The sequence below is a fragment of the Notamacropus eugenii genome, chromosome 5 (assembly GCF_028372415.1).
Source record: "Notamacropus eugenii isolate mMacEug1 chromosome 5, mMacEug1.pri_v2, whole genome shotgun sequence".
Classification (NCBI taxonomy): domain Eukaryota; kingdom Metazoa; phylum Chordata; class Mammalia; order Diprotodontia; family Macropodidae; genus Notamacropus; species Notamacropus eugenii.
Window position 1 is genome coordinate 139336698 of NC_092876.1, and position 72089 is coordinate 139408786.

Here is a 72089-nt window from a genome sequence, read left to right on the forward strand (position 1 = left end):
CTCCTTGGATCAAGACCCATTCTCTGGCCACTATTTCCTTATGTGTGTTGAATTTTCTCCTGATAGATTTTAAGCTTCTTGAGTGCAGGAATCATTTCCCTTTTTCCTTTGTATTTCCGGCATAGTACCCTTAGCAAAGTAAGTGCTTCATAAGTGCTTGTTAAGCCTCTTTTAACCTTGATGTCATGAATATTTATAACAATAACATTTATGCAGGATTTTAAGATTTACAAAGGCCTTTCCCAAGACAATCCTATGACATTCTAATTATTATTGTTATCACAACTCTAAATAATTATTATTATTATTCTAACTCTAAAGATGAAGAAACTGAGGCACTAAGAGATAAAGTAATTTGCTTAGCGAGTAAGCATCAAAACGAGGTCTCCTAGTGCCACATCAGTCTGCTTTCCAGCAAATAGTGTGTCACCATATGCTTTTTCACCAAGAATGTTCCACCAAAAGAGAAGACAAAGTGATTGCAATTTATTATATCTTATCCACTATCCCTCCCGAAGGAAGGCAAACTGAGCATTGTAGAAAAGGTTAGAAGCCAGGAGATAGATTAATGGACTTGGTAAAGATTTTTGCAAGATCATTGTCCTATCCCCTTCTTAGATGAAAGAAATAATGTAGGGTAAAGTCTAGCCCCGCTATGTGCCATTCAGTGCAGTGGGATACTCTAATACGTTTCAAAGTCTAGGTTTTCTTCACCAATTTGTGACCAAGAAGGTAGAAGGAAGAAAGGTTGATATCTTGGTGGAGGGAGGAAAAAACAACAGCTGGAATAGCTCTGCTTATGTATTTTCTGAGGAATGGGAAGGGTAGATGGAAAGATAGCTAGGTCATTTAGTAGCTTATGAATGGCAAGGGAAATATCCTTATACTGCATCTTGGCAAGTTTACACAGAGTAATGGAGTTGAAGACAGCAAGAATTGTATATATAACAATAACTACATATATGTATACATATGTGTGTGATTATACATATAACACAAACTGTATGTATAGGTACATATGTTAAATATCTATATGTTCACAAACACCTCTATAATAACTATATACTATAACTATGTACAAACTACATATATAATAGCCATATATACACATATAAAACTATACACACACATTTGCCTCTATAACATAAATCTGTTTCCGTTATGTGACTACAGTGCAAATCCTTTAACTTTTCTGAGCTTGAGTACTCTCATGTAAAACATGGGGAAAATCATGCCTGTAGTATCTACTGCGTATGGTTGTTGGACAACTTAAATGAGTCGATGTATATAAACACACTTTAATTATTAAATAATAATAAATTTAAATAATTAAAAGTAAATAATGAAGTATTGCATACTTTAATAATAATTATTCATAATTAATAATGGTTAATTAATAATAGCTAGCATTTACATAGTGCTATAAGATTTACAAACAGCTTTACGAATATTATCTCAATCAGTCCTCACAATAATCCTGTGAGGTAGACACTATTATTATCCTCTTTTTAAAGTTGAGGACACTAAGACAGGCCTAGACTCAGTGACCTGCCCAAGGTCACACTAACAAGTGTTTGAGACCAGATTTGAACATAGATTTTGCTGACTTGTAGGCCTAACGTTCTATCCATCGTACCATCTGCCTGTCTTTAGAGCGCTATACATATATTGTTATTATTATGCTACTTTGTGGTTCAAAGAAAATCTTTCTTCACAACAGTTCTCTGAGAATGTAAAAGTCTGGGAGCCACTGGCCCTGGCTCCTACTCACAAATGACACCCCTGTTTGGGGGTCTGGTGAGATATGGGTTAACCACGGCTAATAAACAAGAACTGGGAGGCTGCATCTAAGGGTTTATAGTGAGACAGAGCTCAGGCTTCTGACAGCCCAGCTGGCCTGGGCCTCCCCAGGTTACCTCGATAAATTCTCACACAAAAGGAGAAATTTACTTCCGGTCGACTCAGTTTGGATAGTGCAAACTTTATAGCATAGCTAAGTGTGAACCCAGCCTTTGAACTGTCTTGTTTATATTTTCCTGGAACAATGTAGGTCTGGACTGGTGGTCATGAAATAAAATCAGTCTCCTGAACAGCCCCGTGACCTCCCCACCAGCAAAAGACCTATTTTTAGACTTTGCCCTTTGGCATTAGGCTTCATCTGCTAGCAGTCATAAAGGGTTTCGGGATGTGTAACTAGCTAGTAGTTATACTGTGTAGGATGTCTGAATCCTACCCCAGCCCCTTGTTCTCCTTGCCCACTCTTAACTTGATTTCCTGCCTTCTTGTTAATATCAACCATTCTCCCTACCTTTTCTTTTTCCTTCACTTATGATTTTTCTGCATCTCATGTCAGCACTACATAGAAAACTGACTTAAGTGTCTAACTGGACCTCAGATAGAAGATCCTAGTGCCCATGATGAAAGTTTGGAATGGTAGCTCCAATAGTCCATTTAGTTTTTCTATATGTCTTTGGGTCCGATTGAGGGCAAGATGGAACTCAATATACCCAGAAAAATATGACAATCCAGTAAAGATAAAGGGCTAGTGTGATACCATCAAAACGTTGTCACTTAATCCTCCTAAGGACTCAATATTTCACACAATGTGAAAAACACTGGATTTAGAGCCAGAAGGACTTGGGTTCCAGTTCCGATTTTGAGAGCACAAAATTCTGAGTCAGGAAAGCCCAAATTTGAATACCTCAGACACTTTCTAGCTGCGTGATCCTGGGCTAGTCATGTCACCTCTGTCAGCCTCAGTTCCCTCATCTGTAATATGAAGGGGTTGGATTAGATGAGCTTCCTTCCCGAAATCACTCTGGGCTCTGATTGGCAAGCCTTCTCTTACCCAGATCCAGGATTCCATCTCACTTCCCAGCCATCTGGCCCCCAAGCTGCCATAAGTATACCCTTCCTTTCCATCTTCCCTTTATGTACTGTCTACCCTTCCAACTCCTTCCACCCAACCCCATTAGAATGTAAGGTCTTGCTTATATTTTAATCCGTAGAGTTTAGTATAGTGCCTGGAACATAGTAAGTGCTTAATAAATTATTAACCTACCTACTTACCTATCTATGTATCTATCTGCCTATATCTCTCAGCTATCTATCTATCTGTCCGTCTATCTATCTATCTGTCTGTCTGTCTATTTATCTGTTTGACTATGTGTCTCTATATCTGTCTATCTTTTTGTATCTATCTATTTATCTACAGCTATCTATGTTCCAGCATTAGATACTATACAGCAAAATATAAGCAATGATGGTCATTATCAATCCAGTCTTATAGACAAGGAAACTGAGAGATCAGCAAGTCAAGTGATTTAGATGGCTACACGTGGAGTTCACTGCAGACGCCTGACTACTCTTCATGTGGCCTCTGGGACAGACACCCCTGCCCTGGCTCTGGGGAACACATACTAGCACTGATCACCTCTGTTTGTGGCTTGAGTTTTGGAATTAGCGCTGGTGCTGCTGCTGGTAGAGGGACGAGTTGGGAGAATCTGTTTCTCATATTTTACTTTATCTCCTCTTTCCTCTGCCTTGCCCTGATGAGTTTATGTGGACATCTCTCATTTGGGTGAATATTTAGCAGAGTCCCTTTGTGGAAGAGAAGAGGAAATGGGGAACCACTCACTCACCCAGGCCTTGTCTCCTGAAGGAGGGTTTGAAGGGAGGGACTGAGCAGTTGGTGGGTGTGAAGCAGATGGGCAGCGTATGAGTTCAAACTCTAGGTCATTTAGCTCCTCACCTTCACTGGCCCTATTGCTCTACAACTGCCCTCAATCCTCCCCTGGCTGGGCCAAGACAAAGAACTCTCTCTGAGTATTTCCTGAGTCAAGGCACTCTTTGCAGAAACAACTGCTCTGTGTCTTGCATCGACCCTGGGAGCTTCTACTCACCACACTGCAATGACCACGGGAGTCTTTGTGGGTATCAAAGTATATTAACACAAGAGACAACTGGGAAGAAGAGGAGTGGCAAAAGAGGAAAAACCAGTGCTGACCAGAGTGCCACCAGCCAGGCAGGAGAGAGGAGGTGAAGGGAAAACTGGTTAATTCACCAAAACTAGAAAAGAATGGCAATGCGGAGCTGGTCATTCTGGGAAAATGGCCAAGAGAATTGAAGTCAGCCTATGGCTTCCCTTCTCAATCAACTCCAGCGGCTTCCTATTGCCTTTAGGATAAAATATAATCTGTTTAGCTTTTAAAACCCTTCACAACCTTTCACCAGTCTATCTTTCCAAGCTCACTAGACATTTGTCCCCTTCCTGTTGTCTGCCATCCAGCCAACGTGGCTTTCCTTCTCTGTTCTTAAACGTGACACTCTGTGTTCCATCTCTTTACCTTTCCACTGGCCATTCCTCACTCCTCATTACCTCTTTCTTGTAGAGTCTTTTTCTTCAAGATATAACTTAAACATCATCCTCCTCTCCTGACCTCCCCAAATGCTAGTACCCTCTGTCCCAAACCACCTTGGACTTACTTAACTACTTGGCATATTTTTGTGTCTAGTTTCTTTAGATTTCTGCTATATATATTTTTTACATGTATTTGTAATCACCCCCATTAGAATGTAAGTTCGTTGAGATCTTACAAGGATTTTTTTCATTCTTGTATTTAGATCTCTAGCACCCAGCATTTATATCCCAAGCTTAGCACAGAATAGGTGCTTAATGTATGTTGAAGGACTGATCATGTCATATGTGTTGTCACATCTCCTTCAGCCTCAACACAATTGTGGTTACTTACATACTAGGCCTTTTATTGTTGAATAAATTACTTGCCTGGCCAGGGCTAAAGCCCAGCCTGGGAAGACCTATCAAGTAACCAGCTAAAAATATTTCTAATAATATTTCTAAAAATATTTAGGTCATTTTAAACCAACTATGTAGAGTGGGGCCTTGGGATAGAAAAGCATGAAGTCTGGGAGAATTCTTATGTATGTTGACATTAGGATCATAGGATCATTGTTCTAAGAGACAGCCGTCTAGACCAACCTTATCATTTTATAGTTGAGGAAACTGAGGTTTTGGGAGTTAAGGCTTACCTAAATTGGAACAGGTAAGCAAGCATCAGAGATAGGGATTTGAGCCTGGAAGAGGCTTTTTAGATCAACTAGTTGAACCTCCTTATTTTACAAAAGAAGAAACTAAAAGCCCATAGAAATTAAATGCCTTGTCTGAGATCATACAGAAAGGTTGTGGCAAATCATGGCCCAGAATTCAAATCCTCTGAGTTCCAGCCCAGGACACTTACCTTTACAACATCATATCAGTTGAAAAATCAAGCTGGATACAAATGGCTGTACAGAATTAGCCTCTTTTTGTAATTCATAATTATGTCCATAATTCGGAGGATGTCTAAGGGCCCTTCCTGCTCAGTATTCAGCTTGTCTTGATGTGGTTCTTCTGGGTATAAATGAAGGGCTGAGCTATCTGTCTACTTTCACCTGAACCTTAGGCCAGGAGCTGTGGCCTGAGTTATAGACTCATTCCTTCAAGAAAAGAGACTCTCCACTGCTTTGTTCCTTTCCAGAGAAAACAAGAGTGAGTCAGGGCAAACAGTTCTTGGAAACAAAATATTAGCATCTCCTGTGGAAGGGAGAAAATGATACCTCTCTCTATGTTGGGGTTCAGTATTTACTGAGGATACCATCTGCATGAAAACATAGCTAGCCATCTATCACTGTGGTTAGTGGCGGGCTAAAGGGTGCAGCCTCTTCTGGGAAGGACGCTGGCAAATATGTTTTTTTGTCAAGTTTATAACTAAGAGATAAAGTAAAGCTGCTTTTCTAAGTCTTAGAGGCCTTGACCCCATCTGGTAGCCACCCCTCCCCACTATCTCTTGCACGCCCCCAGCTATTGACCATGTTAGCCCAGAACAAAGACTCCCAACATCCATCCAATGGGATTGAAGGAGGGTCCTCTAAGCCTCCACTAGCCCTGCCATTTCTTCCAACCCCTACTGCCCTCTAGTGGCCTCAAGGTGGAACTGACCTCTCTGAGGATCTCCCCTGGGGCCTACAGCAAGAAGCCTTTCACTAAAATGGTGTGTGACTGAACATGAGTGTATCTGAACTTGTGTGCAGATCAGTGTGTGTGTGAGTGGCCTGCTTGCTTGTGAGTGTGTATTAGAAGTGTGTGCTTGTGAGTGTATGGATTGGATGTGGTGAAGTGTATGCAGTGTGTACATTTGAAGTGTGGACACTGTGAATACTGATTGTGTGTGTTGTGTGTAACTTATGTTTTCAGGGTAGGTTGAGGGACAGTCCTACTCATTCTCCTTCCAGAATTTCAGCGAAGTGAGTTCAATCAGTCGGCCAGCGTTTATTAAGCTCTTACTGTTTGCCCGGTATCTTGTCTCTTGGGTTGCACCGTCAGGGGGCGTCTTTCTGATGTCTCATCTCAGTCTTTTCTGAAACATAGAAAAGCAATTTCCATTCCCATGAGAAAATCCTAGGTTATCCGTCAGCCCTGGTGGGGAGAAGAGAAGGGAGTAAAAATCCGTACAGCTTATATAGCCAAGCACTATGCAAGGATCCCTTGATTCTTAGAACGGTATTTTCTCATTTTATTCTCTACCCTGAGAAGTAACTGCTCTTATTATCCTCATTTTACAGTTGAGGAAACAGGCAGACAGAGATAAAGTGACTTGCCCAGAGTCACACAGCTAGTAAGTGTCTGAGATCAGATTTGAACTCAGGTCTTTCTGATTCCCACACCCTGTCCACAGTACCAGCGAGCTGCCCTAGTAACGGTTGTAGGAATTGTAGTCACAACTTTCAGGGGAAGTGTTGGGATTATGGGAGTAGCACTTGCTATGGCCAGGAAGGTTTTCCATTCTTCAGCACAGGTTAGGCCAGTTCTTGATTAAAGAGTTGGATGGGATAAGAGTCAGAGCCAGTACAGTTAAGTTAATTTCCAGCAGTTACATATGATTAAATCCATCCACTTCTCCCCATCTCCTGTCTATGTGTAATGTTCCTGAAAATGATCTCACTGGAGTGTGTTTTGGTTCCCTTTTTCTTCCTTAGAACTGTCTCTTTCTATAAGTTCACTGCTAATTGGTGTGCCTACCCCCAGACAACCTTTCCATCAGCCTGGGCAGTGAGCAGCCTGTGACGGCCATCTCACGTTGGTCCTGTCTAGCAGTCCTCTTCCTAAACAGGAGGTGGATACAGGCACAGGGTAGGAACTAAAAAGGGCTAATAGTCAGTAACTACACAAGCTTCCCACTGGGCAAGGCACAACCTTGCTGAAACCTCCAAAATAACGTACTCTGTTCTGGTTTGGAGTAGTGAGTAAGGGCAGCAGGAAATGTACTCTCAAACCTCATACATGTGGATTTTAGGGGCCTTGGGGGAACATCTAGTCCAACCCTCTTACTTACTGAGGAAACTGAGGCCCAGAGAGGTGACACTATTTCCCCTAAATCACATTAGTGTAATGGGCATCTGTATACACAGACCCCACAAAGCTTGCTTGACTGATAAAAATACTTCATGTGGAGGGATACCATCCAGGGCATTGCATTTTTGCCCTGCTGTTGCTACGCTAGTACATAGCAGAACTGGGGTTTAAGCCTAGAACTTCAGTCTCTAAATCTACGACTCAGACCACATTTCCCCCTCCATCCTTCTCCACCATATAGTTATGTGAATTCATTGGCACACAATCAGACATCTACCCCCACATCTCCTTCTGTGTAAAAGTCCTCCTCATCACTATCTTTACAGAGATATCTCTTTACTTTGAAACTCCAAGCCCTACTCCTGTCGTCCACAAAGGATACCCTCAAACATTCCACCAGAGTGGGCCACCAGAGGTCTCTGCTACAGAGGCAGAGGAAAAAGAAACCAGGTTCAGCAATGACAAACCAGAGACAGAGGGTGACTGAGGGTCCATGAGAAAGGAAGCCTAACTCCTCTTGGTGCTCTGACACTGAAGCTGTTTTTCAGCTTCCTGCCCTGTATCTTTGGCAACAGCCTCTTTGGAATAGGATGGCCAATTTAGCGGGGCCCCCATCTGGGCAAACGATCTTTCACTAGGGCTACTGTATGGAGACACCTGGGTACACCAGGGCAGCTCTTGCCCGATGTCCCATCCTGTTGTTTTTCCTTTTTACCCAAAGTGCTGGGCTGGTGATTTGAAAATCACAGGGTCTGATATGCATTGTTTTGCACTGAATTCAGATGACATTTCTTTAATGTCAAAAGATAGTCCCTACCGGTTTCCTCCTAGTACCCTTTCAGGGTGTTGAAGATGGGGCTATCCATCAAGAACTAGTCTTCTTCCTTACCTCCCCACCCCACTCCGACAGGGGGTTTGTAGTGGTGGGAAGTGGTGGAGAGGTGGTTTGGGACACAGGAAGATACCACAGGCTGTGCTCTGTGCCCACAATCTCCACTTCGTGAGAGGGAAGGAAATTCTTAGTCTAGTCAGCCTCAACCAGCACCCCTCCCCCTTTTTAACCATAACAATTAGGATCTAAGAGCTCAAGACAAATGATTCCTCATGGGTTTTGAGGACAAGGGGAACCAGGGAAGGACCACTTTTGGAGATAACGAGTGGGATAAAATGAAATGTAAGATAATAAGCCAATTTTAGGGGCCTTCAAGAGTCCAGAGTCACTACTGGCTAAACAGCCCCCATGTCTCTGAGAAGGATTTATTATGGCCAAGAAAATATAATGTACTAAATGTAAGGAAAACTGGCCTTTAGTCCCAGCTGTATCACCAGTGCATTGTGTAACCTTATACAAGTTATATCACTTCTTTGGTCCTCAGTTTCCTCATTTACAAAATAAAGGAATTAGACAAAGTGATCCGTAAGGCCCCTTATAGATCTCACAGATTAAGTTTAAGAAAGATTCTGCGTTCCCCTCCATGCACCTGGTACTTAATAGTCAACAAATATTTATTAAGCCCTTACTATGTGCCAAGCACTGTGCAAGGCATTAGAATAAAAAGGCAAAAGCAAAAATAGCTTTTTCCCCCAAGGCGCTTATAATCAACTAGAAACCTTCACCAAGGATCACTTCATTTTGCATTCTAACAAAGAAAAAAAGGGGTCTCATTTAAAAATTTTCTTGTGGCCCCCAAATTTAAGTAGACCTCATGTAATATTACAGCCGGACTGAAAAAGACAGTGAATGAGCTAAACTAGCTCCCATCCACCCAGACGCCTTACTGCTGCTCAATCATCTCCCTCATCAATCCCTCCTTACTTCCAAATTCTCCCCTGTTCCCTGCCCACGATTGGGTATAGGGGTATAGAGGAGAGTTTACTGGGGAAATAGTGGGATAGACACTAAAAATAATCAATGCCGTTTGTCTCCAGGTTTCCGTGAATATAGAAATAACTTCCTAATTCTTGGTGAAAATACGTGAGAAAGTAAAGAGCAGAAGAGAAAACAGGGAAAGAGAAGGTGGAGGCCTTGATGGGTTGACCAAGAGGATATTCAGAGTGGAAAGATGGAAGTCAAGCCCTCAGACAAAGAAACATGTGAAGCCTAGCTAGGACAATCCCCACTGTCTATGATGCAGGCCTCAGGCCCTCCCAGGTGGGTATCATTGACTTCATGCCAAGGCAACGGAAAGAGAAGGCAAGAGCCCCAAAACAGAGAGGAGAAGATGAGTAAGAGGCCCAGCTGATGCAAATATTGACATAACCATTACCAGGGCGAATAAAACTCCCATTTGTGTTATGCAAGTGCTATATTCTTTGAATACTTCTGTCTTGAGGAATTCTTTATTTCACCATAGAAGAAAAATGTTTTCATATTCTCTCCCGCCGCTCAGACCCAGAACCCAGCGAGGCCCTGTGCCCTTGAGAGCCATAATATTATTTGTTAACATTTTTATGATGCCAAATGGTCTGTGTGAGAATGGGCGCCATTCTTTAGCTGGGAAACCATATGGCACGGCGAGTAATAAATAAGGTATTGTGATAGTTAATGAACCTAATTGCCAGCAAAGGCTTTAATACAAAGACTGTGCTGCTGAGAATTTAGCACTACATTAGAGATGCAGCAGAGCTCCCCTGACTTCTGAGGCTTAATTTAAGTTCTATATTGCAAACTCCAGAAAATAATTCCAAACCCTCCTGCTGGAAAAGCAACCTGCTGGTAGACTGTGATTATACCGAATTACTAAAATCGCAATCAATTTTATACACACAGTTAACCCTTAGTAGGAAGGGCTCCCGGAGAGGTGAGGGGATCAGATCTGGTTAAAACTCAAAACTCAACCTGTGGCTCGTGGTAGGACAAAGCATTTGGACCTGGAAAGAGGTGTACAAAAACAGACCAACCAAATAGGTTGGTGCCAAGGAGAGATGGGCCCTGGATCACAGATTTAGAGCTGGAAGTACATTTAGAAGTGAGTTAGTCCAACCCCCTTAGCTGACAGATGAGGAAACTGAGGTTAAGTAATTGAGAAGTTAAATGACTGAGGAAACTGGGTGTCATAGTGGATGGAGAGCTAGGTCTAGAGTCAGGAAGACCTAAATGCAAATCTGACTTGAGATGCTTACTTAGCTATATGACCATGGGAAAGTCACTTAATCACTGTTTGCCTCAGTTTCCTCACCTGTAAAGGGATAATAATAGCACCTACCTTCCAGGATTAGTGTGAGGATCAGGTGAGATAACATTTATGAGTGTTTAGAACAATACTTGGGATATAGTAGGTGCCCTATAGATGCTTATTTCCTTCCTTATTCAAGGTCACATAGGTAATGAATGGCAGAGCTGGGATCTGAACCAAAGATTCCCTCCTAAATCTAGTGCTCTCTCCCTTATTATGTAAAGAGCAGAATCCTGCCTGGAGCCTGGTTGGGCTCTCTCTTGGTTCAAACAAGACTCTAAGCTAGAGGAACAGCCTGAAGACAGAATGTTGGGCCTTGGCTCAGACCATCTCACCACTCCAAGAAGAAGCAAAAGCTGAACAGTTGTCACTTTTATTCCATAAGTCAAGGTTATTAACTAGAGAAGATCAAATTGTGGCAGCCAAATAACCTTGCACTGTGTAAAATGTAAATGCTGAACAGCTGGTGTTAAACTTTCAGTGGTGTTGGATTGAAAAGGGTCCCTGTGTGGGAGGGATGCCTTGTGGGGAGGAGGGGAAGGTGGGAAGGGCGCTGGGATTGTTAGCGTTTGAAAAACTCCTATGGGATGGGATGAGTCCTTACTGGCCTTCTAGAGGGCCTCAGGGCCCAGGAGAATCAATCAATATTTATTAAGCACCTACTATGTGCCAGGCACTGTGATACAAAAAGAGGCAAAAGACAGTCCTTGCCTTCAAACAACTTACAATCTTATCGGGGAGAAAGCATGCAAACAAATAAATATCAGGTAAGCTATATACAGGATAAATAGGAAATAATTAACAGAGGGAAGGCACTAGAATTAAAAGGGATTGGGGAAGATTTTCAAGAAAAGATGGGATTTTTTTCGGGACTTAAAAGGAGGAGATGGAGGTCAGTAGACAAAAGTTGAGGAAGGAGAACATCCTAAGCATGGGGAGAAGTCCTTGAGGCAGATAGATGGTGCCTCAGTTCTTTAGGCTACACTAGGAAAACGTGTGTGTGTGTGTGTGTGTGTGTGTGTAAATGGACTGAAGGCTCTGCTCCGTTCCAAAGACACCCCCTCTTCTTCACACGATGATGATCCCCAGAAAGAATAGATTCACAATCTCCCATAAACTAGGTAGCCCTCAGAGCTCCTCTTTTCCAGGGATCAATCGATAGAGAGTTATTCATTTTTACTGTGACCCTCTCCAAAACCATTAAGTTTTCTGAATCTCAGTTTCCTTATCTGTAAAATAGAAATAACAGTACTTGTACTACCAAGCTCACAATGCTGTTGGTTTAGAAGTTGTAAAATGACATGTGTGAATATATATATATACACATACATACACACATAGACATTTGAGCCATCCTTATTACTTAATCACCTATCATGTGTTCAACCCTGAGCTAGGCACTGTGGAGATTGCTGGACAAGTGTAAGATATAGTCTGTGTCCTGGAGAAGCTTACCTCTTCTGATACACATGAAGCACTAAGAGAATTTGCTAGGCAAATTGATTGTACTCAATTGAATTGCACAAGAGTTTATTCAACAACTATAGGCCAGACGTGGTTCCAGAAACTGGGGACACAAGGTCGAAAAGAAATAGTCTTTGTTCCCAAGGAGAATGCATTCTAATGAAAAAATTATAAAGGAAGTTTTCAATCTACTATTTTAAGAGCTTTTCTCAGCTCCTGGGGACTCTTCACCCTGGAACAACTGTCTACCAGGTTGTTTATCCCCTTTCTCCCACTGTTGAGTTCTTTTGGGGGAGGCTGCATTTTGGGGATGGCCAGGCTGGTATGGAGTCATTCCCCTTCTGGGTAATGTTCTGTCTCTGTGGAATTCACCATCATCCTCTCCACCCACTCCACCCACCCCCAGTCCTGTTATTCAGCCTATTTTCCCTTTGGAAGGTGAGCTCCTTGAGATTGGTGAATGCCTTTCTTTTTTCTTTTGTCTCCTCACTGTTTGGCACAGGGCCTGGCATGTAGCAAGTGCTTAGTATGTTTGAACTTAGTAAGTATGAACTTACTTGTTCAGTCATTTCAGTTGTGTCTGGCTCTTTGTGACCCCATTTGGAGTTTTCTTGGCAAAGATACTGGAGTGCTTTGCCATTTCCTTCTCCAACTGATTTTACAGATGAGAAAACTAAGGCAAACAGGGTTAAGTGACTTGCCCAGAGTCACCCAACTAGTAAGTGCTTGAGGCCAGATTTGACTTTGGGAAGAAAGATGAGTCTTCCTGATTCCAAAACCCAGTGCTCTATGTACTTTTTGTCTATTAACTGCCTGCATTTAAAAGCATTTGTTTTCCAACAAGTAATATGATTATTCTCCATCTTTCACATATGTGAACTAAAGGAAGACTCCAAGGACATGGACTTGACACTGTTTTCTGTGTTAGCTTAGTTAGAATTATAATATTAAGGGTAATAAGATCTTGAAGTGGAAGGAATATTAGAGCTTATCTTAGAAGAAACACCTCAATTTACAGATGAGAAAACTGAGGTGCTTGGAAAGGTGAAGTATAAGAAAGCAGCCCCAGGAGTTGAACCCATATCCCCTAGCTTAAATCCTGTGTTCTGACCATGAGACTACACTTGAGAGTAGTAGCATTACATTTATTTTAACATGTCTTGCTCTAGAATTCATATTTTTCACTAATTCATACTGGTCTTCACGGCAGCTGATTTCAGTGCATGATGTTTAGCTGTGCTTAGTTGAGTATCCAAATTAGACTTTGGAAAGATTTCAGTTTAGAACAGGAAGCATCTGACTAACCCCATCTTCCTCTGATCTCTCTTTTGTGAGTCCTGTCAGCTCACATGTACTGAGCACTACGGTAAAATTACAATATACTTCCTCCTCTAGGACTTCCTCCACCACAGCCTAGCCAAGTACCTTATTGCGTACCCTGAAGAACTGTCCTAAAGGAACTTCCATCCTAGGGTTCTACTTTCCTGGCTGGTGACTGCATTTCCTGAAGCACTATTTTAGGACAGCCTCAGTCACCATACTTCACATCACTTCACTCTCTGAGTCTCCACCTGCTCTACAATCTCTCCAACCAACCACCTTACTGCTTCTATTATGTTTCCTCAGGCTCTCCAGTTCTGAAACCAACATTCATAGTCAAATCAACAGTCATGGTTCTTGGATGGGCTGTGTCAACCTACTTCCCTATGGTTCTATTCATCGTTATTGTAACTTTGTGACCCAAGTGCCACCCAGGGGATATCATTCCCCTATGTATTTTGTCTCTGCCATTAGAATTTAAGCTCCAAGAGTGCAATCTTTGCCTTAGTATTTGTATCCACAGTGTTTATGATAGTGCTTGGAATGTATTTTTAAATAATTTTTTTCATTCATTTATAGTCATTTGTACTCTAATAATTCACTGTAGCAATATTATTTGGGGCATAATACACTAGTAGTATAGTATATAGACTATAAGCATAATATACTAATAAAATATAATGCTAATTAAGCAGCTAAGTGGTGCAGTTGATAGAGGACTGGGCCTGGCGTAAGGAAGACCTGAGTTAAATCCAACCTCAGCTAAATTCAACCCTGAGCAGTCACTTAACCTGTCTGCCTCAGTGGCCTCATCTGTAAAAAGGGAATAATCATACCCACTTCCAAGGACTATTGTAAGAGTCAAACAAGGTCCTACTTGTAAAGTGCTTTGCAAACTTTAAAGAGCTATATAAATGCTAGCTATTGTGGTTAGATAGAAGGTTTGTTTTGTAAGTGTTCTTAAATCTCTTTTCCAGCTAAGCATTTTGATCGTGGAGACTTCTTCTTCTTCCTTTTTTTAAAAAAATCTCTTCTCCAATTCCCCCACCCCCAAACCACCTGTACCTTCTTAGAACAAAGCTCTTTACCTAAAAAAGGCTGCTACTAAATGCTGAGTTTATGAAATATCCATTCCCAATTTGGTCTTAAGCATTTGGGGGACAGGGAGAGAACAGAACCAGAGGGTCCCATCATATCAATTTTATAGATGGGGAAACTGATTCCTAGAGAAAAGAAGCATACCAGAATCAGAAAGGTAATCTAGTTCTTCTGGTACCCTGAACAGAATTGTCTCAATCTCTGCTCATCCATGCTATCTCTCCTTACAAGATATGGCAAGAGATGGGTAAGATGGGTTCTAATAGGTGTCAGTGATCAGGGACTGCCTTCCAGAATTCCTGACTCCAGATCCCCTCAAACCTTTTTAATTCCTCCCTCCTTAAATTTTTACAGGATCTGAAAGGTCATGTTTTAGAGAAAAAAAAGACACTTTGAAGGAGAAATTTCAGCTTCCTCCTTGTAAAAGTGGAAAGGGGGACTTTTGACAGACCCTAGGAAGAACTCTCTGATTCTCACAGTGAAGATGGCCAAAATTAGACAGGATGCTTGTGCCAAAATGGTATTCTCATCAGCTCCATTTTTATCTTCTTGAATCCATTTCCAAGACATGGACCATCCCTACAATAGACAAAGAATCAAAGATGAAGAAGATAGAAAAGAAATAGAGAGGAGCATGTTGGGAGTGAGTCGAATTCCTAGCTAAAAGCTAGGAATTACCCTGGAGAAGTGGTACAATGAGATGTCATTAGATAAATGTATACATGGATTTAAAAAGGGGAGGGAGGGCTGGTTCCAAAGCAAGAACAAAAGAAAACTGATGGGCAGCCTATATGTTCCAATATTGACCTTATAATGACAGGGGAACCTGTTATTGACCCTGGTACCTTGGGTAAGACCCCCTGTGGAAGGTTTAGACAGAGAGGACAGGCCCCAAAATGCATGGCTATAGGTACTACCTACATGAGTGAGATCACAGATCCACTGGAACTGGGGGGCACCTTCCCTATCCTCAACTCCTTCTTCAGGCAGCCAATTTTCTTCAGCTGACTCCCTCTTTCTTACAAAATAAAAACTTGTTCTCTGGAAAGGGTCTGATAGCAGTCTTTTTATGCCTTACCCTGAAATTTAAATCAACTATTTCCCTTAAGGGAATTGTGTTTTAAGCTTTTTATCCTGCTATATAATGAAAGGCTTTGTACCCCCTTTTCTTCCAACTCTGCAAGCCCCCCCTCTAATTTTTTAGTTTTATACAACCAATAGACTAGAGGGGTTTTCTGAAAAATAGGCAGCCTCTCTAGCACCCCAAAATCACTTCCTATGAGCAAGAACATGCTGATAAATGTTTAACAACTGGCTCTATGGGAAAATAAGTGCAGTACACATTTTTTAAAATAGTTTTATTTATTTATTTTTAGATTTTGACATTCACTTCCACAAAATTTTTCCCCCATCTCTCCCCTCCCCCCACCCCATAACACCTTGCATTCTGATTACCCCTTCCCTCAATGTGCCCTCCCTTCTATTACACCCCACCTTTCCCTTATCCCCATCTTCTCTTTTTTCTTGTAGGGCAAGATAAATTTCTATACTCCATTACCTGTATTTCTTATTTCCAAGTTATATGCAATAACAATTCTCAGCATTCGTTTCTAATGCTTTGAATTCCAACATCTCTCCCTCCCTCTCTCCCCACCCATCCCCACTGAGAAGGCAAGCAATTCAATACAGGCTATATATGTGTTGTTTTGCAAAAGACTTTCATAATAGTCATGTTGTGTAAGACTAACTATATTGCCATCCATCCTACCCTGTCCCCCCCTTTTTTCCTATTTTCTCATTTGACCTTGTCCTTTCCCAAAAGTGTTTACTTCTAGTTACTCCCTTCTCCCATTTGCCCTCCCTTCTATCATCCCCCTCACCCCACTTGTCCCCTTCTCTTCTACTTTCCTGTAGTGTAAGATAGGTTTTCATACCAAATTTAGTGAGCATGTCATTCCCTCCTTAAACCATATGTAAAGAGAGTAAGCTTTACTTTTCCCATCTCACCTCCTCCCTTTTCTCCTCCATTGAAAAAGATTTTTCTTAACTCTTTTATGAGTAATAGCCTGACCCATTCCATTTCTCCCTTTCTCCTCCCAATATTTTCATCTCTCACCTCTTAATTTTATTTATTTTTTATGGATATCATCCCATCTGATTCAACTCAACCTGTACTCTCTGTCTATATGTGTGTATATGTATGTATGTGTAATTCCCCCACCTACCCAAATACTGAAAAAAGTCTCAAGAGTTACAAATATCATCTTTTCCATGTAGGAATGTAAACAGTTCAGCTTTAGAAAGTCCATTATGATTTCTCTTTCCTGTTTACCTTTTCATGCTTCTCTTGATTCTTGTGTTTGAAAGTCAAATTTTCTATTCAGTTCTGGTCTTTTCATCATGAATGCTTGAAAGTCCTCTATATCACTGAATGACCATTTTTCCCATTGAAGTATTATACTCAGTTTTTCTGGGTAGGTGATTCTTAGTTTTAATCCCAGTTCCTTTGACTTCTGGAATATCCTGTTCCAAGCCTTTTGATCCCTTAATGTAGAAGCTGCCAGATCCTATGTTATCCTTATTGTATTTCCACAATACTCAAATTGTTTCTTTCTGGCTGCTTGCAATATTTTCTCCTTGACCTGGGAACTCTGAAATTTGGCCACAATATTCCTAGGAGTTTCTCTTTTCGGGTCTCTTTCAGGAGGTGTCTGGTCGATTCCTTCAATATTTATTTTGCCCTCTGGTTCTAGAATATCAGCACAGTTTTCCTTGATAATTTCATGAAAGATGATATCTAGACTCTTTTTTTTGATCTTGGCTTTCAGGTAGTCCCATAACTTTTAAATTGTTTGTCCTGGATCTATTTTCCAGGTCAGTTGTTTTTCCAATGAGATGTTTCACATTATCTTCTATTTTTTCAATCTTAAAAAAGATTTTTTTCAATCTTTTGGTTTTGTTTTGTAACTTCTTGGTTTATTGTATAGCCATTAGCTTCCCTGAACTCCACTCTCATTTTTAAAGAACTATTTTGTTCAGTGAACTTTTGAACCTCCTTTTCCATTTGGCTAATTCTGCTTTTTAAAGCCTTCTTCTCCTCACTGGCTTTTTGGACCTCTTTTTCCAATTGAGTTATTCTATTTTTAAAGGTATTATTTTCCTCAGCATTTTTTTGGTTCTCCTTTAGCAAACTGCTGCCTTGCTTTTTAAACTCTTCTATGGCCTGAGCCCATTTCATATTCCTTTTGGAGGTACTGGAGGTAGAAGCCTTGACTTCCTCTGGCAGTATGCCTTGTTCTTCCTCATCTGAAAGGATGGAAGGAGACTCCTGTTCACCAAGAAAGTAACCTTCTATGGTCTTATTTTTTTCCCTTTTTTTGGGCATTTTCCCAGTTACTTGACTTCTGAATCCTTTGTCAAGAGGAGAGTCCCAGTGCTTCTCCTCCCCCCAGGATCATGCTCAGGGTTGAGATTCAGATCAGCTGCTCAGTTCCCCTAGAGGCTTTAAATTGAGCTGCTTGGACAATGGACCCAGGCTGCTTCCCATGCTGCCACCACCTCTGCCATCACCTGGGGCCAGTGCTGGGGGGACCCTGCTCCCCTCTCACCCAGCTGGGAAAGCCCTCCCATACTGACCTTTGAAACTTTCTTTAGTGCTTGTGGGTTGAGGGATCTGAGACCCTCCCTGCTGGGGATTCTGCCCTGGAGGTCTGTTCAGGTTCTGTTCCTTCTGGTGCTGCATGGCCAGGGCTGGGCTCCTCTCCACTCAGCATCTGGTGGGATAGACCTTTCTTGTCAGCCTTCCAGGTTACCTTTGGCTGGAAATCTCTTTCATTCTGACATCTGTGGCTTCTGCTGCTCCAGAATTTGTTGAGAGTCATTTTTCACAGGTATTTTGTGGACTGTGGGGGAAGTGCTAGAATGTATGCATCTTTCTACTCCACCGTCTTGTGCAGTACACATTTTTAAGTTTAATCTGCATCATAGAAGTTTTCTCCATTATTTTCTTCAGACTAGAAAATAGTCTTATCAACAAAAACAACAAAACAAGAAATCAAACCCTGATTTGTGACATTTATTGATCTGGTCAAGCTGAAAATTTAACAATTGACTCTGGGAGCCTATGTGAGCTTGTTCCAAGTGTGCCCCTGCCTGTAAGCCACCATCTTGTGTGCCTATATGTAATGTTTGCCCTTTTCAACACATCAGAACTTTGCTTCCATGGAGAATTCAGAAGTGAGGGATACTTTTCAATAGATTGGGATAGATTCGTGCAGGATGGATGCATTAACATTGGATATGCTGTATACACACACACACACACACACACACACACACACACACACACACACACACACACACACACACACGTAGGAGCTAAGAACCAGAATAGGACTTTGAAAGTACAAGCTTATCTGCTGAGTGGTAAAGCGTAGGATTTTAGTTCCTCGAAGGCTAGGAACCCATCTTATCTTAAATAAATGTTGAAATTGCTAGGAGCCAGGACCCTGAAGCCCCTCAGGAAATGGCTGTTGGCTGTGAGGAGGGGAAGAGTCAGCTCCAGAAGGTAGTAGGGCAACTCTGATATAAGCCATGTCACTTTGGGCAAACTCCCTTAACCTCTCTGAGGCTGCTTCCTAATTCATGAAATGGGGATATGAATATTTCCTAGAGGCATCTGGTGACACAGTCATCAGTGCCAGACCTGGAGTTAGGAAGACTTGCTTTCAAATCTGGCCTCAGACACTTACTCACTGTATGATCCTAGGCAAGTTACTTAACCCCTGTCTGCCTCAGTTTCCTCAACTATAAAACAGAGATATTACTATTTCCCTTTCTATCTGGGTTATGCTGATATCTTGGCTAGCTCCCTAGTTGGATGGTTGGGAGCATCAAATGAGATGATATTTGTAAAGCACTTAGCACAGTGTGTGACACATAGTAATGAACGCTTGTTTCCTTACCTTCTTCATTTTTTAAACCTCACCACACTGTGTGAATGTGAGCTACTGTGATCTATAAGTAACACTCTTTGCAATCCCCGATGTACAGAGTTGATGTAGCTTGGCAACAGTAGGATGGGGTTGTGACCATCCTCTTCGCACTGGATCTGTTAGCAAGGTTGCCCATCATGGTGTACCTTTGTACTTTGGGTCATAGAATTACATATTTTTTATTGACTTTATATTTATAGGCAAAGAAACTGAGAATGTGAGACCAGAACTTTAAGCCATCAGTCTAATTCCGTTGCAGGTGATGTACAGGAAGGAACATTGGACTTGAAACAGAAATAACAGCTGTAAAAATAACATTCATGTGATACTATAAGGTTTGCAAAGCACAATAATTTTATCTAGTTCCTTCATTCTACAGATATGGAAACTGAGGCCCAGAAAAAATTAAGTGACTTGCCCACGGTGGCACAATTATAAAATTTAATTATAATAATAATAGCTAATGTACTATACTAATAATAGCTAACTATGTGCCAGGCAGTGTGCTAAGCACTTTATAATTATTATCTTATTGGATCATCATGTTTATTCCTATTTTACAGTTAAGGAAACTAGGACAAGCAGAGGCTTAAATGACTTGCCCAGGGTCACCTACTCTCTGGGGTCAGATATAAATATAGGTCTTTTTTTTCTTTTCTTCTTTTTTAGTTTTCAGCCTTCACTTTTATAATATTTTGAGTTAAAAATTTTTCTCCCTTCCTTCCTCCCCTCCCTCTTCCTTCCCCCTTCCCAAGAAAGCAAGCAATCTAATATAGGTATACATGTACAATCATATTAAACATATTTCCACATTAGTCATGTTGTGAAAGAAGAATCAGAACAAAAGGGAAAAAACCATGATAAAGAAAAAACAAACAAGCAAAAAGAAAATAGTCTGCTTTGATCTTCATTCAGGCTCCATAGTTCTTTCTCTGGATGTGGATAGAATTTTCCATCATGAAACTTTTGGAATTGTCTTAGATCATTGTATTGCTGAGAAGAGCTAAATCTATCACAGTTGATCGTTGTACAATGTTGCTTTTGCTGTGTACAATGTGCTCCTGGTTCTGCTCACTTCACTCAGCCTCAGTTCATGTAAGTCTTTACAGGTTCTTCTGAAATCCACCAGCCCATCATTTCTTATAGCACAGTAATATTCCATTACATTCATATATCACAACTTGAATACAAGTCTTCTTGACTCCAGGCCAGGTGCTCTATCTACTATGCCACCTACCTATTTGAAATAAATTGCATCAATGTAAGACACCCAATCAGAACCTTCAAGGTGCTTCTATCCTGCAGCAGACTCATGGGGAGTCCGTAGACATGCATCTGTCTTGAATGGGTTAGCTGTAGACCTGCCTTGAGACAGCTCTTGGGATCACATTACCATCAGAACCATAGGCTCTCATATTAGAAAAAGGTCTTAGAGATCACCAGGTTCAACCCTCTCATTTTACAGGTGAGGAAGGTGAGTCTCAGGCAGGTGCTTTGCTTTGGTGTATAAAACTAGTTGTATTGCTGTGAATGTCACCTTTGGAGGGCTGCTTACTCAGTCCTTTCTGTTCTTTCCTTTCTACAATAATAAAAATAATAATACCTAGCGTTTATTAAATACCTACTACGTGCTGGGCACTATGGTAAATATTTTATAAATGTTATCTCATTTGATCCTTACAACATCCCTGAAAGGTAGGTACTATTTATTATTAGTCCCATTTTTCAGTTGAGGAAAACAAAGGTTAAGTGACTTATCTAAGGTCATACAACTAGTATGTATCTAAGAGTCACATTTGAACTCAGGTCTTCTTGAATCCAGGTCATCCTGCACTCTATCTACTATACCATCTACCTTGTAGGATAGATGCAGAGCTAAATCTTTCCCAGGATTTTTATATCTCTTCCTTTTGGGGGAGGAGGGGGAAGGAGAGTTGTCCTGATTATTGCCTCTTACCCTCTATCCCTCTGGAGACTTAATCAACCACACCTCCTTATGGCAATTAGCTTGACTTTTAGCTTAGGAGCAATCTTGTGGTCCCTTTGGTACAGATAGTCGCTTCCTACTCTGCTATTTTATGGAGTTTATTATATCAGAGTAGAGTTAATAGCACAATTACAATAGCTCTGAGCCCCCAATTAGGAAAAAAAACTTACCAGTGGGGTAGAGGTTTGGCTATCTGTTTTAATTTAAATTTATGTTTTTCTCTATCTAGTCCATGGTCTCTTTATATTTGAGGCATGTGCTTTGATAGGAAACATTTAGGTAAAAAATTGAACAGAATGTTACAATATCCATTACTGGAAAGGTACAGGAATAAGTTAAGGAAAGAGCAGACTATTTTGTTTGTTTGCCTTAGTCTTTGAGCTCATAACCTCAGGCAGAATCTTTTGCTTGGAGATACTGGTAGGAGGTTTATGTCCATATGCTGCCAATTATTCTTCCTCCTCAGGTTAAGTCCTGGACAGGGCTGGGAAGACCATCTTCCCAAAGCTACTGATACTTAGCTCTTGAAATCTCCACTTTGTCCTTTCTTTTCATGTCTCAAAGACACATGTGTGTTCCCTCTTTAAGAATTCCCATGGTCTTCTTCGTAAACGAAGGACGAACACAACAAGAATTCCCAGGCATGATTTAAGTCTCACTTGTGGCTTAGAGATTGCGATAGTACCAAATTGCCCTTAGGACTAAGAGGACACTGCTTGCCCCCCTGAATCACAAATCCCAGGACACCAGTCAGTTTTCAAATCCTTGTTATTAACACAAATAGAAAATCAGGGACAGATTTAAAAGGAAAAAAATCCGCCTAGGCCTCAGGTTTCTTGATTCCCCAAGCAAGTGTTCTTTGAATATCACATCATCCTGCTTCCCTCTACATTTCCAGGATTCTAAGAGGGGGAAAAAGGGAAAAGAATCCATGGCACCACCCAGCTGCCTCCAAGAGACCATAAAACTCGTAGAATACAAACTTCTGTATCCCTGCCCAAGTTAGGTGGGAGAAAGGAGAAATAAAGTGGAAAGAGCAGTGTATTTGCAAGACCAAAGTTCAAGTATTGTCTCTGTTGTTTTCTGGTTCTGTGACCTTAGGCAAGTCACTTCTCTCAATTTCCTAAATCTATAAAATGAAGGTATTGGAGGAATCTTCCAATTCTATCATTATGTGATTTCATTTTTTGTTGTTAAATCAGGAAGACTGAGAGTGGCAAATTGTAGATGTAAATTTAGAGGGACGGGAGAAAAGCACAGAGTTAATTAGTCTTATTGAGCACCTCCTGGATGGAGCATCTTCTTTGTCCCTGAGTCCAGGAAAGGTAGGACAAGGAGAAAGTAAAATATAAAAGAAATATGGCAGGCCCCATTCTTTTACATTGACTGGATGGCTAGATGAGATGACCTCTAAAGATTCTTGAGAAAATGATCATTTATTTAAAAATCAATTTTGAAAGAGTATCAACTCTATATTAATATAGTATAAACTTACTAGAGTAAGTATATAGGGCACATAGAGTAAAGAAGAAATCAGAAATGGGAAGAGTAGTATATAGTAGGAAAGAGAACCCCGGCTAAAAGTTATAAGATCAATTCAATAAACGTTAAGTGCCTACTGTGTGCCACACAATAGATCTAGGTTCCAGTCTTAACTCTGCTATTAACCATGTAACTGTAGACTAGTCATTTCTCTTTTCTGAGCCTCAGATTTTTCATTTGTAAATTGAAGGATTGAATTAGGCTATGTCTAAGCTGCAGCTTGTCCCCCACCTTCCAAGAGTCCAAGGAAGCACCTCACTATGTTTTATACATTTTTAATGCATGTATTATGTAACATTAGCTACTTGTCATTTGGAACCAAACCCCTGTAGTGATAGATCCAGGTACAATTTTAGAGGCTGTCTCACAGAATCTCTCTGATTTATGTCACCATCCCCAGAAACCTGAGGACCACCAATGTCTGATTCATTTGCTTATCCCAAAGTTGGCCTTCAGCTAGGGGACACAGTATGGTACATTGGAAAGAAAATTATCTTTGAAGTTGAAGGATCTGGATTTGAACTCTGGCTTTGCAACAAACTACATGTGTGAACTTGTGAAAGTTACTTAACCCCTCTGTATTTCATTTTTCAGAGAGGTTAGTCTAGATGACCTCTGAGGTTCCTTCGAGCTCTGCATTTATAATCCTATGACTTCTCCCAAAAGCATTCAGGCTAATAAAACATTGACTATAGGACAGGTTTTCTTTAACTAAACAAAATGCAAGAAAGACTCATAGTGAAGCCCATACATACTACTTCCCCCCCAACCCTCCACTCACTCCCTACCCCTTCTCACAAAAACAGATATATGGTCCTTCTGACATCGCATTAGCTGATGTGGCTGAAGTTGTTAGGGAATGGATCAGTCACCCTATTCTGGTAAGTCCCACCTTCCTTATCAAAAAAGAATTAAGGGATGCCAGAGAGCTGCCCTTTTCCAGACTGCAAGCTCATAGTAGCAAGGAAAGGCAAGGTGCGGGTGCCACAGCAAGGTGCCATTCTACATCATGGTTCTGTGCTTTGCTGTTCCTTAAAATACATGGTTCCCTGCTTCTCTAACTTTCTCTCTCTCTTTCCTCCTTTCTCCTCTTTCATTTCTCCTCCTCCTCGTTATCCTCCTCCTCCTCCTCCTCCTTCTCCTTCTCCCTCTCTCTCTCCCTCTCTCCCCTCCTCCCTTCCTTCCTCCCTCCATGGAAAATGAAATAGGTAACCTGGGTTCTCCTTCTGGTCTCCTACTAAATACCTGTGTGAGGTTAATTAGGGAAGGCTTCCTGGAGAAGGGTACAAGTTAAGTTAATATATATTTATCAAATACCTTACTGTGTGCCTAAACCTGTACTATAAGAGTATATATATACACATAACATACATACATATATGTGTGTATGTATATGAACCATATGGTCCCTGTCCTTGAAGATAAGATATTAATGATTAGGAAGAGAAAATTTACATAAAATACCTAGAGGACAAAACAAGTCATTAAAATAGTAAGTGCTAAGGTTTTTCAGAGTCTCTGTTCTCTGGCTATTATTTTCTCCAAGGAGAAAATTGAAGGAGTTTACACCATTGGGGAGAGAGATGGAATCAGGGAATTGAGTATGGAGTTAGGAATGAAAGGCATTTTAGGAAAACTGCTTTTCCAAGGCCAAAGAGTAGACTCTCAGATTAGCTTGAACCTGGAACTAAGCAGCCCACGCTGCCTCTCCAGGCAGAAGGTGGTAGGTGCCCAGTGGGGACTCAAAGCAGTGTCAGATTAGACAAGCGTCATGATCAAGAGTCACAGAGTGTAGATTTAATACTGTACATAAATACACTTTACAATCATTGGGAAGGCTTTCTGCTCAGAGGAGACCATTGGAATATTTTATAGTGATGCAGATCAAGTGAAAAGACAGAGAATAAATAAAGGGGAAGATAATTATTTGATGGAGTTCTTTTAGGATATGCCACAGCAGGGAATACTTACGAAGAATACATATTACTGGAGAGATACAGCCATTCAAGCTTCAAACTAACCTATAAATTGTCAGAAGCGAAAATTGGAGGAAAGGAATTGAAGAGATTTGGGCGCCCATCATCCCATTAGTGCTGGGTTCCACGCTCCACCTTGCTTGGAGCTCTGTGAGCCCAGCACAGCGCAGCCCCACAGAAGGGAGACGCTGCCTAATAAATGTCTTCGGAAAATTACGACTGTACCACTACAGTAAAAAGATGGCGCCGTTTATCTCACCGCCATCTGCACAGGCTCATTTGTTGCTCCCGAGGCAGCCTGCCCGCACCCAGTAAGTTTGCATCTCCCCACACTTAGAGTGTTTGCTTTGCAAGGATGTTCCTGATGCCTGTTTCACTGTGGCTCCCCCTTCCTGCTCCTGAGCATAGGAAGGAAGAGGAGGAAAGAGTGTGACTTTATCCGTCACATTCTGGGAGCTACCCACTGACCTAGAAGACCTGGATCTCAGGAATGGGGATCTCTTGGGCAAAGGCGGACTCTTTCTGGATCAGGTAAAAAAGGAGCTGGGGCAGAGGATGAAAAAGGAGGAGACAAAGACAGGGACCAAGAAGGGAAAATAGAGACACATGCAAAGAGTGACTTAGAGACAGGAGGAAAAAATAAGCCATGTTGAAGCAAAAACAGACATCTAGAGACATACAGAAAGTGAGAATGAGACAATGAGAAGGCAACAAATGGAAAATATTTTCTTGAAGTTGAAGTCTCTTGGAAAAGACCTACCAATCAGATAAGTGGGCATCTTGGGCTGGAGGCATCTACTCACACTTTTCCTTATATCGTAGACCCAAAGTCTCAAAAATGGAAGCCTAGATCCATATAACTAAGCAGCACATCAACTTGTAGTCCTTTTTGTCTTTTCTGAAGTCTCAAAATCACATTGCCCTACTCTACTTGAGAGGAATTCTCTAGGGAGCCAATACCAATTGATTCTTCTGAACTTAGGTCTCTTGTATAACCTGTGGATAAGGTGCATAGATTCAGTCAGTCTCTCGTATTTACCCTGCTCCATCTGGTTTCTCCTTTCCTCTGATCACCCCCTTCTTTATCTCTTGCTGGATCATCATCCATATCCTGCTGCCTAGTTGTGGATGTACCCCAAGTCACTGTCCTGTTCTCTCTTCATAATTTCTTTTATAGCCTCATCAGCTCACTTTAATGATCATCTCCCTACTGATGACTCTCGGAGGCAAATTACTTAATCCTTCTAGGCCTCAGTTTCCTTATCTATAAAATCAAGGGTTTGGATTAAATACCCTCCAAGGTCTCTTCTAGAGCTCAATCTATGTTCCTATCTATCTAGCCTTCTCTGAGTTCTAGTCTTTCATCACTAACTCCTTGTTGGACATTTCAAAATGGTTGTCCCGTAGGCATCTCAAACTCAATTCATCCTTCGAAAAGAATGATATTTGTTGCTCTAGAAATGAAGCAATTTCTCATATGGGAAACATTAGCCAAGACAGGAAGCTTTTCACAGTTAAAGTTTACTCAGAGGAACTGGAGAAAGATGGTTGAGGTTATCCTTAAATGCTAGGGCTTAAATGCACATCTTCTTGATCAACAGGTTGAGGCCAATTTTAGGTGTACCTCTTCATAAGAGGTATAAACTAAAACTTGTTTGGACACCCTATTTCTTGAACCCTTGCCTAACCCTTTCCTCTATGGCTTGTTTCTTGGCCTTGCTCCTTTGTGATCTCATATGAGTTGTTCTGATAATGAACTCTGTTGTCTCAGATAATATTACTTCTTTTTCCTTGTCCCTCAGTGACTGGGACATCAGGATATCCTGTCCATACCAGGCTGACCTTCCAGCACTGAAGTCATAGTAAGGGCCCTACCACTGTGTATTGCTAGGGAAATAGTATGTGCTAGATGTATGGTGCACAAAGATGGAAAATGCCCTCAAAGAACTCGCAATCATATAGAAAGAGAGGCATGTACACAAGTAATAGAATATGCTAGTGTAGTATATCTCTGGGCTCACTCATTCAATTTTCACTCTTACATGCAGATTGGGTGACCATAGGGACAGCTAACTATGTCTGTGCTCAGAGTTTTATGAGTAACAGAGATTGGCTGAGATTTTTCAGTTCTTCTAGTCAAGAGCCCCCACCAGTGTACTTCCAATGGATTTGGAAGTCAGATAATTAGCTTTTAGGAAGCATATAGCAACAATTCCCCAAATATTCCCATATTTTCCCTTTATATGTATAAGGTTCCTGGAAAGAGTGAACTTAAATTTATAGTAAAAATGACGAGACACACATAGAGTAAACCTATGTGGCAAAGGTAATTAAAACTCCTTTTCTACCTTTCCTTTGTATGTGTTTTGTCCTAAGTATGGATCCTCCCAATGGAGAGGTTGCTGCCACCCACTGTAGCTACTGACACTCAATGAGACCTCCAGGTCTTCTGGTCTTTCTAAGTTCAGAAGCTGGTAACTTGGTCAGTTCCATCTCTGGATGCCTTTTCTTGGGAGACCTTCTGTTTGCTTAATTATGTCCCTCCCTGCTTCCAAATGGAAGCATTGTCTCCTACCAATCCAGTCACTCAGGTACACATGATCAATGGGGAAGGGAAAGGAGAGAGGGGGAAACATTCTTTCTTCTTCCCAAGAGTATTTCCCTCTCAAGGCCTTGGAACCCTCAGCTTGTAAATTTGAATGTCTCCACTACTCAACTGACTGACTGACTTTGAACTAGCTTTATACACACATACACATACATATATACATATGTATGTATATATAAACACATACATATATCCCAAGATTGTCTTCTTCACACAATTTCAAAATATTTGCTCTCTTTATCCAATAACCCAAAGCCCCATGATCCTTTAAAATTGATTAAGAACTTATTCACACCTGGCTTACTTTAGATTGATTGATTCCAATGAGATGCCTGAGCCTTCTATGATTATTTGGGGTAGGAATGGAAAACTACCCCTATATCAGAATACAATTAAGTGCATAAAATAAATCAGAGTATCCAAAGGGATTACACAGGGATGGATTGCTCCTATCTGAGTGGAACAAGGAAGGCTTCATGAAGTTTAGATTTGGGCTAGTCTAATGGGTCTTCTCATGAGGTAGCAAGGTGGCTGGCCACAGAAGAAAGCTAGACTCAGACTGGCAATCATGTACAATTATCCCTTCCACATCGTGACTTGCCCCATTGGGATTTTGATATATCTCAAGTCGGCATAAGCAATTAAATGGAAATTGGGGGGGAGTTTTGGGGAAACCACAGATGACAGGCAAAGGCCAGTAGATGACAGAAAACTACTTAACCTAAATTTTACAACAAGGTACTGTAAACACCCCATAAAAGAAAAAGAAAAAATTCAGATGTCTTCTTTATTACAGAGGGAGGGCCAAAAATTTTACATGTATTTTCCAGATCTTGGGAGTACCATGTCCCTTAACCCCCATGATGTAGGAGGGATAACTGTACTTTGTTTTACATATTAGGACTCAGGAGCCTAGAGATATGGAATGATTTGACAAAGGTCATCCTGTGGGATAATGATAAAGCTGGACTTGGAGTTTAGACCCATTACTTGTTTCTCAGTCCCATACTAACTCTGTTAGCCACCCATTGTGATTTAAATTTTTCAGGAATGACCTAGAAACTCCTGTCAAATTAAGACCATGGAAAATCAGGTGTAGAATTGTAGTGTAAAGGGCCTCAGAGTATATCTTGTCCCACTACCTCCTTTGACTGAGGCCCAAGAAGATTATGTAACTTGTTTAAGGTCATCTAAGTATTAAGTCTCAGAGATGGGATTGGTCCGCTCTCCTAAGATAGTCACACAAGTTATTTAAATGGAAGCAGCGAAGGGAAAGATCACTAGCCTGAGAATGGAGAGACTTGGGTGCTAGCCCTGACTAGCTCTGTGACCTTGGGCAAGGCCCATCATCTCTCTGGACCTCATTTCCTTATCATCTTTAGAATGAGGGGAATTGGTTTAGATATCAGTAAGGTGCCTTCCAACTCCAACATGCTATGATGAGGCAGAAATAGAAGCAGAGCCAGTCTGGCGAGCTGAGCTGGTCTCCATGGCTATTCTAGGCATATTTTAGAATAAAATTCTGTGGGGGAGGTATTGTGGGATAGGGGAAAAACACTGGATTTGGAGTTGGAGGACCTGGGGTTGAAGTCTGAGTCTGCTACTTGTTTACTGTATGATCTTGGTCAATTTTTCTTTTTTCTCTGAGCCTCAGTTTCCTCATTTGTAAATGAGAGATTCAGACTAGAGCAACTCTAACGATACTTCCAGTTCTATCTAAACAATATGAACACAACAATTTTGTACCTGTAAATTAGTTTTAATTTATAGCTTTAATTTATACCTTTCCAATAGATGCTAATAAAATCCTTTTGAAAAAGCCCAACAAAAAAGGGCTAACCTTTGTTTTAGGCACATGAGAGGGACAGAAAGGATTCCCTACATATGTACCTCATTACCATTTTGTATCTAGACTTGGGCAGTGGCTGTAGTCAAGAAGATCTGCTTTCATCAAAGAAAGTTTTGGGGTGCTATCTAATAAAGGTCAAATACAGTAGAAACTGAAGGAAACCCCAAATAGGGCAGGGGCTAGAGCAGCACTTCCAGACCTAATCACGTTTACTCACATCTATTACTGGGGGTCACATTCTGCTTTGTCACCATAGTCTGGGAGCCAGCAAGCCTTGGGACCTGGAGGAATGTTTGTCACACAACAACTTCATTAACTTCTCTCCTCCTGGGCTCGTCAAACAAGAAGAGAAGGCATCCCCTTGGTGAAGAGTGATGATGGGAAATGCTTGGCCCTGCCTGGAGCTCACAATGGCCCCTTCTCAGACCTGCTCAGAGACCTTATAAAAATTGCCCATGGCCAATTGAGAGATGGGGCTCCCTCAATAACAAGGTCTCATTTAACTGCTTGTTGAATAAGAGCCCTTTCTACAGTTCTCTTTGTTTCATTATAGCCTCACACCTGCCACTTGTCCCTTCCTGACTGCTTATTTTTTACCTTGGAGAAGCTGGGCAGTCCCTGGTGTCTCCCATAGTAGCCCATGGGAGGGACGAGAGAGGTGACAGAAAAAAGAAAACGTCAGCAGATCCTAGGGCAGATCAGCCCTCTATCCCCAAGTACTGAGAAACCAGGGAGTGCAGGTTGACCATGAAAGCCAGACCTGATGTGACTGCCTGTTTCTAGAAGGCCTAGCTCCTTACCCTTCTCCTTTATGTTTGAATTGATCCAGGGCCCACAGTCCTCAGCTCTCTAGGGCATTTAGGTGTCATACTTTCTGAAGGCAGCAGACTAACAAAATAACTATTTAAAGTCCCTCTGAGCCCCAGGAGCATCACCTTAGAGCTGCTCTCAGTGGGACTAACCCTTGACTTGGAGTCAGGAGACAAAGTCCTGGCTTTGCCACTTACACCGATCTTAACCCTCTGAGTCTCAACTTTCTCAGCCTCAAAATAGGAGGAATAACACTGGCATTCTTGACCTCACATGGTTATGAGGGTCAGGTGTAACAGTATTCTGTAAAGCACAAAGTAAATGGGAGTTATTATTGTAATTATTTGGTTCAAAACTATAATTTCATTCATCTAGGGAGCTCCCTGACAAGGAAACTCATTCTGCCCATGTTGATCTGCAACTCCTTGAGTACTTTTTAATCTTGAGGAGCCACCGGAATCAGGGAGAAGTTAAGTGTCTCGCACAGGGTAATGCTACTGATATGTAGGAGTCAGGGGCAAGAATTGAAACCAGGACTCTTGATTCCAAGTCTGAGGTTTATTCTTTTTTTAAAAATTGGCTTTATTTTCAATTCAGGAAACAAAACAAGCATTTCTATAACAGTACAATAAAAAAAGATGAAACTACAAATCTATCATGTACAGTTTGCTATCCCTTCAAATATACAACAAAGTTATCCCCCTTTTTTCATTCCCACCCTAGAGAGATGGCTATCATTAGACACAAATAGATGTGTGTGTATATATGTATACAGATATATGTATGTATATATGTAAAATTATTATACATACTTCTATTTATCAGTTCTTTTTCTGACTATAGATAGTATCTCTTTTCATTTGTCCTTTATGTTTAATTTATGTATTTATAATAGTCAAAATGACTTATTTGCTTAAAATCATTCTTAAAACAATATTGCTGTTACTGTATATAATATTCTCTTGGTTCTCTTTCCTCTTCATCAAAGTTTATTCTTCTAGAGCCAAACTGAGAATAGCCCTGTGGGTATCAGCCTGGTACTCAGAGTCACCTTGAGTAATTCTGATGAAGTTCAGATAGAATTGTCCTGGGATAAGTCACTATCTTGTGATAATTCATTTATTTTTGATATTCTACAAATCAGCACATAAGTAAATAAATTACTGTTTTCTCTAATTGAATAAAACTGTTAGGATGGAAGCTTATCCTCTGTAGACTCTCTGAGAGCATCATCTGAGAGCTCCTGAAATAGGCAGAAAGTTGGGGATGATAATAAGCATCTCATACTGTTCCCTCATAATTTTAATCTGTGCTAGGTATTATTATTATTATTGTTAATATTATTATTATTATGTCACCCCTAACTTAGAAAAACATGTTTAATGGAGAAAATAAGGCTATTACAAATTACTTATCAGAGGACTGTGGGATTTCATTGACAAATTTTACTAATTAGCTGTGAGACCTTGGGCAGACCAATTGACCTTTATGGGACTCAGTTACCTCATCTCTAAAATGAGAGCTTGGACTAGATGCATTTTTAAAGTCGTATTCAGTTTTAATAGTCTCTGATCTTGCCCTTTGGAGGCCCTCTCAAATACTTCGTAGGTAGTTCACAAGTTGCTCTGGTCTTTTCCCAATCAGATGGGCAAACGTTTGGTGGTAGGGTCCACTTAGACTTCACAGAGCACTTTGTTTTCTAGCTCTCTAATGCACTTGTCATGTATTATGCATTATGTTACCTGCATTTGTGTCTCATCTTCCTTCCTACTAGACTGTAAGTCAATGGCTGCTTCTTGTCGAAACTTTGAATCTCTCCCAGTGTTGTGTGCAGTGACCTGCAAATGGATAAATTTATAAAAATGGATTAATTAAATGGATTAATAAAGTTAATTAATTAATAAAATATTGAGGGAATGAAAGAACAGAGGTCCAAAAGGGACCAAGGATGCTGAAACAATTACACTCTAGTCTTTCCAAGTTTCTACACCGAGTCCAACTCCCATGACTGCCTTCAGACTCTCTATGAATAGGATAGTATGAGTGATGCTAAACAACTTATAACTTTTCCATAAAAAAAAGGACAAGAAGGAATTGGACTAAATTACAGCCATATATATTAACCAGAGAAATGTGAAAATCTTCCAAGGCAAGGGTTGTTTAAAAAATTCTTTTTGGTTGACTTAATTTTTATTTTTTCTCAATTACATGTAAACAACAATTTTTCAACCTTTGTTTTTTAAAATTTTGAGTCTCAAATGCTCTCCTCCCATCCTTTCCTCTCTGCTCACCGACTTGAGGAGGCAAGCAAGTTGATAAAGATTATACATGTGTAGTCATGCAAAACATTCCATATTAGCTACATTACCCCCCTCCCCCCAAAAAAAAACACACACAGGCCAAAAATAACCCAAGAACAATAAAGAAAGTAAAAAAAAAGTACGCTTCAATTTGCATTCATATACCATCACTTCTTTCTCTGGAGATGTATGGCATTTTTATCATAATTCCTTCAGAGTTGTTTTGGATCACAGCATTGCTGAAAATAGCTAAATCATTCATAGTTGATCATTGTTATTGTGTACAATGTTCTGATTCTGTTCACATGACTTTGTATCAGTTCATATAAGTCTTTCCTGATTTTTCTAAAAGCATCCTGCTCATCATTTCTTACAGCACAATAATATTTCATCACAATCTTATACTATGACTTTTTCAGTCATTCAACAGTTGATGGACATCTCAATTTCCAATTCTTTGCCACCACAAAAAGAGCTACCATAAATGTTTTTGTAATATAACCCTAGAAGTGATATTGCTGGGTCAAAGGGTATATACATTTTTGTAACCCTTTGGGCGTAGTTCCAAGTTGTTCTCCAGAATTGCTGGATCCATTCATAACTCCATAGGCTGTACATTCATATTCCTATTTTTCTACATCCCCTCTAACATTTTTCATTTTTCCTTTTCTATCATATTAGCCAATCTGATAGGTATGAAGTGGTATCTTAGAGTTGTTCTTATTTCTCTGATCAATGGTGATGGCAAGCATTTTTTATATAACTAAAAATTGCTTTGAATATTTGTGAAAGCTGCCTATTCAAATCTTTTGACCATTTATCAATTTTCTCTGTTTCTCTTTGGTCATAAATTCTCCCCTTTTTCATAATTCTGACAGGTAAAATATTCCATGCTTCCCTAATTTGCTTATGATATCACCCTACATGTCTAAATCATGCACCCATTTTTACATTATCTGGGTATAAAGAAAGGGTTCTTACCCTTTTTTGTGAAATGGACCTATTTGACGGTCTGGTGAAGCCTGTGGACCTCTTCTCAGAATAATGTTTTAAAAGCATAAGATAACCACAGAGGACTGCAGTGAAAACTAAAGATTAGTGAAAATAAAAATGTAAATTTTTCCCATCCAAGTTCACAGACCCCTTGAAATCTGTCCATGGACCCCTGGAATCCCTGTCCTAAAAAGATGATAAGCAAACAAATTTTTAAAAATTAGACAGCTGTATTCCTAGGGTGTTGTAGTGTATCCTAGCCCTATTATTTATGACCTATGAGACCTGGGGGAAGATTCTTCATCTTTCTATGTCTCCGTTCCTCAGCTATAAAATGTAAAATGATCCATTTGAAATAGATACTCTCTAAAGTTTCCTCAAGTTTCTAAATCTGTGATCTAGTTCTGGAGGTGGGAGGATTGATTGGATGATTTCTCAAGGCCCCTGGGATTCCAGGATTCTGTAGTCCTCATTGGACCTGGAATGCTATTGTGTTCTGAAGTTGGAGAAGATATAGGTGCTAGACCAGGAGTGGAGAACCTTCTACAGGTTACACAGCTAGAGGTTACACTACTCCCTTTATAAAAGTTAAGCAAAACCGTACCCTTCCCCAAGCCTGGGGCATCTCCATCTCCTTCTCCAAAGAGTGTCCTCATCTTGTCAGCTCCCAGTTCTCTCAGCCACTCAGGAGTCAAATTTTCCTCCTAATAAAATTTTAAATTTTACAACCTCCTCTAGGCTTGGGTGGGAATAAAGCTACAAACAAGTTTCTTGTCCTCTAAGAGTTGACCACTTATCTGGCCATACTCCCTCAGAAAACACCCCATTATGCCTTAACAGAACCAGTTTCAAGTTTGGCACATAACACCTCTGACTTCTCTAGAGTGAACTAGTCTCCATCTCCACTCAGGACTGAACAGAAGGGAATAGACTGATATCATAGCAGAATGTGATGAGGTTAAATTCTATGAAGAACTTCCCAAGATTGTACAAGATTTTAAGTCACCTGAAGGTAGAAACTGTATGTTCTGTGTAAGTACTTTGTATTTTCTCTTCTCCATGCCTGCACATAGTGTCCTACACATAGTAGGTGTTCAGTAAATAATGAAAATAATAATGACGATTAAGAATAAATTGATGAGGAATATACTCATACCTAAACAGGATCCTTAACAAGCAGTCATCTAGGCCTGGTTTAAAGCCCTCAAGTGAGGAGGAACTCACTACCTCCTGAGCCAGCTCTGCTTTTGGAAGTTTGTCCATACATCAGTGTCAGCTCCTAGTTCTACCCTCTGTATACAAGAACAAGTCTAACCATTCTTCCATGGGTATCACCTTCCAATACTTGAAGATATCCCACACCTATGAAGCTGTGTGCATAGGACAATCATATGTCCAGAGGATGCTGAGGGAACTGGAGGTTATGCCCTAAAAGTGTGAAGAGACTGAGATGTTAAGCACACACAAAAGAGACTGGGAAATGATATTTGATGGGATGTCATGTAGAAGAAGGTTCAATCTTGTTCTGTTTAACACCACTGGGCAGAGCTAGGATCATGGTGAGGCAGTTACAGGAATTTTCAGCTTTTTATAAGAACTCTACTAGATATGTATATATATATTTAAGTTTATAAGAACCCCACTAATGGATGGGGATATCCTAGGAGGTGGTAGGCTTCCCATAAGTTGATGATGGATAATCATTTATTGGAGTTGCTTTATGGAGGGAAATTCTTTTTTTTTTATTTTTATTTATTTATTTAACTTTTAACATTCATTTTCACAAATTTTGGGTTCCAAATTTTCTCCCCTTTTGTCCCCTCCCCCCCCAAACACTGAGCATTCTAATTGCCCCTATCACCAATCTGCTCTCTCTTCTAGCATCCCTCTCTGCCCTTGTCTCCATCTTCTCTTTTGTCCTGTAGGGCCAAATACCTTTCTATACCCCTTTACCTGTATTTCTTATTTCCTAGAGGCAAGAACAGTACTCAACAGTTGTTCCTAAAACTTTGAGTTCCAACTTCTTTTCTTCCCTCCCTCTCCACCCCTTCCCTTTGGAAGGCAAGCAATTCAATATAGGCCAAATCTGTGTAGTTTTGCAAATGACTTCCATAATAGTCGTGTTGTATAAGACTAACTATATTTCCCATGGAGGGAAATTCTATTGAGATATGGGCAGAACTAAATGACCTCTGAGGTTCCTCCCAACCGTAAGTTTCTTTTATTCTAATCCTCTCTACACATCTCTGAGCTGCCCAATCATAGGGACAGGTACTTGAGAGAGTGTTAGGGAAGGGAGCAAATGTCATGGAACACTATTGAACCAGGAAAAATGATGAAAAGGAGTTTCAGAGAAACCTAAGAAGACTGGCATGAACTGATACAGAAGCAAGTGAGCCGAATGAAGTCAACAGTTTATATGGTAATAATAGCTTTGAGAGACTTCAGAACTCTGATCAATGCAATCACCAAATCCCGCTGCTGAGGACTAGTGATGAAGCATCTTATCCACAGAGGGGTGATGGATTCAAGAAGCAGAATGAAACACCTATTTTGGGATGTAGCCGATATATAGATTCATTTTTGTTTGATCACACTTATTTGTTATAAGGATTGTGTGGTTGGGTTTTTCTTTTTCATTAGGGCTGGAGTTTTGGGGGAGAAGGAAACTTTCAATAGTGTTATTCAGAAAAAAGGTCACTGAAGCTTTTTAAAATGCATGGATGAGAAGAGAAGGATGTTCAAAAGAAAACACACAAACCTGCAGAACAGCTTTGAAAGTAATGTTTAATTTTTTATGTAATTAAAAAACAGGCTTTATGCGATGGAGATTTGTACCCTGTTGTTGGTTCTACTTTGTAGATGGAAGATTCTTTTTTGTATTTGTTAAATTAGAATTTAAAAAAAATAGAGCAACTGATTTCAAGTGCTTCAAAATCATTGAACCAAAAAGTCGTAGAATATTAGAAGTGGAAGGGACAAGAGAGATAATTTAGTGCAACACCCTAATTTGCCAAGTGAAGAAACTGAAGTCTAGAGAAGTAAAGGACTTGTCCAAGGTCTCACAGCTCTGTGGTGGAAGAGCAAGGCTGTGACCCTTGTCTCCTGATTCCACACCCCATGATGGGTTACTGCAATTTGCCTGTTATAAATGATGTAATCAATCTGCCTACACCCTGGGGCCCTGGTAGCAAGAAAGGCAGGGCAAAGCCTGCCCCTCAGCTGAAAGGCTTTCTCAAAGGCAATGCCCCTGGGAAGGTAGGGGTAAGGGATGACCTGGAATGCACTTGACTTCAACACAAAGAAGAAGTTGGACTGAGCCTTAGTCCCAGCTCTGGATTCACCAGTCCCCTGGGAATTATTTTAACGAGATGTTTTATGAGAGAGGTTTCCAAACCAGCACTGAGGTGGAGTTGGGAGGGAGGAAAGGAGAGTATTGTGAAGATAAACAGCAGAAGGGTAGGGAGAGGTTCAGCCAGTAGAGAGCTCCTCTGGCTGGGAGGATTTTAATTGCTGGTCTATTTGCTAACAAAGACATTTCGTTTGCCATAGGGAGTCAGTGGGGGGAGACACTGGGAAGGCTCTTTGAATGGATCATGTCAAGTTTCATTTCTTTCTCTTTTTATCCCTTTGAGGATTCTATAACGAGGCAGCCCTTGGGTCCTGAAGCAGGTATTTATGTCATTCCTGTGGTTGATGTGCTTGAGGTATGTACCTCCTGGTTAGTTGGACCCTGGAGGCTGGGGAGCCCAGCTGCTCCCACATTCGCCTCCACCGTTCTTGTCTCCATGTTCTTGCCATCGGCAGCTGACTTTGACCTTTGTGGCTCCCAAAATAGAAATCAGGATAGAAAATGCTATCATAAACCTTCCTCCCAGGCACATACTGACATGCTGGCTCCTTGGGGTGTCACTGTGGGAAGGAGGCCTATCTGTCTGGGTCACAAACTGTGATATATCCAGAGGGCAGGGACAGGGTTAGAATGACCCTTGAGGCCCCTGTAAGTTAACAAAGATGAGGATGTGCTGTTTTAGGATTATAAGAGCACAAAGGAAGGTCAAGGAATTATCTAGTCCAACACTCTCATTTTTTAGAAAGAGACCCAGAGTGGTTGTGACTTTCCCAAAGTCACATAGATAATAAGTAGTAGAGTTAGGATTTGAATTTTGGTCCTTTGATCCCCCATCTCCAAGTCCAGTGCCATTTCTATTATAGCAATATGTTTCCCCAAACCTTTATGCACATAAAGGAGAAACATCTCTCCCAGCTTTGTAGCACATTCTACATTCCCTTCCCATCTTTTTCTTCTCTCCTTTAATCCTTAGTAAGAATCCAATTACGTGGTCCCTCTCCAACGTGGACACTGGAGCAGGTGAGCAAGGTTAGGATCTTTCCCAGGAGATTGCTTTATCTTCTTCCTTAGCTAGGACAGGAACTAAAGGAGAAACTTTCATCCCACCTTATGTGCCTGGGTGTAGACCCAAGTTATCTTGGTTACAGTGGGGAAGGGACAGCATTTATCAAGGGTGAATTTGTAATGAGCCAGAAGCTAACTGTTAGGAAAGAGAGTGATGTGAGCTTTGACTTCCCTCTTGATCACATAAAAGAACTATGGAGCAAGAAGTGGGAATTAAATCAAGGTGACCACAGAGATGAAGGACAGGGATGTCAAAGAAAAGCACAGGGCTTAGAACAAGAAATCAGATAGGATTATAGTAGTCAAGACATTTCCTGAAGGACTCAAGCCTAGGGGATGTGGTGAAAGGTGAAAGCTTTCTGGGTATAGGATCTTGAGCATCCTACTTAGAAGTGACTGACATTACCTTTATGTCATTACATTTGATTTTATAGTACATTAAGCATAATTGGGGAGGTGGGGTTCAGAGGTATGATTTAATTGGTATGGGGAATTCCTAGAATGAAGTGTGCACTAGTGCACACTCTTCACTAGTGCAGTTTATTGGCAACTTAGAGTCTTTAAGAGACACTTGGAGCATCAAGAGGTTAGGTAACTTGCTCAGGGTTACACAGTATGTGTCAGGTGCAATTTGAATACAAGTTTAAGGCCAGTATTCTAGCTGCCTCTCTCTTAGGAATTTACCACATTCTAATTTTTATTACAGTAAGTAGATGGTACAGTGGATAGAGTACAGATCTAGAGTCCAGAAGACTCATCTTCTTGAGTTCAAATTCAGCCTTAGATACTTAGTAGCTGTGTGACCCTGGGCAAGTCACTTAACCTTGTTTGTCTCTGTTTTCTCATCTGTCAAATGAGCTGAAGAAGGAAATGGTAAACCATTCTGGTTTCTTTGCCAAGAAAATCCCAAATGGGTCACAAAAAGTCAAACATGACTGACATGATAGAATAAGCTTGCCTCCCTCATTTCATAGGGCAGCTAGGTGGCACAGTGGACAGAGAGCTGGGCCTGAAATCAGGAAGACCTGCATTCAAATATAGCCTCAGACACTCAGCAGCTGTGTGACCCTGGGCTTATCCAAGGGAGAAGGAAATGACAAATCACTCCACTATCTTTGCCAAGAAAACCCTATGGACATTATAGTCCAAAGGGTCAGGAAGAGTCAGATATGACTGAATAATTAAAAAAATTCTATTCTTATTTATGTACATATCTCATCCGTCCCTAGTAGACAGTAAGTTCTTTTGGGAGAAAGTTTAAAACTTTCCTAACAAGCAGAAATGTCCAGAAGTGGCTGCTAATGGGCTGCCTCATTTGGTAGTGAGTTCCTCAGTTTGGCAGTATTTAACCAGAGACTGGTGATCACTTCTCAGTGATGCTGTCAAGGAGATCTGTGTATCAAGCAATCCAATCCAAAAGCAGCTATTATGTGTCTATTATAGGCAAGGTATTATGCTAGGTGGTTGGGATAGGAAAACAAAATGAGGCTTTTGTAAATAGATAGAAAATGACATTGAGGTGAAGACTGGTAACCAGAAGACTCAGGGTTCTTTCAACAGAAATGGTTTGACCAAATCTAATCCTGAGCCTCTATTAGCCAGGTACAATAGAAAGAGCTCTGATGTGGAGCCACTGGGGCAGAGTACAAAACCATCTCTGCTGCTTAGTACTTACCGATCTTCAGCAAGTTACTTTCCCTTTTATTTGTTACAAGGATTGTGTTTTTCTTTTCTTTTTATTTGGGGTTGGTGTTTTGGGGAGGAGAAGGAAATTATCAATGATGTTATTTAGGACAAAAGATTAAAAAAGGGAGAAGGAAACTATTGATGTCATTTAGGAAAAAAGATGGAAAGAAAGGGATCTTCAATGAAACCATTTTTTAACGCACAGGTGAGAACAGAAAGATGTTCATAAGGAAAAAAGTGAACATGCAGAGTGGGACTCAGTTTCTTCATCTGTAAAATGAGGGGAGTTGGTGGAGGAGGTTAATGACAGAACAAAATACCCATATATTCAAAACTATTCATTGCACCATCATTCACAATAACAAAAATTTAGGAACAAATGTGTGTCTGATGGTTTGACATCAGCTAAAAAATGGAGATCTATGAAAATAAGGAATGATGAACCCAAAAAATTCAGAAAAACATGGAGAGACTTATATGAAATGGTGCAGAATAATGCCGAAAAGAACAAGTTACATAGTGACTGCAGTAAAATAAGTGAAGAGTACATTACAAGGCAATGATACTTAAGTCAAATATAACAGGGAAAACATTTTTAAGGTTAAAACACATATACTTTCTGTTAATTAGTAAACTATAAAAGTAGAAAGTGTCATTTACTGTTAGTTACAGTTATTCTGGAGGCAGCTAAGTGGTTCAGTGGATGGTTTTGGGCCAAAGTCACTCATTTAGCTTCAGATACTTACTAGTTATGTGACCCTGGGCAAGTCCCTTAACTTCCGTTTGCCTTAATCCACTGGAGAAGAAAACGACAAATGACTCCAGTATCTTTGCCAAGAAAATCCCATGGACAATGTTGGTGTACTGTGGTCCACAGGGTCATGAAGCCTTGGACAGGATGAAATGACTGAATGGCATAAAAACAATTGTTCTATTAAGCAGTTTTGCTTAACTATACATTAGTGCATGGTGTATATAACTATATAACTATACATGGTGGCACATCCTGTAAGGACTGATGCTGGGAAGGCTGAGGCTGGTGGATTTCTGGAGTTCTGGAGTTCTGAGCTGCAGTATGGCTAAAGCTGATCAGAAGTCTGCGCTAAATCTAGCACCAGTGAGCCCCCAGGAATGGAAGGCCACCAGGCTGCCTAAGGAGGGAGAAACCATTTTTCCCAAACCTTTCTACACATAAAGAAGAAACAGATTAAAGCTTCTTATGCCAATGGATGTTGGATTCAGGCCCTTGAGTGGGTGCCACACTTGCAGCCTGGGTGAGATAGGGAGATATAGTTTCAAAACAAAAACAAAGGCAAAACAAAAGCTCTACATTTGGAGAATATATTTCACAAAAGAGAGATTGTTTGGAGGTTTTTTGAGAAGTATCTGTTGTGTCTAAAAGCTATATATATGTTTATATAAAATATATATATGCACATGCATGCACATACATTATACACACAAAACATGTGTGCTGGTGTGTATTGCACAATGCATATGCGTGTAAACATGTACATATATGTATGTGTGTATATATATATACACACACATGCATACATTTACATATAGCTAAGTCCTGATTGGCAAGAATAATGAATCATGTCAAGTGATCACATAATTTAAATTCTTAAAGCACCTTTCCATTTGGTTGAACCAGTGACCATAGTTTACGTAATTATAACTTTGAATAGTATGAATTTGAAAATATAGGGCCACTTCATAAGATTCATTATTCACACTAATTGGGACCTAGCTGGTTGAATGTGTCTGTTGTGTATGTATATGTGTGGGTATGAGTATGGGTGTATGCAGGTACACATATATACATACTTGTGTGTATATATGTGTGTGTGCATATTTGAATATATATAAATATATTCACCTACATATGCATGTACACACATGTATTTACAAATGTGTATGCATATGTGCAAAAGCACAAATATATATGTATATACATGAATGTGTATAGGTGGGACTGTGGTACAATGGAAAGAATGTTGGATTTGGAGTCAGAGGACCTGGAATAGCATCAGGACTTTGCCATTCACTGCCCATGCATCTTTGGGCAAGTCACTTAGTCTTTCTGAATCTGATTTGTAAAAGGAGAGAATTGGATTAGATGACATCTAAAGTCCTTTGTAGTTCTATGCTCCTAGATTATTCTACAGTCATGTCTTTCTCCAAGTCCTATGATCAAATGGCTTCCATGAGATGAGAAAACAAAAATAAAAGCCCACCCTGAGATAACTGTCCCCAAAAAGGAGCCCATTGCCCTTTGGACTGGTCTCTCCCTATCTGGGAGCTGCTTGAGATTGTTTTCCTTCATTCCCCCAGCAGCACCATCCTTGTGTGGGACCCAGGCCAGAGGCTCCTTCTTTGAGCATCCGTGTGGGTAGCTTCCTGCATTTGGAGCGCCCACGGCTGTCCTCTGACTCAGATGTAGTGGTAAGAGCACAGATGCATGGGCCAGGCTGTGGGAAAGCAGAGTAGGCAGGTCTAAGCTAGCAAGGTGGGAGAGAGGTTTGGGTTCTAGAACTGGAGAATGGAAGAGCCAGGATGGACCTCAGAGGCCCCTGAGCCTAACACCTCCATTTTACAGAAGAAGAAAGTGAAACTCACAAGGTGAAGTCACTCAAGGAGTTGGCCAGGACCAGAATCCAAATCTCCTGACTCCTGGTCCAGTACTTTTTCAGCTTGTCCATCCACAGAGACTTCAAGCCCTGACCTTGTACATCTAATCAAAGGCCATGGAATCATAGAACTCCTAAGGTTGGAAGGGATCTCATGAGGTCATCTACTTCAGTTCCCTGACTCCAGGCAACAGCACTTTTAGGGGCTCCCCGTGTGGAAAATGGGAAGAGAGTTGTCAATTTCCCAATTGCTATTCAATGGCTGATGCATTGCAGACAGGAGGTTCTTTAAATGTGCTCCTCAAAAATTTCTAGGTGGTTTGTAACCTGGAAATGTAAATGTTTAGGGATAGGGATAAGATCTATGATTTCATTGGTACAAGGAACTCTCTAGTGACAAAACTCTCTCTTCTAATTCTACTTGGCTTCTTCTCAGCAATGTATAGTTTTAGAGAGTTGCCTGAGAATTAAGTGATTTGTCCAAGGTCACACAGTACGTGTCAGAGGTGGGACACCATCCTTGGTCCCCCTGGCTTCAGATGAGTATATACAGTATATAGCTAATCAATTAGTAATTATTTATTAAGCACCATCTGCTAAGGTGTCAGGAACTGTTCTGGGTGCTAAGAATATAAATACAAAAATGAAAAGCATAAACAATGTATGTAAATTTGTTATATAAATATATAAGTATACATACATAATATATGCACAATATAAACATACATACGTATTTTAAACAATAGGCATGTACTTTTGTTTCTGAAATGAATTAGTAATTTACTTTCAATATATTTATAACAAATCAGATATTTAATATAAATGAATGTGCTAAAGTAAAAAGATCACTGGACTTGAAGTCAAAAGACCTGGGTTCAAATCCTGACCTGCTTGTTAGCTTCGTGGTCTTGGGCAACTTACCACTTCTCTCTGAGTTTCAGAAAAGCCTTGTAAATTAGGGGTAATATGTTGGGTATGTTGTCTAATGCCTGTAGTCCCTGATGCTGGGGAAGCTGAGGTTTGTGGGTCACCGGGGCTCAGCAGGTCACCTGAGTTGATTGTGCTGCTTACCTTCTGTATGATTTTGGACAAATTCCTGATCACCATCCAACACTAAGTCTTACACCAGTATGGGCAGCAAGCCACCAGGCTGTCAAAGGAGAAGTGAAATGGCCAAGGTCAGAAATGGAACAAGTCAAAGCTCTCAGACTGGTCAGTGGTAGAATCTGATCCTTGAGTGATCCCTGAACTTTCAGTCTGGGTAAGCAAGATGGGAAGACCTAGTCTCAAAGAATAAAATAAAATAGGATAGTATGTGCACTCCTTATTTCACTGGGTAGTTGAGAGAAAAAAAACAATTTGTAAATGTTAGGACAGTATATGAATGTGAGGTGGTAGTAGTAGTAGTAGTAGCAGTAGCAGCGATAGTAGTGGTGGTGGTAGTAGTGGTGGTGGCAGTAATCTATTAAAGGCTAAGATCAGCCTCATTAGTGTACCACAAAAATGTAATTCATTTAACATTTCTTGGGTAACTACCACGTGTCCCTGTCTGTGTTGGGTCACATACCAGAACATAAACTTTGGAACATAAACTTTGAGTTAGAAGGGACGTCAGAGTCCATCTTGTCTAACCCTCTCATTTTACAGAAGAGGAGTTGAGAGTGAGAGAAGTAAAGGAACCTGCCCAGAATTATACAGAAGGTAAGTAGTGCAGTCAACATTTGAATTCAGGTCCTCTGAACCCAAATCCAGAAGACTTTCTACTGTACTGTGCTGAGGGACTATAATGTATTGGGGCTACATTCAACAACTATAGTAAAATTAATACATCCAAAAGAATATTGTCCATTTCAAAGTCATCACTTTGGGAGTCTATATTCAAACACTGATTGGAACACACTTGACATGCTTTATTTTTGGCAGCTACTTTCAGAGGCTGAGCCACTTTCTTCTGAATCTGCTCAGTGTAATGAAATGAAAAATGATATTAAGGGCCTACGATGTTCTAGGCACTATACTAATACCAGGACTAGAAATGCAAAAATGAGGGAGCTTCTGTCCTCAAGGAGCTTCTATTCTAATTAATAGAAGACCACGAATACCAGGGAGCTGTGGCCAGAGAAATAGTTTTTGGTCGAGTCTCTAGGACTGAGTAGAGCTATAGGGTGGTTAATTGCCCATTCCAGTAGCAATGGTGGCATTGAAAGTGGAAATTTTTATTTTTGTGTGAGTAGATTTTACTTTGGAAATCAGCCATTGGGCTAAGTCTGGTGCATAAGAGAATGTGGTAAATATGGGGAAGCTGGGGGATCTGATCTTTATTCCAAATCTATGAAGGAATGAGACTTTTTCTGTACATCTGGGAAACTGGCTTGGAAAGATGTTCCCAAGGAAAAGTCCCAAAAGTGGTTTGAGCCATATCAACACCCTGGGAAGAACTTTAGAGAGTCCATTCATTCATTTGACAAGTATTAATTAGGCACCAATCATGCCATTCATTCAATAAACATTTATTAAGCACTGACTATATGTGTCAGACACAATGCTAAGTGCAGGGGATACAAATAAAGGTAAACAAAAGCCCCAGCCCCAACTTAGAGTCACAGTCTAATGGGGGAGACCACATGCAAACAACTGTGTACAAACAAGATAGATGCAGGGTAAATTGGAGATCATCCATCGAGGAAAAGTATGAGCATTAAGGGAAATTAGGAGAGGCTTTTCCTAAAAGATGGGATTTTAGCTGGGACTTGACGGAAACCAGGAAGCAGAGATGAGGGGTGTACCAGGCACTGTACTTAGTGCTGGAGATACCAAGATAGAAATAAAATTGTAGCTGTCTTCAAAAAGCTCAGATTCTACCAAGGAAAACAACACATAGATAGAATTGTCAATACAAAATATATTCAAAGTTTACTCAAAGTCGTTTTGGGGAAAGGGCACTCCCAATTGGGGATTCCTGAAAGGCCTCCTGTTGGGAGGGGCACTTGAGATGAGCCTTGAAGAAACAAAGGATTTTTTAGAGGAGGAGTTGGCTGAAGACATGAAGGATAGAACCAGACCTATGAAAAGGCGCAGAGGTGAATGAAAAATCTCATTCTTTTTATTCCTTAAACTGCTTTTCTTAACTCACTTGAAGGCTGGTCCTGGTTTCCTTGATGCCTAGATGTTTGGGTGTGTCTAAGCCAGGGCAGTGTGGAGGTAGAGCGGCCCAGGTCAGCCTCTTTGCAGAGAGGTGTGGCCAATACACCTTCCTTGAAGTCCTTTCTTGTACCTCAGTAAGATTAAAGGTTCCGAGGTACAGGATGTTATCACCTAACTGTGTTAGGGGCAGGATGGGAAGATATTTACATCAGACAAAACTGACAAGCAAATGTCTCAGATTCAGATACTAGATGAATAAAGCATGAAATGCATATGTATACAGCAATCTCCATGGGTAGCTCGGTGGTGCAGTGGGTAGAACACTGGTCCTGGGATCACAGGACCTGATTTCAACTCTGACCTCAGACAATTACTTGTTTGACTCTTGGCAAGTCACTTAACCCTGTTTGCCTCAGTTTCCTCATCTGTAAGATGAGCTGAAGAGGGCTATGACAGTATCCTTGCAAGGAAAACCCCAACTAGGGTCACAAAGAGTTGGATATAATTGAAAGGAATGAACAAGAATAACAAATATCAGTCTCCACACATATACATTTATACATGCACACGCACTTCTTAAATACTTTGAGTGAGCCATAATCTTACCAATATGGGTTCTCCTCCCACTGGTGCAGATGACAGCTCCTGTGCACCATACTAGACTGTCTTTGTGAGTTGCTATGGCCAAAAAAAATTCATCATCAGGTGATGAGCCAACCCCAAATTAGCCAGGCTGCTCTTCACTTGACAAAATTAATCTGTCTCTGAGTCTGTTCTCAGTGCCCTTCTGGTTTGGTAGGAACCTGCCAGAACTGGTGGTCCAGTGGCAAAGCTTTGGAGAAGAGCTAAGCTAAGAGAGGGGGTTCGTCCAGGCTTTCACCATGCTTCTTCTGGACCAGATCTGTGGTTTTGGTGGTTTAGGAGACATCAAACGAGGAAATTTTTATAGTCAAGGCAGGCAGACAGCTCATAGCTTTGATTGGTTGCCAGGGCTTACTTAAGGATTAAGTGTTTTGCCCAGAGTCACATAGCTAGTATGTATTAGAGGCAAATCTCAAATCCCGTTTCTCCTAACTTCAAGGCTGACTCCATGTAGGAAACTCTCTAGGATAGAAGGTCCCTTCACTTATGTGTACTGACAATTCCTCTGTAACTTAAAGTCTTGAAGAGCTTTCTGGAGTGCTGAGAAGTTAAGTAACTTCTCTAAGGTCACACAGCTAGGAAGTGGCTAATAATAATAGCTATGTGCTAGGCACTTTGTAAATATCATCTCATTGAAATAACACAAGAATTCTGGGAGGAAGTGATAATATTGCTTCCATTTTTCAGCTGAGGAAACTGAGGAATACAGAGGTTAAGTAAGTATCTATCTGGGGTCAGATTTGAGCTCAGGTCTTCCTGACTCCTGGCCCAATGCTCTATCTAGCTGTCTATCTAGTTACTGCAGTGCCTTTATCCACTACAACATGATGCCTTTATATTCACTTTCATACTTGCAGACGGAGTCAGAATTTTACAATTGGAGAGGGTCTTGGAGATTGCCTGTCTTCGGTACCTCATGATATGGTGCAGTACATGTGGAATGATGTAAGTACGAAGTATGCTATAAAGAAGCACTGCTATTCATACGATCCAGTCCAACTCAAACATTTTTTAAAGCACTGTGTTAGGCCCTGGGAGATAGAAAGATGGATGGGACACACCTTTGTCCTTAAGGAAATTACAATTATTATCTTGTCTGATCCTGCCACCTGAGGAAACAAACCCAGAGCTAAGTAAATGCCTCTCCTAGGGTTACCCAGCTTGTCAGTGGCAGAGCTGGGACAAGAAGAGGAACCAGGCAGAGTGCGGTGTAATGGAAACAGCTGAGTGCCAGACCTGGAGTCAGAAGAAACCAGGGTTTTGAATTCCACTTCCAACACCTACCAGATATAGAACCATAGGTGAGTCACTCAATCTTGCTAGGTCTCAGTTTTCTTGTCTGTAAAAGGGGGCAATGTTATTTGTAGTAATTGTCTGTAAAATAATTCTTCACAGGGTTGTTGTAAAGACCAGGCAATATTGTATACATGAAGTACTTTGTTCACCTTAAACTGCTATTTAAAGGCCAGCTTCTATTATTAAAACCTAGGCCTTCCAGCTCTATCTATATTATGTATCCATAGTTATACACCTATTCATATGTGCACATCTATCAGTCTGTACATACTGGCATATATACATCTATCTCCCTCCATATAGTCATCATATTTATAGCTGTCCACCTACATAGACATATATGCAACTATGCAGTTATTCCTACCTACGCACACATGTATATATTCTCAGTCTCTATCTTTATCTCCATCCACCTACACATTTTTATTTTTCATTTTGAAAAATCCTGTATATGCATATATAATGACTACATTTTACCTACGTAGATAGCATCAGATCTACTGAATCCATAAAAATATGTTCTTCTATGTCAGTCTAGCTATATGTGTCTTTCTAGCTAACTGTAAACATGTACATGTATGTATATAAACATATATTTCTATATCCACATGTTCTCTACGTATGCCAGTATATTTATTTAAAATCATTTTTCCAATGAACAAAAATCTATTTTCTTTCCTTTCTCTACCCTACCCTCTCCTGCCCCATGGAGAGAAAACCCTTGCAACAAACATGAATAATCAAATAAAACAAATTTCCATGTTGGCCGTGTCCAAAATATATATGTCTCCTTCTACATCCTGAGGCCCTCATCTGTCTGCCAGGAAGAAGATAGAATACTTCCTTGCTGGTCCTCTGGAATTGTAGTTGGTCACTGCATTGGCCAGAATACTTGAGTTTTTCAAGTTGTTTGTCTTTACAAAATTGTTGTTATTGCATAAATTGTTCCCTCATTTCACTTTGCATGGGTTCACAGAAGTCTTTCCAGGAAAGCAATTTCTCTGGAACTGTCCCTTTCATAATTTCACAATAGTATTCCATTACATTTGTATCCCATGATTTGTTTAATCATTCCCCAAGTGATGGGCATCCTCAAGCTTCCATTTCTTTGCTACCACAAGAACTGCTATATATTTTTTTATAAATGAATCTCTTTTTTTCTTTGTCTTTTTGGGGCATAGGTCTAGAAATGGTATTGTTGGGGTAAAGGGTATGTATGCATAATCTATTTCACCTATATTTTTCTATATATAAAGGAAGGGTCTCACCTATTTATCCATTTTTTGCATGACCTGTGATACTGTCTTCAAGTTTTTTTCATGGTTTCACATGTGTTTCTTTGTTGGCATGGCCCTCTCTGACTGTCAACTCTGAAAATGCAGTGTCTAGGGACCAATACTGAACTGGGCTTCAACTTTGGCCTCTGGTGCCTTGTTTAAGATAGTTCCCAAAGTTGAAAGTGAGTCTGTAAATGCAACTGGCTAATTAGGGACCGCCCTCTGGGACAGTTACCAGACATCTGGATGGGCACTGCCAAACCATTCTGCCTTTCAGATACTCAGCATGTGGCCCTCAGGGCTACTGGGACTCCATTGGCATTCCTTATCCCTTAAAGTCCCTGCTTTCCCACCTGCCAGAGTTTGTTCTCCAGCCACCTGGGTGAAGGACAAGGAGGCTAGAGAGAGGTCAAGTCGTGGGGGAATGGGAGGGATGCTGTGAATCACTTTGTACTCTGAGGCAGAGTTACATTAATGAAATCACTCTGAGCTCCTGTGGTCCAAGCACCGTACTGTACAGATGAAAGTCTTATTTATGTGGAAGATATATCTGCAGAGGGAGCAGTAAACTGCAGAGCAAAGTATGAAGGTTTGCAGCAAATGCTGTAAAGTTTTATATTCCTGAAAACTAGGGATAAAAGATATAACCATTTAAAGCAAAGTGGATAAAAAGGGGCTTCCACACGATTGTAAAACAGCCTTATAATAGTTAATTGCTACTTTCTTATTACAACAGAGACAGATTCAAACAAAAATATCCGTTAAAGTACCCACCGTTGGCAAGCATAAGAGAGAAGATGAAGGAGAGGACAGGAAGAAGAGGCTTTACTGAGCAGACAGCTCAGGATGAAGTTTCTAAATGTTCCTGGTGACGTGAGCTGCTTTCATTCCTACAGGCAGTGACTCTGGGGAACAGGGCTCTAACTGTCCCCCAGGGAGGCCTCAGGAACCAGGCCTTGTTCCCAAGAGCCTCTCTGCCTCCTAACTAACTAGCTGTGTGCCTTTATGAAGGAATGAGATGTCTGGGTAGCTTTGGAAGTAGGTGTTTCTTTTTTAACACCAATGGGAGATTGCATTTTTTTTTAAATTAAGTATTCATACTCTGGGTTGCATCTTAGTCTGCAACTAAATGAAGGAGAGTGAGGGAAGGAATGGTGAGATTCAGTCCAAAGCAACAAACATTTATAATATTTATGAATTATCCACTATGGTCAAGGCCCAGTGAGAGATGGAAAGAAAAAAATTGTAGTGAGACTAGGATACAATCAGTGATTGTGTGAGAATGTGTGGGTGAAGTACCAAGTCCCAACTACGTAGCATTGAACAATGATGACTGGATAAAAATTCAGGGGAGAGAGAGAGAGAGACAGAGAGAAACCGAGAGAGAGAGAGACAGGCAGAGACAGAGACAGAGAGAGACAGACAGGCAGAGACAGAGAGAAGATGGGGAGGAGGAAAAGAAAGAAAAGGATGGAAAAAGAGGAAAGAGGAAGAGATAAGGAGTGAAAGCGGGAGGGAGGAGATGGGGAGGAAGTGAAGAAGGAAGGGGGAGAAAGAAGAAAATAGAGAGGAGAAAGAGAAGAGGAGGAGGTAGAAGAGAGGAGAGAGGAGGAGAAAGATGAGAGAGAGGGAGAGAGAGAAAAGAGAGAGAAGGAGAGGGAGGGGAACAGGGAGAGGATCCATAGACCAAAGCCCAGGGAACTGAAAAGTAACAGAGCAAACCTAGCCCATATATAACCTATGGGGGACAAAAGTCCCATGAAATTCCATTATATTTAAGTAACTGGGTAACCTGGCCTGTCATGGCCATTCTTTGGAGACTACAGATATTTCATGCCTGCTTTCACTTGACCATGTGGAAGCTTGGAAGAGGGAGCCTACTTCTGGTCATGCATGATAAGGATCTTGTTTTGTGCGATGCTGAAGAGTCTCCTAATTGGTCCCTGAGCCAGAATAAATGATGACTGTGGGTGACCTACAAAAAGAGCATCCTTCCCGCCCCTGCCATCTCTTGAGATCCAGCTGTGGATCATGTAGAAAATATGGAACAAAAAATTTGTAGGAGCACATTTTGTGGTAGAAAATAAAGCAAAATGGATATGCATTGATAGGGGAATGACTGAACAAATTGTGGTATGCAGATATTCCTTTGAATATTATTGAATCATAAGAAACAATAAATATGAGAAATTCATAGAACCATGGTAAGACTTGTGCGAACTGATGTATCCCAAACTAAGGACAATGATTAGAATAAAGGAAAACAATTCTAGAAAACAGGGAATTGTTAATTGCAATGACTGGATAATGAAAAAGGCCTTCCTCTTCTCAGTGAAGAGGTGGAGAGAGGGAACAAACATTTATTAAGCACCTACTGAATGCCAGGCACTGTGCTAAGCACTTCATAAATGCTACCTCCTTCAATCCTCACCACAGGTTCTATTATGATCATCATTTTACAGTTGAGGAAGATGAGACAAAAAGAGGTTAAATGACTTGCCCAATTTCATACAGCTAATAAGTATTTGAGGCTAGACTTGAATTCAGGGTTTCTGATTCCAGGCAGTGACTTAATCCAATGTGTCATTTACCTGCCTTCATGGATGTGAAATGTTAAGTTGTTATGAGATACATTTGTTTTATTGGTTAATTTTGTGTAGCTGTTTTCTCTTCTCTTTTTTGGGGGGGAGGAGAGAATTTAAATTAAGTTAAAAATTAAAATTAAACAAAATTAAAATCACCTGGCTGTCCTCTCAGAGGCCACTAGCCTTCTTCCTCTTTCTCCCTCTACAGTTAGGATCTTTCTGGTCATTAATATACTACATCTCAACCTGAGTTTACCTTCCCCGTATAAAGTCCTACTCACACTTCCTTCCTCTGTTTCTAAGCTCCAGGGAATCTTGTGGGAGACAAGGAATGCGTTTTTTCTCTGTTAGAAGTGCAATTGCCTATTTGCTATTTTCCTTTCTTTTAGGAAGAACAATTGGGTTTCTTTTTCACAAAGAGGATTGCTGAAAAACAGGTGCTTAAGGAAATAGTTCGGCTCTTCAGTCCTTCCAGGATGCCAGCTTCCAGCCCTGTCTCACTAACTTTAAAATCCATTAGAGGGCCATGTCTGGCTCAGCCACCATAGCATCCCAACCCAACTGTTAGACAATTGAGGAGATTTGGTTAGGCTTAAAGAATTGTAGCATCTCAAAGTTAGAAGAGACTCCCCCCTCCTCCCCAAAAGGACCATTCATCCAACTCATACCTGGCCAGAAATCAACTCTGTTTACAAACTCTCACACAACTGGTCGTCCAGTCTTCACTTGAAGATGTCTAGTCATGGAGAACTTCATGCATACTCAGGCAGTATATTCCACTTTGGGGCAGTTCTAATCATTAAGACTTCTTTATATTAAACCCCAAATCTGACTCATTCTTCATTCTTAAAGGCCCACTAGATTCTGATTTCAGCTTACCTTTCTTGTCTCATCTTCTATTACTTGCTTTCATTTTCTCTACTTTCAGCCCAGTAACTAGCTAACTATTTTGGGAACTTGACATTCAATCTCCCACTTCAGAGTGTCACACAAGCTGCCCAGATGGGTTGCCTTTGTCTGCTGTCCTTCCCTACTCCTCTCCAACTTTCAGAATCCACCTCTGCCTTCAAGGCTCAGGTCAGGCACCGTCCCTCTGTGAGTCCCCTCCTTTGCTAGTGCTCTCTCCCATTTGTGGATTTTCTTAAATCCCTTTGTCTCTGATGTCTTCCATTCCTCCTTCATTCCCTACCTTGTTGTTGTTGTGTTTGTCCTTCGTTCTCGAAGAGGACCATGACATCAAGATGATGACATGACTTGCAGTTGACTTTGATTTGAATGAGGGAGGCCTGTGCAAGGTCACCAGCCTCACTTTCTTCTCCTGAGCCATCTGGGTCCAGTGGCCTGATATTCAGCAGGACAACTGGAGATGGCCTAGGATGCACCTCTAGATCTTTCCCATGGTCTTTCTGTATATAAGTTCCATCTCACCTCCACGAAGACACTCAGATTCAATCCAGCTTTGACTGTCCAGTTGAGATTCTATCTGGCCTGCCTGTCCATACAAGTGTGCTTGGGACCCCAAGATACCAATGTGCTGGATCCTGCCAAATGAATTCAACTCAAACCTTCTTTCAGCCAAAGTGAAATAAAAGGAAAGAGTATTTAATTGAGCAATAAAGGGAGTGGCATGGATAGATTTGTGCTTTGAGAATTGCCCTTGGGCAGTTGTATGAAGGGTGTACTGCAGAGAGGAGATAGTTGGGCACTTGAGGCAGCAAGACCAAGAAGAATAGTCCCGTAATAGTCTAGGGGAGTAGTGATGGGGGGGGGGGGAGAAGAGGACAGAGGAAAGAGGTGGTAGAGGGAGAATGAGGAGGCAGCAGACCTCAAAAAATGGAAAGATAGTAGTACACTCAAAAAGAATTAGTCAATTTAGGAGGAAGATATTGAGTTCTCTCTGGAACATGTCTCACTTTGGAGATGCATGAAGACTATCCAGTTCCAAAATCCTTGTTCAACCACCTGCCTCTGCCTCTGTTGCTCAAAAGACACCAAATAAAGCCAGAAGAAGTCTCTCAAACATTAACTTGTACACTGCAAGGCTGTGTCACCCAACCTCAATCAGTCCTCAGTGCAGTCAACCAATCAACTTTTTTAAAGAACCTACTGTGTGCCAGGCACAGTGCTAAGCACTGGGGTCCCCAAAAGAGACAAGAGACAGTCCCTGCCCTCAAGTAGTTTACAATGTAAGGGGGGGGCAATAAGTAAAGAGCTGTAACTATATACAGGATAAGTAGGAGTAATTAACAGAGGGAAGGCACTCAAATTAAGAGGAACTGAGAGTAACTTCCTGTAGAAGGCGGAATTTTAGTTGAGACTTGAATGAAACCAGCAGGGGGAGATGAGAAGGGAGAGAATTCCAGCATGGGGGACAGCCAGAGAAAATGCCCAGAGGTGAGAGTTGGAGGGGCTTATTCAATAAACAAGGAAGTCTTATATTATACTTATCTGTTTACATAAAGTAACAGGATAATTATCTTATTGAGAGCTGGGAAGGGATCTTGGAGGCCATCTTGTCTAATCCTTTCATTTTATAGATGCAGTACTTGCACAAAGTAGCGTAGCAGAGCTTGGATGCTGCCATGTTACATCCCTCCCAACTCCAACCATCCAGTAATGTTGATCAAAAAACTGTTATTAACAGCCTATTATGTGCCAGGCTAAGTGTTGAGGATACAAAGAAGGGTATAAGATAGCCCTTTGCTCATGAGGAGTTCATCTTCTAATGGGGGAACATCATTCAAACAGCCATGTACCAGTAAGTTATAGACAGGAAAAACTGAAAATCATCAACAGAATTCAGAGATGTGGGGAAAGGTTTCTTGTAGCTTTTGGCTGGGGGAAGGAAGGGAGGGAAATAAGGAGGGAGGGCTGAGGAAGAAGAGAACTCCAGGCATAGAATTCCCGGCCAGGGGAATGCCAAGGCAGGAGACAGGGTATCTTTTTCAATGAACAACAAAGGAGTCCAGTGTCCCTGGATGGCAGATTATTGGGAGGGAGTGGGCGGTAAGGAATGAGATTGAAAAGGTAGGAGACCAGGTTATAAGGGGCTTTGAATACCAAATGAGATTTTAGGATGTTTCCTTTCTTTTTGTCTGTTTCAAAGAATGTTTTGCTGTGCCTGGTGGTTGCTTGAATTGTTTCTTGCATTCTGTGCATAGAATACTTGGAGTCATTGGTGCTTAAAAGAGTAGTGTCACCCCACCCCTACACACACACACACCCACACACACACACACACACACACACACACACACACACCTCTTTCTCTTTCCTAAAAGAATTTTTTCCTATTCTTTTTATTTAGTATTTTCTTTTCCTCCAGTTACATATAAAAACAACTTTTAACATTCATTTTTAAAACTTTGAGTTCCAAATTCTCTCCCTTCCCCCCTCCCCACCCCCCATTGAGAAGGCAAATAATTTGATATAGGTTATACATATGTAGTCATGTAAAACACTTCTGTAATAGTCATGTCATGAAAGAAAACATAGGAAAAAAAAGACCTCGAGAAAAATAAAGTTAAAAAATATATGCTTCATTATACATTCGGACACCATCAGTTCTTCATTTGGGGAAGGATAGCATTTTTCATCCTAAGTCCTTCCGAGTTATCTTGAATAACTGTATTGTATTTCTGGGAATAAGTAAGTCATTCACAGCTGATCATCTTATAATATTACTGTTATGTTGTACACAGTACATTTCACTTTGCATCAGCTCATATAAGTCTTTCCAGGTTTCTCTGAGAGCATCCTGCTCATCATTTCCTATAGTACAATAGTATTCCATCCATAATCACATACCACAATCTGTTCAGCTTTTCCCCAGTTGATGGACATCCCCTCAATTTCTAATTCTTTGCCCCAGAAAAGAGCTCCTATAAATATTTTTGAACATATAAATCTTTTTCCTTTTTTATTTTTTTAATCTCTTTTGGGATACAGACCTAGTAGTGGTATTGCCAGCTCAAAGGGTATACATGGCTTTGTAGCTCTTTGGGCTATAAATATATGATTCTAAATTTCTCTACAGAATGGTTGAATCAGTTCACAACTCTACCAGCTGTGGATTAATGTCTCATTTTTCCCCACATCCCCTCCAATATTTATCATTTGCCTTTGCTGTCCTATTAGCCAATCTAATAGGTATGGAATAGTATTTCAGAACTGTTTTCATTTGCATTTCTCTAATCAATAGTGAGTTAGAGCATTTCTTCTTATGGCCATAGATAGCTTTGATTAGTCCATCAGAAAACTGATCATATCCCTCAATCATCCATCATTTGAGGAATGCTTTCATCTTTACAATTTGACTCAGTTCTCTATATGCTTGAGAAAGGAGGCAGGCTTTCATTAGAAAAACTTGTTCCAAATTTTATTTTCACAGTTATTACTAACTGTATTTCCCTTCTTTTATCCTGTTCTCTCCCTCTCCTTTCACACTGTCCCTCCTCAAAAGTGTTTTGCTTCTAATTACCCCTTCCCCCAATCCACTCTCCCTTCTATCACACACACCCTCTTCTGTTAACCCCTTCCCCCACTACTTTCCTGTAGGGTAAGATAGATTTCTATACCCAATTGAATGTGTATGTTATTCACTCTTTGAGCCAATTTCTTAAAGAATTTTAAGAGGCTCTTCATCCTCTCCACCCACCCCCAACTCTGGAGGAGGGCAAGGGCCATCCAGGGGCCTTGGAATGAGGAGCTGACCTCAGAGATGCCTCTCTGCCTGAGGACCCAAAGCTCGACTCACAGGGAAGCTTCTCCTAACTGGCCCTTTGCCTGTGGAATGCAGTTTCCTGCTCCCCAATCAGCCAATCCTTCTTCCTGGGCATGGGGGGAGGGGAAAGGGGAAAGAGCAGGGGCCCCGTGAATAATGAAACAGACTTAGCTCTCTCAAGGACATGCGGTGTTTGACCTGTGACCCCACAGGAAATCCTTCTGACCTCAGAGGCAAAACCCTGGGGACTCAGGAGAGGAAAATCATTACCCCCACAATGGACAAAGGGGCCAGTGCTGGGGCCTCTCCTGTCCTGTGGGGACCTGCCCTCCAGGGCCCACTCAGCCTGTCAGTCTTCTACAGAGAAAAGGAGAGTCCTTCTAGCTCTGGACAGGGGGTCTTGGGGACCCAGACTTCTGGGGATGTGCTGTTCTGGCTCTGCAGCTGATTTCAGAGAGGGGGAAAGGCCAGGGGCGCTATCCTGGGTTCCATTTCCTTAGGACACCTCTGCTAAATGACCGTGGGTGCTTCTGAGTTAATCAGTAAATGAATCGTGAGAGCAGAGGTGCTAGAGCTGAAATAATAATAACATTAATGATGGCATTAATAAAGTGGAGTAGCTAGGTGGACAGAGTGCTGGGCCTGGAGTCAGAAAGCCTCATCTTCCTGAGTTCAAATCTGGCCTCAGACACTTACTAGCTGTGAGATGCTGGGCAAGTCACTTAGCCCTGCTTCCCTCAGTTTCCTCATCTGTAAAATGAGCTGGAGAAGGAAGTGGCAAACCACTCCAGTATCTTTGCCAAGAAAACCCCAATAAAGAGTCAGATACCTGACTGGAAAATGCCACATTTATAAAGTGCTTCAAGGTTTGCAAAGTATTTTGCAATACTATCTCATTTTATCTTCACAACAATCCTAGGAGGTGGGTGCTATCAGTTACAATCATTTTACAGATGAGGAAACTGAGGTAGACAGAAGTTGAGTGACTCATTGAGGGTCACACAGGGAGTGAGTATCTGAAGCCAGATTTTCACTCAGGTCTTCCTGGCTCAAGGTCCCATTCTTTTTGAAGATACTATTTGGGTTGTGAGTACAAAATGAAATACGATTTCTAAAGTGCTTTGCATACTTTAAAGTGTTATATAAGCATTAGCAATGATGATGATGATTGTCCACTGTTCCACCTAGTTTCCAGGAAGGGACAATAAAGGTCATTTCATTTTACAGATTAGGATATTGAGGCCCAGAGAAATTAAGACTTGACTGAATTCATACAAATAGTAAGTGGCTGAGTAGGATTTGAACCCAGGTCCTCTGGCTCCTGGTTCTAGGAGTCAGGGAGATGACTGAGGAAAGAATTCTAGACTTGGAATCTGGAGACCTTTTAATGTGTGAATCACAGGTCAGATACCTACTTGCTATGTGACCACTTTTGTTGTTGGTGAGTCATTTCGGTTGTATCTGACTCTTTGTTTTCCCATTTGGGGTTTTCTTGGCAAAGATACGGGAATAATTTGGCATTTCCTTCTCCAGCTCATTTTACAGATGAGGAAACTGAGGGAAAGAGGGTTAAGTGACTTCCTCGTGGTCACACAGCTAGTAAGTGTCTGAGACCAGATTTGAAGACAGGAAGATAAGTCTTCCTGATTCTAAACCCAGTGCTCAATCCACTGTGATAACTACAAAACAAGAAATTCTGTTGTTTAGGTCCAACCAAGTGGTAGTTGTAAAGAAAGTGCCTTGATAGTGTTACTCCTTGTTTTCTTACTTAAAATATATCTATCCTCAAGCTCTTTAAAAACTGTCTGGAATATTACTTTGAAACTATGTAACAGCTTTGAGTATTATGCCCAAATCCCTGAGCTGATGTCCAGTGAGAACTCTGGCAATATGGAAGGTCCTGGTCATCAAGGACAGAAACAGCTAGTAGTAAGGTACACTTGATGCCTCATGACCAAAGCAGGCAGAATAGTGAATCCTTGGCTGAAGATGGAGAAAAAATAACCGAACTTTATCAACTTAGCAAAGTACTTTATACATATTATCTCATTTGGGCCTCACAAAAAACTAAGAGGTAGATGTTACATGTATTATCATTCCCATTTTATAGATGAGGAAACTTAGGTTCAGAGAGGTTGACTAACTCCACTCATAGATGACAGAGACAGGATTGAAATACATATTTCTTCTGATCCCAGATCCTAGGTACAAAAACACATAGATGGTATAACTTAGAGATAATCAAAAGAAGAAAGGAAGTGGAATTAAGATTAATTAATTATCAAATGAATCATATCCTACTTTCTCTTAGATGGAAGGATTTTAGTTGAGATCTAAAGCAATCCAGGGAGGCCAGGAGACAGAGATGAAGGAGAGAATTCTGGGCATGGAGGACAGCCATTGAAAATGCCTAAAGTCAGGTGATGGAATGTCTTGTGTTAGAAACAGCAAGGAAGCCAGAGTTACCAGGGAGCTCTAAAGTTTTAGAAGACTAGAAAGGTAGGAAGGGGCCGAGTTATGAAGGACTTTAGAGGACAAACAGAGGATTTTCTGTTTGATCCTGGAGGTAATAGGGAGCTATTGGAGTTTATTGGATAGGTGGAGAAACATGGTCAGACATGTGCTTTAGGAAGATCAATTTGACAGCTGCAGGGAGGATCGAGTGGAGTGAGGGGAGACACAATGAAGTGTCACTTGAATGATGGAGAAAAGATTCCTTGGAGAAATTAATCCTTGGGCTGATGGGGTCATCTAGAGGTCATCTTGTCCATCTTCCTGCCTCTAAGCTGTGTTGTATGGTCTTCAGCTCAGAAAGATCCTAGGGACCATAGATTTAGAGATGGAAGAGACCTTTGAGATCATCCGATCCAACTCCTTCATCTTACAGGTAGAGAAATAGGCCCAGAGAATTGAAGTCACTTACTGAAAGTCACCTAGGTAGTAAGTAGCACATGTGGGAACCAGGTCTTCTGACTTTAAATCCAATGTTCTTTGTTCCACACCAGACTGCCTCTGGAGCCGGAGTAGGAAAGAGATGTCATTTCTAAAAAGATCTCCAGAAAAAATGGTTTCACAGCATCCCTCAGTAACCTGTCCCATACGGCACATTTCTCAATCCCCAGAAGTTGTTTCTGGCATCTTCCTGTTCAAGAAGGAGAGGGGTTTATCTGAATTAGGCAACAGATGCTGCCACCCACTAGTCCCAAAGTTGTGTTCTATGTTCCTGGGACTCAGTGCCCATCTCAACCCTCTGTAGCTAAATATCCATGCCAGAGGAGGTACAATTAAATTAGCATCATAAAAGTATTACTTATGTTTAAATTAGTCAACTCTAGGTTCACTCCTGCTGCCCGTGAGACTGGGCTCAGATCTAGAATCATTTAGACTTCTTGAGAATATTTCAACCCAGACCCTAGGATGTACGGGAAAGTAGAAACTCAGACATTGTATTTTAAGGCAGGAATTCTTAACCTGATGTCTTTAACCCTTAAAAAAATTTTGATAACTGTATTTTAATATAATTGTTTTCCTTTGTAATCCTATGTATTTTATTTTAAAACATTATTCTTAGAAGGTGCTCCTAGTCCTCTCCAGATAGCCAAAGAGGTCCAGGACACAAAAAAAGTTAAGAACCTTATTTTAAGGTGACTTTTCCTCTTCCATCCCATGGCTGGTTTCTCCCATCTGCTCCTATCTCCTTACTCCATAGTCTTACTTTCCCACTCTATGGAGGCCTGACTGGGGAGCCTGTCTCTAGAATCAATAGAAGGGGTGTATGTGTTTGGTGGGGGGAGGGAGTGAAAGTAGAGGGGGAAATGTATCCCATGGAGTGATGTGAAAATCCTTAGAAAAGTTAGGGTAGCCTCCTGCACAGTAGGTATGAAGGAATGAAAGTAAGTGTGATATGGGACAGTAAGGTACAAGGCCTTCAACAGAAGGGAATGAAGTAGAGGAAGCAAGCTGGTAAGTGTGGAATGAGCCGAGTAGGGATTCAATTCAACAATTAAATTCAATTTATTTTAGGACATTTGTTCAGGGCCTGTTATAGGCCATGCACTCTGCTAGTCACTGAGTTTTAAAAAAAAGACAAAAATGAAAGCCGATCCTGTCCTCAATTTACTCCCTGCAAACTCAGGGAGTTTATATTCTCCAGGGTCAAGCAATTATATAGGTGGATAAATTTCAGATGAATACAAGGTAATCACAAAATAATTTCAGGGGGATGAGGGAAATGACAGTAATGGGGGAAATCAGAAAAGGTCCCACCTAAGAAGTTATATGAGTTTAACTTTGAATGGATTCTAAAGGGTAGAGGTGAGGAGGGAGAGCATTCCAGGCATGAGGGACTGACTGCCTTTGCGAAGTGAAAGAGAGTTTGGAGTTTGAAGGGACTTTAGGGTTAGCTAGTTCAGCTCCCTGATTTTGCTGGTGAGGAAAAAGTGTAATGACTGGTCCAAGGTCAAACAGGAAGTGCAAAAGAAGGAATAGAATGGAGGTACTCATACTTTAAATGCAGCTATGCCAGAGATACTTTTTCAAAGGGTTACACTGAGGTGTGAGTGTGCCAGGAGATTAAAGGGGTATAAGAACAGATCTCAAGGCTCTTGGGCAAGTGGGAAAAATGCCTCAATAGGAGAGCTGATTCCTTGTTTTCTGCATGAGTTAACTCAGGTTTTTCATCTGAGCTGGAAGCAATGGAACTAAACTTTCTGCATACACCTTGATACTTCTCTAGGGACATATGCATCACCATGTGACCCTATCCAGCCAGGGACATATCCATCACCATGTACCCCTATCCAGCCAGGGATAGTCATGTTCTTATGGTAATTGGTTTCAATGGAAGAATGTTGAACCCACCCCAGGAAAGAAGTGGCTTATTTAGGTCTCCTCCAGAGAAGTCCTGGGTTCTGCTGCCACCTGGTGGAAATGACAGAGAAGGACAACGTTCAGGCTTCTGAAAGGGAGTCTTCAAATGAGCATCCCAGAAATCCAGGAACAGAACACATCCTGCCCTGCAGCTGTCTTTCCCCCAAGAGCATCACCCTGAGTGAATTTAAGTCACTTAGAAGTTAATGGCGCCCTACACCAAAATAAATGAACACAAAATTAAAGGTCGAATTGATATACTCTGTTGGTGTTACCTGGACATATCTTAATTTGAGGATAATGAACTCACTTTTTGGTTATATAGACAGTAAAAGAGTATAAAGGATAGCAGTAGCACAAGACGGGACACCTGTGAGTTGCCAGGCTATGTGTTCAATGCTCTTGTGCACCGTAACAAGAGTCTCAAAGCTTTGAGCCTTTGAAAAGATAGAACCTGCTCCTAAGTTATCCCTAGTAGGAGCTTAGTGGCCAACATGCTTTCCTGTATGAACACATGGTTGGCTAGCTACAAATATTAAAGAGGAGACTTGCAAGAGAATAGAGAAGTGGGACGCAGGAGTTTGGGAAAACTGACCCAAAAGGGAACGTTTTAGTCCCTTCTTGGCTGGCGTGCACTACTTTCCTTCCTCTGAAGTAAGAATAGTAATGATAAGGCAACATTTCCTATATTCTCTCATCTGAGTCAGCCCAATCTTTTGGTTTCTATTACTGATTTTCTAGGATACTTGGTTATTAAGAGAAGCCCAGGGTGGATGTTTTGGGGTAGCTCAGGAGATATAGAGCACTGGGCCTCAAGTCAGGAAGACCAGAGTTCAAATTGAGCCTCAGATGTTGCCTAGCTCTATAAGTCTAGGCAATTCACTTAAGCTCAGTTTCCTAATCTTTAAAATGAGGGTGATAATAATAGTACATACCTCCTAGGATTGCTATGAGGATCAAATGAGATGATATCTGTAAAGGGTTTAGCACAATGCCTGGCACACAGTAAGTGCTATATGAATGTTAGCTGTCATTATTTCACAAAGCTTCTTGTTCCTCACCATTTTGTTGGGGAGGGATGGGACAGAGAAGGAACGAAGAATTTGGCACATGAATCATCGGAGCAGAAGTATGCTGGCCAATGTTTAATAAGCGACTCTCCAAAAATGAGTGGGCTTTTTAAAGTTTAATCTGAATTATTAAATTTTCTCCCTCATTTTCTTGCCTAGACAATTAATAAAACAACAAACCAAGCCCTGATTTGTAATTTTTGTTGATTTACTTCAGAGGTATACACTAAAAGTTGAACAACCTGCTTGTAAGCCATTAGGAGCTGGCTTCAGCATACTTCTGAAGCTGGAACAGTTTTCATCTACGGAGAGGATATGAAAAGAAATCTAATACTGGGATGCTCTCCTCCTTCCATGGCTGCGTTCTGCTGCCTTTAGAGTCGTTCTCTACCTCGTAATTTTGTAAATCTTAAGGTTTTATGCAGAAGAGTATATGTGTAAGGTTGTTATTTGCTGCTGCTGCTGCTACCGTTGCTGCTGCTGCTGCTGCTACCGTTGGGGCTGCTGCTGCTGCTACTATTTCTGCTGCTGTTGCTACTGTTGCTGCTGCTGCTGTTGCTGCTGCTGCTGCTGCTGTTGCTGCTGATGATGTTATTAAAGACATGATCTCACAGTTGCCCCAGGAAATTGACTGAGTCTAGAAACTGCCCCTGAATTGCCAATCTGTATCAGCAGAGGGAATTTCTGAACTGGAACTGTTGAAATCACAGATTCAGGTGAAAACGTCATAATCCTCTCAGTCATTATAATTACTCTGAAGTGTCTGAGGCTTCACACAAAGCTGCCCTCTTGGACCTATGATAGGGTTCTCTCCTGAAAGAATTTTAGAGAAAAAAATTTCCGTAGCCTCTAATATTCTTCCTCTAATCCAATCTGTATCACTCTCAGGAAGTCTTTCATATTGTCTAATATAGCTCTTATTTATTACTGGTGAAATTCATTTCCAAGGCAGATCTGTACATAGATTCTCCCCTTGTCGGGAAGGGTAGGTGACTTGAGCAATTTCAGAGGAAATCTGGCCTTAGTGCTTCCTCCCAAGTGGGGTAATAATAGCTGAGAAATGTGCCTTAAGGTTTGCAAAGTGCTTTATAAACATAATCTCAGTTATTCCTCTGCAACAGTTTTGTAAAGTAGATGATAACTCCATTTTACAGATTAGAAAACTGAGATTCAAAGAGGTTAAGGAACTTGACTATGGCATTAAGGCTAGTAAGTGGTAAAGAAAGGATTCACATTCAGGTCTCCCCAGACTCTAAATTCAGTGCCCTCTATTCATAATTCTATCCTGACTCTGTAATCATGAAAATCAGTCCTGGCCAATCTCAGGTCTGGCCATGAGTCCTTCCATCAGAGTTTGAAGTTCGAAATAATATAAACAACCAACTCTTAACCACTCATTGAGCAGCTAGTTATTAAATATATGCTGTTGAATGTGTTTTCTTTAAAACAATTTTCTCCCTGATTAGTCAGGGTATACATGGAGGGGACTGGGGTTTGGGGTTTGAGGAGTGAGCCAGTTGGTTTGTGGCAGGACAGGAAAATTTTAGTAGAACTTAGCCTGGCTATGCCAGCCTTCATCCCTTTCTCTACCCCAACCCCCACCCACTCCCTTCCAATCAGGAGAAAAGCAAGCTATCTTTACTCCTCCCCCCTTCCCCCCCCCCCCCCCCATACACACTCAGCACTCTCCCCAGCACTCTGGAGGAGAGAAATAAAGTGATTAGCATGGGGCATTGTCCCGGGATAATGGGCCCCAGCTGTGGCATGAAAGGAGAAACAAAGCGCCTGGTGCTCTGCTCCCATTATCCCCTTGTTAAATCTCTGTTATTAGATTAGATTCAAAATGTGTTGATTCTGTTGTTGGGTGGAAGGAAGAGGGAGAAGAATTCAGCTTGTGAAAGCTGGCCCACACTTCTCCAGGAGCACTCCATTCTCTGTCTGCCTCCACCCCCAACTCTTAGACTTCTAGATCTTTGGAGAAAGAGGAAATAATCAGCCAGGAGTTTGAGAACAACCCTTCTCCCCAGGGTTAGGTTGCCCTGGGGTAGCCTCAGACTTTCAGCTGCAAACTGCTAGTGGAGACTCCTGGGGTCTTCTGGTACCCAAATTTTAGGCACAAAGACAAACTCAAGGGTGCTCCTGAATGATGTCTAGCTTTCCCAGCTTAGTAGGGGCCCCAAGGGATTCAGCAATGGTTATTGTCAGAATGACCAACAAGATACCTTTACTTTTGGGTGACAAGGAAAGGTTTGGAAAGTTTAACCAGGTGCAAAGATTAATGAGACCATATAAGTGAAGGCTTAGGAGAAGAGTAAAGTCTTTAAAAGGAGATTGGGAAGGAAGTGACTAAAATAATTCAAATGTTGGAGAAAAGGCTTTAGAGGTCATATAGTCCATGAATCCCCTCTTTTTGTAAATGGGGAAATGGAAATACAAGGAGGTAAAGTGATTTTCTGACAGATGAGGAAACTGAGACCTACAGAGATGAAGTGGTTATAGTTATAACCACTTAACTAAGGTTATAGTTAGTAAACAGCACAACCAAGAATCTGGATCCAAATCTAATGTTGTTTCCTCTGCTGACTCTTCTACTGCTTATATATCAATTCAAGTGCTTTTCCATCTTTAGTAAGGACTTAAGAGAGAGAAGTGACTGAAATAGCAGCAGGACAGAAGTAGCACGCCCTAGGGAGGAAGAAACTGGTCTTCAGGAAGGAAGATTCCTTTTCTCTCTTTCCTTAGCCCCTAACTGAGTCAGAGGTCTTCTTAGAAGAAAGGCAAGGCAAGTATGGGAAGACAGGATTAGGAAAGCAGGAGGAATCTCCTTCTCTCTAGACCTCAGTTTCCCCTCCTGGGATACTCTACTCAGAAATTAGATCAATGAGCTGATTGGTCATGGCTGGTGGAGCAGGAGATGTTACATGCAGGGGCTCATTCGAAAAAGTGGTTAATTGGCCACCATAGTGCTTGGCTCTGTCGCCCCATTGATTGTGAGTGAGGGTTTAAGGATGGAGGGGAAGATGGGGAATCAATGAGTTGATTGAGTGTCTTACTAACTCTCTGTCTGGACACCTTGTCGATAGCCACCTACTTACTGGCTAGTGGTGCGTTAACAGAATGAGACTGTCCATATGCTCATCCTATTAGCCAGAAACATAAATGGGGGTGTGTGAAGTCTGCCCAGTGGAATATTGACCAGGGCAAGGCTTATCACTTTGGGGGCAACCTTTAATTCCCCCTGATGCCCGTAACCAAGTTCCAGATTTCCTAGTTCATGAGCCATGGGGGCACACATGGGAAGGGTTGTGTTACCTGAGCACATGTCTCAATCTCATCCCTGTGGGAGTCATCACTGTTTATTCCAGGTACTTGTTCCCAAAGCAAAAGGAACCATACTCAGGAATCCCAAGGGATTTAAGTGAAAAATCATAAATAGTCCTTCAAAGAAGATAATTTCAGAGAGCATGTTGGAAGTGAGGATTCAGGCCTGTTTTCCCCCAGGGGCAGGCATCTAGTCATCCAATGTTTAGTGAGTATTTAATAATTCTATGGGCATAGCACATGATATGGTGGCAGGGGAGTTAGCCAGACAGTCCTTCTTTCTATTCTTCATGCTATAAGATTTTCCTATCCACCTTCTACCACACTTTTGACTTTCTAGTCCTGAGGAATTTGTCATCCTGGGCTCTCACCCTAGGGATGGATTACCAAATTGAATAGTTGGTTAGGATTAGAAGAGCTGACCACAGAAAGTGCACTGTACTTTGCAATCAGAAAATCTAGATTTGAGTCTAGAACCCATCATTAATTGTGTGACCTTATACAAGCCACTTAGCATTTTCTCTTCTCTGTAAAACAAGGATAATACTGCTTGTATTATCTACCTCATGGGGCATTTCAAAGATCTTATAGAACATTGTATAACTGCAAGTTGTTGTTGTTTTCCTGAATTGAATGTAGCTAGAGATAGTATTAAAACTTAAGGATGATGTAAAGAGATAGTAGAAGATATGCATTTATGTGACTTTTGGGAAACATTTATAAACTCCAGTTATGTACCTGCTACTGTGTTAAGCACTTTACAAATTGTTTTTTCTATTTGCTCCTCACATCAGCTCTAGGAGATAAGTGCTAATTTTACCTGAATTTTACAGCTGAGGAAACTGAGGCAGATAGTGGTTAAGTGATTTGCTCAGGGTCATATACTAGTGACTGTGGCTACTTTTTGAACTCCGTTCTCCTGATTCCAGGTTCAGTGCTCTGTGCTACATCTACTTTGTGGTTCCTCTACTCTACAACCTTCCAGGGTTTAAAGCAGCTCTTCCATTCCACCCATTCTCTTCAACCACCATCAATGCCTCTATGTCTTAGAGGAGAAGAATAAGGTAGAATTTCAAGGTTTCCTATTAGGACAGATTCAATAAGAGAAACAGAGGGAGGTATCAATTCACCAATCTTAGGCTTTGCTGGTTGGTTGTAGTTAGTGTGAGTGGGTAATGTTTAAGTTTTTTTCTGACTTAAGGTATCACGTGTTGGAAATAACCTTTAAAACATTTGAATGTGCATCAGATTTGATGGGTCAGATTAAAGACCAAGTCAATCCAGGCCCACCTCTATGTGGCAATCTCTGGAGCTGGGAAATAGCTTTCTGTTTAACTTCCTCTACAATTTCTGCTTCCCAAACAGCAGCGCTGTGTGTGTTGCTATCCATGGTGCTGATGTCTGGTTCTATCCCTAGTTTTGGAAGTTTTTCTGAGGACCACACTGGTCATGAATGGTGTCATCTTACAGACTGAAATAGGACTGGATGGAAGATCATTCACAGTAGTCCATAATTCCAATAGGAATCAAAATTCTGGTTTTCCCCCACCCTAGAACCTTGCTAGGGAACTCTTTAATACAAGTCATAAAGTAGAGCCCAGCACCTCTCCTTCCAGCAGTGAAAGTTCATGGACATGATATTTTATCAACAACCTTTCTCCTTATCACACAAAACTACTATATGGTCAGCTCCCAATTCCTTGAGGACAACAGAGAGACCTAGGTGATTGAATACCACAGATAATCCCCAAACCTCATTTCAGCTAGTAGCTCTAAAGTCACTCTGCTTTTCTCCAGAGCAGCTGAAAAAGAGTCAAATGGACCAGTTTGCACTTTATTTCCTTTTATTTCCCTTATCCCATCTGATGAAGGCATTTGTGTTCAGTGAAGTGGCCACAAGGTGAGAAGGAAGAGAGAACAGGAGCCTGGATAATCCATATACTGGATCATATTAGTCCTTAGATAATAGGGAATTGGCATTACTTTGGGTTGTAAGCTTCTTGAGGCAGGTACTGGGTTTTATTTGATCTTTGTATTTCTAGTGCTTAGCATAATACCTTGCTCAGGGGATAGAAATCTAATTCAGATTTTTTGTTTTACAGATATGGAAACTGAAGCTCAGAGAAGTTAAATGATTTACTCAATGTTTTCTTTTATACTGTAGGTCAAACCACGGCTCACATGTATATAGGAAATAATATGTAGTAGTCTCCTAGTATAACATAGAAAGCTTAGGTGTTGCATTTGTTGGCCAATAACAGTATTAGTTTTAATGACATTGTAGCATAGTAACCTTGTGCTGAAGAAGGTCATAACCTAGGAATTCCCAAATGGCAGAGCCTGCCTTAATTGATTTCAAGATAACAACTACCATGATCCACTTTCCTATTAGGTGATGAACAAATTTATGTTGCATTGTTGTCTAACTCATCCAAAGAAACTCCACCCTGAATAACTGAGGAAGGTGAGAGTGGAAATGTATTTACGTTGAACATGTCCTGGAGTCTATTGAACTCAGGAATAAGCCTCCTTCTCCTATCCCCACTTTCCATCCTAGGTCTGGCTCAACTCATGCATACTGCCAGATGGACCACAGAGTCCCCAGTGTAATGCTATAGGCCAGCACTGCCAGCAAGTAGATTCTGAACAGCAGTGCATCCAGCACAGAGCCCACCCGTAGCCAGTCCCGGGCAATATTCCGACACTCATCCTGCTTCTCCAGGAAATGCCGGATGGTTGCTAATTCCTGAAGTAGCCCGTGTACCACCAAAGAGTTCTCCTGGGGTGGTGGAGAAGGATTTCCCCTCTCTGATGTGGTCTTCTCCAAGTCCTGAAGCCCCTCCATCCTGTTGCAGTGGTTTATCGTGGCTGGAAAAGGGATAGAGAATTGAGGTTGAAGGAAGAACAGGGCAAAATGTGCTGAGGACTATACCAAATTCTGACATTTGTATAGTATTTTGTATTTTTCAAAATGCTTTCCCATACATCATCTCACTTGATCCTCCTAATAATCTTGCTACGTGCCGGCAGCCATTATTAGTCCTATAAGGAAATCTTACCTCTAAAAGCTTGGATTTGCCCAAGTTCACATAGCTAATTAATGATATAGCTGTAACTAGAACCCAGCTTTCCTGATTCCTTGTCCAATGCTTACTCAGCTTCACCACCTGGGACTGAAGAGCCTATAGAAAGCCTGTTTATCAGCAGTGAAATAGGAAGACTAGGTGTGAAGGCAGCAGGACCAGTTCACAGTTATATGATCAGGGAGAATTCAAGCTGGCCAAATTTTTGCTTCATTGACGTAAATTTCCCACCTAGAAAGGGGTTAGGAATCAGAAAACCAGAGTTTCTGTCCCAGTAACACTAATGACTCACTGTATGATCTTAGGCAAAGCACAGATCCTCTCTGAGTTTCACTTTCTTCATCATTTAAATGGGAACACATCTATTCCTCCTATCTCTCAGAGTTGTTGGAAGGGAAGAAGATCTTTGATCTCTTTGAGGTAAGATGGTTCTAGAAAAGAGAGCTTCATATCGTCATTGCTAAGTGATCAGGCTGTGGCTCGGTTGCCAGTGACAGTCCCTAGTTCTGATGGATATTTGTGCAAATTCCTTTGGGCCAGACAGTAGAATGGTCTGACAGAATGACCATGCCTAATGAGACTTCAGGTCTTTTTGTACCTAATTCTATGGGGTGTCCCTCACATCTCTGTCTATAACCCAGATATGTGGGGGTCTCCAACCATGGAAAGAGGACCCAAATATATACCTTCAGCCTGCATTCTGTCTCCTCCTCATTAATTTGAGGGAATGATGAGCCAAAAAAATCCAACTCTGAAGCCTTGCTATGGGCTCCTTGGTATGTTAGGACCCTCCAGAAGCCATCCTATTCTGTTTTGTTGTCTCTGGGTAGCACTAACTCTGACCCAGACAAAACAAAGAGATATGCCCTTACTTATATAAATCAGAATAAGGATATGGGGGAGAGATTTCTGAGCCTCACACCATTCCCAATTCCTTACCTGAGCATATGTTATTCTCAGTGGGATGGGAGGGGACTGTGGGTCTTTGGAGGGCTGAAGGACTCTGATACGTCTGATCCTGGAGGCAAAGAAGAACTGCAGCTCGATCAAGTACCAGGTGCCGAAGCCAGGCAGGCACTGGAGGCTGGAGCTCTTGCCTGTGCACCAACCGTACAATGAGAATGGTCTCAGTCAGGCTGATCACCAGCAAGGCCATGCATACCACAAAATAGACACCTGGGCAACCCCCAGAAGGTTTGGGGTGGGGAAGAGAAGAAATACGTGAGGTCATTGACAACCATCTCTAATAGACTGAACCCTTTCTCTCCTCCCCTTTCCCACCAATAACAAGGAGTGGGTCATACCAATGAGTGGGGTGCCAATAGCTGTGGCTGGAAGTGTATCAGAAACGATGATAAGGAAGACAGAATAGCCCAGGAGGAGAGTGATCTTGAAGGATACCCTTTCACCACTGTCTGGGGGCAGGTAGAAGCCTACGATATCCATGACCATGAGGAAAATGCTGGGCAACAGCAGGTTGACAGTGTAGAAAAGGGGCCGCCGACGGATGACCACCTGGGAGCAGGGAAGGGTGTCTGGGGAAAGCCAGGGATGGACAAGACCCTGGACTTCCATTGGGCTAGTCTTGCATGTTGGTAAATACAGCCTGCCCTTTGTCCCCTAGAACTACCTAACATAGATTCCACAGAAATAAAAATGGGCAGATTGCATAGTCTATGGGCATAAACCAATTGCTATTTGCAAGACTTCATTAGAATTTGAGGATGGCCATGGGAAAAAAAATCAGAAAATCAATCAGAAAGGGTTGCTAAATGCTTTTTGGAAACCCACCCAGTAACACAAATTTTTGGTCAAATCATTCTCTCACTCTGCCTCCTCCACTATTGGGACACTGCTGCCAACTTCTTGGGATTATTTTTTGAGGCTAACTAGAGAGCTTTATTGCCCTCCTGGGGAGTAGCTATACCTTGCCTGAACTTAAGCTAACTTTTGCCCCTTGGTGTCTTCCTGAAGCATTGACACTGTAAAGAAGGGCCTCTTTCCTCTGGAAGTCCCCCAGGGTGTGGCGTGCCAGCACATTGCCCATCCAACCTTTGTTCAACTCACATAGAACTTCATCTCTGCAAAGCTTTCACTGCTTTCAACACTAAACTCACGAAACTGGGTCAGCACATACAGAAGCTCCCACTCTCCCTGGTTCATGAAGACACTCTTGTCAAGCTTCACCTTTTCTGGTAACCTCCACAGGGTGATGTTGATGTCCCGGACTACAGAGCAGGAATAAGAAAAGGGGGAAGAAGGAGAGCTGATTGGACAAAGGAGGATAATGATGAGGAGGTCTTTGTTCTTCCTCCAGATTTCTCTTAAGACATAATCCATGATGCTTTTCATTATCACCCATCACATCAACAGCCCTGTCACAATCTGGAATTAAAGTGCTTAGGTTTACATCTATCAATCAACAAAGTGCCTACTATGTGCCACTGCGGGTTTTTTTCTGCTTTTAAATACTGAACAAAGTCTCATTACCTTGACCCTTTATTTGGAGACAATTAACTCCAACAAGAATAAAAAAATGAAAAAGTACACAAACCTCCAAGGCCAAAGACTCTCTCCCTCCTTATCTTTGCTTCCTAGGTTCCCTGACTTCCTTCAGATCTCAGCTACAGTCCTATGTTTTGGAAGAGGCCCTTCCTGATCCTCTTTCATGTTAATGCCTTGCCTCGATGAAGATCTCCAGTTTATCCTGTTTATGTCTTGTTTGTCCAGTTGTTTCATGGTGTCTCCCCCGTTAGACTGTGAGTACTTTGAAGGTAGGGACTGTGTTTTGCCTTCTTCGTATCCCCAGAATTTAGCACAGCACCTGGCACAAAGTAGGCACTTAATAAATGTTAGCTGACTGGCTTTGGACAAAATGTGCTATATGGGCTTAATTCAGGGAACAAACTAACTGTATGGTCAGGTATCAGGTGCCAATCCATGAGAGTTTATGTTAGTGATCTCCTTCCCCTCCCCACCCCAATCTCCTTTTTCAGTACTTTACAGACAGGAAATAACAAAGTCAACATTCTTCACTGCTAGAAAGATTCTTAGCACTGGGCAACATAGCTTTTGGCAAGGCAAGATTAGAAATTTGAAAGATGTTCAGTCTATTATGAATGATGGGGTAGGGGTCCATCAAAGAGGGAAAACAGATCCCTGTGTCTTCTCTCTGTGATTTCTGTTGGACCAGGTTACCTTGGTCCTTGCATTTCTATAGTGTCACCCCTCCATACTCACTTGTGTGAAGCCAACTGGTGAAAGTCAGTGAGCAGTTTTGCACATCAAAAGGAAAGTTGTAGATGTCCAGGCTGCATGCAGTCACCACCTGAATGGGCTTATAGTTCTGGACCTGGCCCTGGTGCCGAACGTACACATATGGAATGTTCGGGGACTTTCCAACATCCACACTGCCCAGAAGAAAAGAGTTAGTATTTGCAGGGGAAAGATTACTTCAAAGACAACCTGGAATACCTACTCTGATGACTTTCAGAGAGTATGGAGATGAAAGTGGTGGGTTAGTCAGAGAAACCTTGGCTGGCCTGTTTCCCCACCTCTCGTCTATGCTCTTGGTGTTCTTTCTGTTGTTTTCAGGCCAGTTAAAGACATTGTCCCTAAATGTTCTACCATTATTTGTTATAGGCCAATCTGGGCAAGCAGAAAGCCTCCTTGCCTGAGTGACTCCCAGTCATTGGAGTACTTTATAGGAGAGACTATCCTTTAAGGTGAGTCCTCAGCTACTCATTCCCAGTGCCTCCACCCTGGCCTCACAGTGATTCAGAGCCTAGCATGTACTGTCACCAGCTTCATGGCCA

General features: G+C 41.3%; 1 protein-coding gene and 1 long non-coding RNA gene across 2 annotated transcripts in view; one reads left to right on the forward strand and one right to left on the reverse strand.

Annotated features, from left to right (window-relative positions):
• Positions 1 to 11095: 11095 nt before the first annotated feature.
• On the forward strand, positions 11096 to 49412 carry LOC140508917 (uncharacterized). Its single transcript, XR_011968529.1, has 4 exons — positions 11096 to 11354; positions 46908 to 46995; positions 47201 to 47351; positions 49360 to 49412. It is a non-coding gene; the product is annotated as an uncharacterized lncRNA (long non-coding RNA).
• A 17608-nt stretch (positions 49413 to 67020) lies between these two features.
• Positions 67021 to 72089, reverse strand: part of HTR3A (5-hydroxytryptamine receptor 3A) — a 12050-nt gene continuing 6981 nt past the window's right edge. The window contains exons 5-9 of the mRNA XM_072616828.1: positions 71515 to 71684; positions 70342 to 70502; positions 69579 to 69789; positions 69214 to 69450; positions 67021 to 68059 (exon numbers count right to left, since the gene is read on the reverse strand). Of these exons, the coding sequence (XP_072472929.1) occupies positions 67761 to 68059; positions 69214 to 69450; positions 69579 to 69789; positions 70342 to 70502; positions 71515 to 71684 (1078 nt within the window). The 3' untranslated portion in view covers positions 67021 to 67760. The remainder of the gene's footprint in view (positions 68060 to 69213; positions 69451 to 69578; positions 69790 to 70341; positions 70503 to 71514; positions 71685 to 72089) is intronic.